Raw genomic sequence first — 59,258 nt, 5'->3', positions numbered from 1 at the left:
AGAGTTTTAAACTCTCTGCCTTCTTTCTAGCTTCCCTCACCGGAGGGAAGCCGGTCACCGGACGGCAACCGTCTGCCGCCGTGACCATCACCGCCGGCCACCGCATCCGGTGGCCGGAAAAATTTTTCTTTACACTAATATATAGATCGGACCGTCCTAAGGACGGTTCCGGTGTTATTTCTTCCTAAAAGGCTCCCAATCGGAGCAAATCTACAAAAGTACCTTCGTTGTTTCGAAGGTTCCGGTGAGATCTGGTAGTCGGAGCTTCCTCGGTAAGTCTCTTCTTCCTTTTTCTTTTTCTTTTTTCCTTCTGGTTCTTTGCTGCTACTGAGATCGTTGGTATTAGTTTGTTTTTTTCTTTTCTCTGTTTTTTTTTCCAGTTCTGTCTCTGTCTCTGTCTCTGTCTCTGTCTTTTTTTTTTTCAGGTGGGTGGTGGCTTTTATAGCCACCACCGGTGTTCGTCTCGGACCGGTCCGAAGAGGGGCTCTCGGTGAGTCACCGGACTACCAGTGGTGACTCACTGAGTAGCCATGGCGTGGACGGCTGGTATTCTGTCTTCTGGAGTCCTCGGTTTGGACGTGGCAGCAGCGGAGTCTTCTGGAAGCAGCAGCGGCGGCGGCCGCGTGGCCCTAGGGTATCAAACCCTAGGGTTTCTCTCTGGAACCATGTGGACCGTTGGATCGTGCCAGATCCAACGGTTGTGATGAGGCGGCTGAGGATGATTAGGGTTAGGAAACCCTAACTGGAAACCTAAACATTTAGGGTTTCTAGTTAGTTTTGGACCGGTTCTGGTTGGTTTGTAACTGGACCGGTCCAGTTGTAATTGGGCCTGTAAATATTATTATGTATTTAATATATTTAATATAAATTAATAATAATAATAATAATAATAATAATAATAATAATAATAATAATAATATTAATAACAATAATATGGATAAAAATAATATGGATAAAAAATAGTATCTTCAGCTGCCCCTCTTTGCCCATTCTTGTGTTAACAAGAATAGGGCAAAGATGAAAAGATAATAAAATTTTTTATCCATTTGACTTTACTTTGATCATAATGGAGATATTGAGTAAATTCTTCTCTCTCTCCAAATAAGTTCTTCTTATTATGAACTTTCTGCTGGGGATGATGATGACCTCCTTTCTGTGATAGAGTCATTCAAAAGGTTGAATAAGCTCTTGATGAGTTCTTCTCATTATGAACTTTCTCTTCCTTCTTCAGATAATATCAAACAAAGGTTGAACAAGCTCTTCTCATTATGAACTTCTTCTTCCTTCTTCAGATGAGTTCTTTTTATTCATGAACTTTCTCTGGCAATGTTGATCCATCAAATGATGAATTTAAACAAAAAGTTGAACAAGTTCTTCTCATTATGAACCTCTTCTTCCTTCTTCAGATGAGTTCTTCTCATTATGAACCTTCTCTGGTAATGTTGATCCATCAAATGATGAATTTAAACAAAAAGTTGAACAAGTTCTTCTCATTATGAACCTCTTCTTCCTTCTTCAGATGAGTTCTTCTCATTATGAACCTTCTCTGGTAATGTTGATCCATCAAATGATGAATTTAAACAAAAAGTTGAACAGTTCTTCTCATTATGAACCTCTTCTTCCTTCTTCAGATGAGTTCTTCTCATTATGAACCTCTCTGGTAATGTTGATCCATCAAATGATGAATTTAAACAAAAAGTTGAACAAGTTCTTCTCATTATGAACCTCTTCTTCCTTCTTCAGATGAGTTCTTCTCATTATGAACCTCTCTGGAAAAGATGATCCACCAAATGATGGATTCAGGTAAAAGGTTGAATAAATTCTTCTCATTATGAACTTCTTCTTCCTTCTTCAGATGAGTTCTTCTCATTATGAACCTCTCTGGAAAAGATGATCCACCAAATGATGGATTCAGGTAAAAGGTTGAACAAATTCTTCTCATTATGAACTTCTTCTTCCTTCTTCAGATGAGTTCTTCTCATTATGAACTTTTTCTGGAAAAGATGATCCACCAAATGATGGATTCAGGTAAAAGGTTGAACAAATTCTTCTCATTATGAACTTCTTCTTCCTTCTTCAGATGAGTTCTTCTCATTATGAACTCTACCTTGCAATGTTAATCTTTCAAATGATAGATTTGAATCTTTGCTAAAATCTTTGAAATTCCTGTTAAAAATTCAACAAGAATAAAAATGAATGAAAATGCACCTATTTTTGTAAACACCTAAAATATGATGCATGAATGTTAAGTTATTTGATTTCAGATTGGTGAACTGAGTATTTCTTCAGTTGTAGAAACAACAATAGATCTTTCTTCTTCAAATCAGAGAATCTATCATCTTTGACAAATATAGATGTGGATATAATGTCACAAAACCTCTTGAGAATAAAACTTAATAGTATAGGCTCTTGAAAAGCTTGCATTCAGGCAACATGTTGATTCTGATAACAATTCATCTGATTATGAAGTGACCTTTCAAGATGATTTCACAGATATCGATAGTTCTTCTAATACCAAGAAATCTTGAATTCTGATTCTGATGAAGAGAATAAACTGTTATATTTGACAAAAATGGGATTCTCAGAGGCTGAAACTTCAAATAGCCCTGGGGAATGTGGTCCAGATTCATCAATTGCAAAATTGATAGATTTTATATGTGCTGCTCAAATGACTAAGGCTGCTGATGCACTTCTTCGGATCAAATAACTCAAATAACACTTCCAGAAGATGCTATTGGCAAATTCATCTTCTAAATTCAATGCTTGATTCTGTCCAATCAGATAACTCAAAGAACACTTCCAGAAGATGCTATGTTCTGTCCAACCAGATCAGATAACTCAAAGAACACTTCCAGAAGATGCTATTGGCAAATTCATATTCTAAATTCAATGCTTGATTCTGTCCAATCAGATAACTCAAAGAACACTTCCAGAAGATGCTATGTTCTGTCCAACCAGATCAGATAACTCAAAGAACACTTCCAGAAGATGCTATGTTCTGTCCAACCAGATCAGATAACTCAAAGAACACTTCCAGAAGATGCTATGTTCTGTCCAACCAGATCAGATAACTCAAAGAACACTTCCAGAAGATGCTATGTTCTGTCCAACCAGATCAGATAACTCAAAGAACACTTCCAGAAGATGCTATGTTCTGTCCAACCAGATCAGATAACTCAAAGAACACTTCCAGAAGATGCTATGTTTTGTCCAACCAGATCAGATAACACAAAGAACACTTCCAGAAGATGCTATTGGCATATTCATTTGTTCCAGTTAATGTTTGGAATAGGATATTACCATGCTCATTCGATGTAGAGCCAAAATTTGTAGATTCGAAGCATTTCCATGCTATTACACTGAAAAGGGCTATATTCATAATTCTGCCAATTGAGAACAGATTTCCTCTTATTCTGCTTCCTCCATGTGCTGATGCTTTTCCATTGACAAAGAAGTGATGGCCTTCGAGTGTCCAGAAGTATGTTCTTGATGAGTGCTGAAAATGGAATCTAGTATGGGTTGGAAAGAATAAAGTTACTCCACTTGAACCTGATGAGGTGGAAATGCTTCTAGGTTTCCTTAAAAATCATATACAAGAATCTGTATAGAAACATGTTTCCTAGTGATATCAATGTCTTGTTTCTTTTTGCTGGAATCAGTAATGCAAAGATCATCTTCTACTGTTTTGAAAACAGATGTGCAAGAACTGAATGGTGATCGGTTGGAGCAATTGATGAGTAGATTTGGTAAATTCGACCTCGTTGTCGGTAACACCACTTGTAACAATCTTGATGTTCATGGCTCTAGGCTAGTGATGATTTGACTACTTTGTATTCCATGTATTTAAAGGTATTAACATAAAGTGATATTCAGAAATCTTTAAATTATTTCAAAATTATGTTAGTTCAATATAAAAGAATAAATTGAATTTCCAAAAATAAATTGAATCTCCAATAAGTTGAACTTGAAATAGATAGAATTGTATTCAAAGTTCTGGCAAACATAATAATGATAAAAATTCAAATGTCTCAACAAATTATAAGCATAAGTATTTCTAAATTAATCACATTGACACAATTTAGAGTAATGATGTAAGCTTTTGTCTGGAAGATCTCAAACGTTGTCAAAATGCTTGTAGATGTGAAGTTTCTCCCAAACTGTCAAAATCTTAAGAGGGTTCAATTGCCAGATGCCTAATATCAACCTGCATTTGAGCCGCCTTTTCAGGTTTTCAACTCAAATCCTTCCTTTGGTTACAAGATGCCCTTTGCGGGTTTTCACCTTGACCCTCTTTTTTCTTTTTTCTCTTTTTTTTTTTTTAAGCATAATATTTCTTGACAGAATCCGAGTTTATTGGATTTTTCAGAATTTTTTCATCCATTTCTGCCAAGATCAACGCTCCTCCGGAAAAGGCCTTTTTCACAACGTATGGCCCTTCCCAATTAGGCATCCATTTCCCACAGAAATCCTTATGTATAGGCAAGATCTTTTTTAATACTAGATCACCCTCTTGGAATTCTCTTGGATGTACTTTCTTATCATGAGACTTCATCATCCGTTTCTGATACATCTGTCCATGGCAAATAGCTTTCAATCTTTTCTCCTCAATAAGGTTCAATTGATCAACTCTAGCTTGGATCCATTCAGATTCATCCAGTTTTATTTCTCTTAATATTCGGAGCGATGGAATCTCAACTTCAATTGGTAAGACTGCTTCCATCCCGTAGACTAAAGAAAAAGGCGTTGCCCCAGTAGATGTTCGAACAGTAGTTCGGTATGCATATAGAGCAAAAGGTAACTTCTCGTGCCAATCTTTGTAAGTTTCAGTAGTCTTTGTAATGATTCTCTTGATGTTTTTATTTGCTGCTTCAACTGCCCCATTCATCTTTGGACGATATGCCACTGAGTTTGCATGTTTGATCTTAAACTGTGCACAAAGTTCGGTCATCATTTTGTTGTTCAGGTTCAGAGCATTATCTGTAATGATCCTTTCTGGTAGGCCATACCGGCAAACTATCTCTTTCTTTATGAATTTACAGACTGTGGACCTCTTAATATTGGTGTATGAAGCAGCTTCAACCCATTTGGTAAAATAATCAATTGCCACCAGGATGAAGCAATGTCCATTCGATGCTTTTGGTGTGATTGCCCCAATGACATCTATTCCCCACATAGAAAATGGCCAGGGTGCTGTCATTACATGTAAAGGAGATGGGGGTACATGAATCTTGTCTGCATATATCTGGCATTTATGACATTTCCTTGCATAATCAATGCAATCTGTGTACATAGTAGCCCAATAGTATCCATATCTCATTATTTTTCTGGCCATGGAAAGACCATTTGCATGTGTTCCACATATTCCACTGTGTACTTCTTCAATGACCTTTCGAGCTTCATTGGTATTTAAACATCTCAACAGCATTTGATCACTGCTTCTTCTATACATAATCTCTCCATCAAGAAAATATCCATCAGCCATTCTTCTCAATGTTCTTTTATCAATTTCTGATGCATTTGGTGGATAACTTTGATTTTTGATATATTGCAGGATATCATGATACCATGGTTTACCATCTACCTCTTCTTCCACACTATAACAATGTGTAGGAATTTCATATACTTGCATTTTGATTGGCATCATATCAACTTTCTTAGTTGCCTGAAACATAGCAGCTAATGTAGCCAAAGCATCTGCCATTTGATTTTCTTCCCGAGGGAGATAATTGAATGTAACTTTCTCAAATTCTTTCACTAATTTGAGGGTAAAATTTCGGTATTCCAACAATTTGGGATCTTTTGTTTCCCATTCTCCTCGCAATTGATACACCACTAAAGATGAATCTCCATATATCTTGAGAAATTTGATTTTTCTTTCTATAGCTGCTTTCAACCCCATGACACAAGCTTCATATTCCGCCATGTTATTGGTGCAAAAGAACTCCAGTCTACTTGTAAAGGGATAATAAACATTTTCAGGAGAAATTAACACTGCCCCGATTCCTCGTCCCAAAGCATTAGATGCTCCGTCAAAGTAAAGCTTCCAAGTTGCAAATGCATCATTTGTTTTGACTTCTTCATTCATGGATATGCACAATAAATCTTCATCTGGAAAATTGAAGTTCAAAGGCTGATAATCATTTGATACACGACTGGCCAAAAAATCAGCTATGACACTTCCTTTTATCGCTTTTTGGTTGACATATACAATATCAAACTCAGATAATAACATCTGCCATCTAGCCATTCTGCCTGTCAAAGCTGGTGATTCCATTAAGAACTTAAAGGATCAAGTTTGGATATCAACCAAGTAGTATGGTATAACATATATTGTCTGAGTCTTCGAGTAGTCCACACCAAAGCACAATATAATTTTTGTATTGGTGGATATCGAACTTCACAATCAGTAAATTTCTTGCTCAGATAATAAATAGCTTTTTCTTTCCTTCCTGATTCATCATGCTGTCCTAGTACACATCCCATCGAATTTTCGAAGACCGTCAAATAGAGAATTAATGGTCTATCAGGCATTGGTGATACTAAAATTGGGGCATTGGATAATATTTCTAATAATATCCAAAGTTTCTTGACATTCTTCATTCCAGACTTCAGGATTGTTCTTTCGAAGTAATTTGAACACTGGATCACATTTGTCAGTCAATTGAGAATGAACCGAGATATATAATTTAATCTCCCCAAAAAGCCTCGAACTTCTTTTTTTGTGTTGGGTGGTGGAAGATCTTGAATTGCTTTTACTTTATCTGGATCAATCTCAATTCCTTTTTTGCTGACTACAAATCCCAAAAGTTTCCCAGAAGTTACCCCAAAGTGCATTTAGCAGGGTTAAGCTTTAATTGATACTTCCTCAATCTCTGGAAAAGCTTCCTCAGATTTTGAATATGTTCTTTTCCGTTTGGATTGGCAATCATGTCATCTACATATACTTCAATCTCTTTGTGCATCATGTCATGAAACAAAGTTACCATGGCTCTTTGATATGTTGCCCCTGCATTTTTCAATCCAAATGGCATCACTTTATAACAGAATGTGCCCCACATGGTTATAAATGTTGTCTTTTCCATGTCTTCAGGATTCATTTTTATCTGATTATATCCTGAAAAGCCATCCATAAATGCAGTATTGTCCACCAATGTGTCTATGTGGGGTAATGAAAACTATCTTTCGGACTAGCTTTGTTGAGATCTCTGTAATCCACGCACATTCGAACTTTTCCATTTTTCTTTGGTACGGGAACAATGTTGGCTACCCATTCTGGGTATTTAGATGCCTGTAGGAAACCTGCATTGATTTGTTTCATCACTTCTTCTTTGATTTGCAACAACATTTCTGGCCTCATTCTTCTGAGCTTTTGTGGACTGGTTTATATTCTGGATTGATTGGAAGCTTATGTATCACTATATCTGTGCTCAAACCAGGCATATCTTGATAGGACCATGCAAAGATATCTTTGAACTCTTGAAGGAGATTTATCAATTCTTGTTTTATCTGGATTGTCAGAGTGGTACCAATTTTCACCTCTTTTCTGTCTTTATCTGTTCCCAATTCACAGTCTCAACCCTTTCTTGTGGGGTAGAATTTGTTTGTCTTCTTTTTCTACCAATCTTAATAGTTCAGTAGGAATATCACATTCCAGTTCATCTTCACAACCATTGATTTCTTCAGACATATAGGCTGCTCTAAATTATCACTGGATTAAATCTAGGAATAAACATGCTATTAACACGGTGACACCTGCAAATTTAAGTCGGAACATTTCCAAAAGAATATAGTAAATTTATGAATTGTAAAAATGTAATAAAATGTAAAGAATGATTGCCATCTGAAAATTTTAAAGAAAGTTCCTTATATTTAACATAATTTCTTTTACAAGATAACAAAAAGTTTTCATAATTTTGAGCTAAACATAAAGATTAGTTCTGAATATTACTCTGCATTAATATTAAAAACTATAGGAAGATCTTCAGTGGTCCAATTGGTGAGTGTTTCTCCAGGAAGGCATGGTCGAATCCTATCCAAGTATTTGCCATTTTTGTTGTCCTTCGTGATCATGTTGATAAATAATCCATTCATAGCTTCTTCAACTATGTTTTGATCTTTCGTCAACTTTTCTTTTTTAAAGGCTTCAACAAGCTGCTGTTCCACATTAATTGTTCCCCCTGATCTGAATGTTGTCTTCAACTGTGGGAAAGACATGTGTTTCCAAAGGATTTCTCCTCCTTTCAATTTTGCCTTTCTGTCTTCACATCTTCTTTTCATCTCTTTATTCTTTTGCTGAAAATTAGGCTTAAACCCTAGCCCAAAACGGTCTTTTTTCATCTGTATACTGATAGGAACTGAAATCCCTTGAAGATTCTTTCCTAGACCTCTTCCAGCTTTAGCTCCGATGCCTAAAGTTTGTTGTACCGTCATCTTGGTACAATCAGACAATCTGGGATATGGAATTTTACTTCCTTCTGCAACAAAGGTTGCATTTACAAATTCAAGAGCTCGAAAAGAGCATTCAAGAGCCTTATCATTGGTGTCGATATATGGAACATCGCTTGTTACAGACGCAATGATTTCTTCTTTAGCATTGACGCATATTAGTTGTCCATCAACAACAAATTTCAATTTCTGATGTAATGAAGAAGGAACGGCTCCTGCTGAGTGAATCCATGGCCTCCCTAATAGACAATTATATGTGGGGTGGATGTCCATCACCACAAAGTCAATATTGTACACGACTGGGCCAATTAACAACGGTATTTCCATTTCCCAAGCACTTCTTTTGAGTACCATCAAATGCTCGTACCACATTCTGATAACTCTTCATGTGTGATTGATCCAGAGGCATTCTTTGAAGTGTAACTAGAGGCATCAAGTTGAGAGCAGATCCATTGTCAATCAATACTCCTGGCAATACATGACCATGACAGTGTGTCGTGATGTTCAAAGCTCTTACTGACCCCATTCCGCCTTCCGGTATTTCATCATCTGTGAACGTTATGTAATTGTCAGCGGCTATATGTCCCACAATTCTGTCAAGTTTATTGAGGGATATATCTTCGGGGATAAATGTTTGATTGAGAATTTTCATCAAAGCATTCCTATGCGCTTCTGAATTCATCAATAGATCAAGAATAGAAATTCTCGCTTGTTGTTTGTGTTGTTCAACCACACTATACTCACTATGTTTCAAGAATTTCAAAAATTCTTGAGCTTGTTTTTCTGTCACAGGCTCATTGAATGCTGGAAGGGATTCATCTTCAAATACCTTCTGAGGTATTGCCACAGCTTTCCTTTTGCTTTCACTTGTTCTGAAGCATTGGATGTTTCGGGAGAGTAACATCTCCCACTTCTTGTAAAGAAACCGACCTCGCTCACTGCTTCAGACGTCGATGTAGTACTCAAACTCTGCATTTTCTCTTCTGTTTTATCTAGAGAATCAGATCCTCCTACCATTGAAACATTGGTAGTATAATTCCAAGGTACCCTGCGGGTATCTTTTATGGAAATGGTAGAGGAGTGGTAATAACTACTTTTGGCCTTATTGGTGCCGGAATCACCGTGGATGATTTCACATTAATGATCACAGGATCATTTTTCTTTGATTTGGTTTAGAATCCTCTGATGAGCAAACATCATCTTCTTTTTTCCCGGGTTCTTCTTCAAAGAATTCTATTTCTCTATTGTTCATCAATTTTTGCACCAAGTTTCTAAACTCAGGACATAGTTGAATTTTATGCCCTTTCTCCTGATGATATTCACAATAATTCTTGCCTTCATTCTGCTTTGGCCTGAATTGTTGTGGAATTATACCGGCTAAAGAAAATTGTTGGAAAATCCAAACAAACGGAGATTTAATTTCAGAAATGTCAGTCTTTGCTTTCTTTCTGTTCTCTTCCTGAATTGCATTCACGTTTTTATCTCCATGATTTGGCAATGGATGACTTGATGCGGATGGTGTATTAAATTCCAACTTCCCAGTATTGATCAAATTTTGAACCACCCTTTTGAATGCTAGACAGTTTTCAATAGAATGTCCTGTAATTTCTTCATGGTAAACACAGTGTGCCTTTGTATCATACCAAGGAGGGAATGGTGGTTGCATGGGAACCAAAGGGTAGGGCCGTATAACATCTGCTTTTAACAGCGAATCATAGACCTCTGCATATGGTACTGGTAAAGGTGTAAAAGACAACCTTTCGTTTTCTTTTCGAGATCCTCTGGACTCTGCTCGATTAGTGTTTGTTTCCTCTTTCTTAACCCTTGGCTGGGTTATTGTAACACTTTTCGATGAATCCTTGCTGTAAGAATTTGCATTGTTGACTTCATTCTCCTTTTTCCGGTACGTAGGTCTTTTGGAACTAGACCCATCATTTGATTCAATCTTGCCACTTTTCAAGACATTTTCAATTAATTCTCCAGAAATGACCAAATCTGAAAAATTTCTGGTTGCATTCCCCATTAGATGGTTTAAATAAGGAGCCTTCAATGTATGGACAAACATCACTGTGGCCTCTTTTTCTGACAAAGGTGGTTGAACTTGGGCCGCAGTGTCACGCCATCTCTGGGCATACTGTCTGAATGTTTCATTATTCTTTTTCTCCAAATTCTGTAGAGTCCATCTATCAGGGACCATGTCTGTCACATGGCGGTACTGCTCTAAAAATGCTTTAGCCAAATCTTTCCAGGATCTAATGTTGGCTTTGGTCAATTGAGTATACCATTTTAAAGCCGGTCCTGTCAAACTATCCTGGAAGCAGTGAATTAACAATTTCTCGTCTTTCACATATCCTGCCATTCTTCGACAAAACATAGTAATGTGGGATGAAGGGCATGTAGTACTGTTATATTTATCAAATTCGGGAGCTTTGAACTTGATAGGGAGGATTAGGTCTGGAACTAAACTCAACTCGCTAGCATCAAATCCATAGAATGATTCAGTTATTTCCACGGATTTCATTCGTTCTTCTAAGCTCTTGATCTGTCTGGTCAGCTCTTCATTTACTTTTTGTTTCTCATTCAGCTCATTTAAATCTGGGATCAACTGATCAGTATTAAGATCCCCTATTTTCACATCTGATATAAGTGGATTTTTGCTTGAAGATGCAGGATCCACTTGTTGATCTTCATGTGGTTTGGCTTCTTGTAATGCAGATGTACGAGTATTAATTTGTATAGGTGTAGCACCAGAATGATAAATTGGTTCTGGTGGAAAACCTAAAGGATACATAGGATCTTGATCAAAAGATACAGGATTTTCTTGCATTTTTCCACTGATAGCCTGCCTTTTAAACATGTCCTCTATCTTCTTCATCATATTGTCTTGTGAATTTGCAATGCTGGCTTCAATTTTTTCCAACTTCATTCTCATTTCTTCTTGTTCTTTATGATGCTGTTCCTCAATACGCTGTATTTTATCTTCCATAATTCTCTTAGTGGCTTGTCTAGTACCGTAGTGATGTAGTATTTCTCTTTTGGCCAGAGTAACTGCGATTGAAAAATCTTTTAATATTATTTTTTTCAAATTTTAATTAATGAATTTTAACTTAAATAAAATAATTCATAGCGAAAATTATGAAATGAATGATGAATGTATGCAAAATGCATGTATGTAAAAACATTGATCCCAAAAAGTTAACGGTCATAGAACAACTTTCATCGGCATACAAAAGTTTCTTTATAATAGTTCATAACTACAGATAAGGCGTAGCTTTCCTATTAAGCTCTATAATTTCTTTCATTAACCATGACACCTTCTTTCCACATCTAGAAACTGGATCAACTTGATGCTCAATATTTTGGCTTCAACAGCTAGTTCCCCAACATATCTGGCAACTTCGTCATTTGTACCATGGCCTCGAACACCATATTGCTTCTTTCTTCACTTCTTTCGACATAGAACTCAGTTGACTTTTGCCATCGTTCAGTTGTTCCTTCAAGAGTTTGCTCTAACTCAGTGATTCTGACTTGGCAATTGTGCAGAATTTTTTCAAGATCTCTAATGCGTCTTCGCAGTGAAGCATTTTCCTCATTACTTTCCTTGAGATCATTAGGTCCTAGACGAACCTTTTCTTGAAACAATGATTCTTCAAGTTGTAAAATGTAAGTATTAAACTCTGAGTTTTTGTTTCTAGACTGATCCAGATCCTCTTCAGTTTTGTTCGTGCTTCTTGCGTTCTTTGATTAAGCTTCTGGATTTGAATATCTTTATTTCTGCATCTCTGCATCCAATTGCTAGCCACCTCCTGCTCTACCTCAAGTCTGGTGTTGAAATTTTTTCTTTCTATCTCCCATTTTTCTTTTTCAACATTGGATTCTTCCATCTTTTGGCCTCTGACTTCAAGCTCAGCAATCAACTGGTTCATTTCAGATTCAAATCCCTTGAACATGATACTTTTCTCGCTTTCAATTTTAACAAAGATGTCATTCTTCATCTCTTCTAAATCTTTGGCTCGATCTCTTTCTCTTTGCATTTCATTCATGATTTCACGGTGTTCAGCCTTGTGTTTTATAATTCGCTCTCTTCTGTCAACCTCGAAATCTTCCATTTTTTGCTTTCCTTTTTCCAGGCTTTTGAGTAGACGGCTATTCTTCCCTTTTAGATCTTCAACTCGTCTTTTCTCAATGTTCAATTCTCTGGTCATCTGTACCGTTGATTGGCTGGGTCCTGATACTTTTCGGGATTTGTATAACTCCTGGTAATCTTTCTGTAAGGCTGTGTACTCATCCTCACCTTTTTCTTTATCTCTTCTCAACATTGCACATTGTGATGAATGAAAGTCAATGTCAACCCCTAACATGGCTTTATCTTGTCTCATTTGCTCTAACTCTTTCGACCAGTCATCTCTTTCTGCTTCAAACTCAGCTCTCAAGATTTCAATCTCTGATGGAACCACCTTAATGCGATCTTCCATAGAGATATCCTCATTTTGATCTGGTAGAGGAATATTTTCGTTTTTTCTGACAGATCTCCAATCTTCATAATCAGGAGTTAGCATTTCTTTTGCTGCTTTAGCTCGAATACAAAAAATTGTTTTCCAAGCTGTAACGGCTTCCATGATATTTCTTTTATAATTTTTGCTGTGGAATGCGAACTCAGATGACTGTAATCCAGTAGTGATAGGTACAAATTGACGACCTTCATACTGTCTTATAACCAGAAGTGGTGCATATCCAATTCCTCCCCATAATCCAAGCAGCATTATCCAATTGTAATCCCCACATCTGTAAATGAATTCCCTTTGTATTTGCCACGGGGCTCGCCAAACAACGTCATTGCTTTGCAGATTGCGAAAGGCATTAATCCACATATCTTTCTTAATTTCTTTCGGCCATTCCTGCTCCAGAAATTCCTTTAATGGTGAATAATCCGTATTAAAGCGTCGGTATGAAACCTTTTCTGTTCTCCAGAAATGACTACGGATCCAAACATATAACAACTGAGTACACCCTGAGAATCGTCCACCTCCTAACCTTCTGCAAGCATTTAATGATCTGAAGGTCTCTGCTAGGATGGCAGAAACAGGATTAATCTTCTTCGGTAGTTGTTCAAACAAGTCTACCACTGCAGCTTCAATATCCCAATACTTTTGGGAATATGACCATACCATATATACCCAGAGCAAATAGATCGAATCGTACTTTAATATCTGGATGACTCTGAATAAGTTCTTTGATGTTGGTCCAAGCAATGCCTTCGCTTTCGCCTTTTTGTTTTGTACGGGATGCTACCCATTCTTCTCGTACCCCGGCAATCTTTGCTAATTTAACTCGAAAGGGTTGAGTTTTAATTGACTTTGAATATATTCGATTCTCCAAAGCACCTTCAAGATGTAACAAAGTTGTATATTCTTCAATAGTAGAGACCAAGTCTTCCTTATTGAAAGTGAAGCAATTGTACCCTGGATTCCAGAATTGAACTAGGGCTCTGAGTAATTCATCATCCACTTCAACATAGAGCAAATATGGGATGTCTCCGTAAGTCTGATAAAACTGCAATTTTTTGTTTGAATCCCAACTTTCCCAAATGCTTCGCAAATCTTGCATATCATTTCTTTTTAGTGAAACTGAAGCATAACTGGCCAAGTCAGATACATAATCATCCTGCAAACTGTCTCCTTCTTGTCTTTGTAAATCTTCAGCCCACTGTCTTACTTCTGAGTTTAGAATTACTTGACTTGAACACTTTTTATCCATAGATGAAGGCTTTCCAATGAGACAATTAACACAAGGATCAATGTCTTTATCCTGTATGATGCAATGCAAACAGAAAATAAAGAACACACAAAAAGAAAATAAATTAGTTTACATAATAAAGAAATTTAATAATAACATAAATATTCTTTATTTAAACATGCTTTTCTGAATTTAAATAATTTAAATAAACATGTAATTAACAGGAAAGACATAATTCATTTCTCCTGTGTGTACACCTATTTTGGACAAAATTTCGGCATGACTTCTGATCGGAAGAGTTTCTAAGGTTTTTTTATATGCAAGGTTTCAGATCTAGGAATAAAGGTACCCGAATTGTCTTTGTTAGTGCCCCCTTGGGTTGCTAACCCTCAATCCTAGTCCATCACAGACTAAAGTGGATCGAGTTCAATTCGAGGGGATACATTTCTCTATGCCTGACACGGAGAATAAATTCTCACGAAGACAGAGAGCATATGAACCCCGGAAGTTACTTGCTAGGTCTGACACGGAGAATAAATTCTCACGAAGACGTCGCTTTCACTTCCACTTAAAAGGGACAACTCAATTATAGAGCTTTATGTTATGCAATGCAAGTGTTGTGTGTGAGGAGAAATGTTCAAACTTTAGAAAAATAAATAATGAAATGAAATACTTGCAAAGAAAATAAAACATATAAATATTATAAAAATAATAAATAAATAAAAAGTTTGAAAAAAAAGAATTAAAAATTAAATATATAAATTTTTAATTTTTAACTAATAGAGACAATTTATAATTGATTTTTTTAAAAGTTTGACCAAGTCCCCAGCAGAGTCGCCAAGCTGTCGTAACCGGTTTTCGTCCGGGCACGAAATATTAAATTTTGGCGGGGAAATTAATGTTTAATAAATAATTTTGAAAATAATTTAAGAGTCGCCATCGGCCTTTTGGATCAGGTAGGTCGAATACCTAAAATTATCTTTTAAAATAGTTTTTAAGAAAACCATATTCAAAAGATGAACTGATCTGCGTTTTATAACCAAAAATTCGTTCTTTTTAATAATAAAAAGGGATTCGTGGTCGGTTACGTTTAGGGAAGGATTAGCACCCCTACAACGCCCAAAATTGGTACTTTTTAATTATAAATTGTCTCTTTTATTAAAATTTAAAAAATTCAAAAATATATTTAATTTATAACCCTATTATTTCAAAATTTTATAAAAATATTTTTTATTTAAAAATATCCGAAAAGAACTTCTAGGTGTCTTAAGACAGCTCTTTTCTTTGATATTGATAAATATTAATTAATTTTTAATTTTAAAATATCAGAATAGGACATCCAGTTGTATTAAGACTGTCCTTTTCTTCGATTTATTAAGATAAATATTTAAAAATTACTTTATATATATTTATGAATATATAAAATATTATTCATAAAAATAAAAATACTATTAAAACAATATATTTAAAAACAATAAAATAAAAGAAACATAAAATAAATGACTAATTACAGTAAAAATAAAATTAAAAGTCTACTTCATAATTAATCAAAATTATAGGGATCAAATATGTTATTTCTGATTTAATGATTTAGTGACTAAAATAAAATTATCTAAAATTCGAATTTATAATGAAATAAATTAAAAATATAAACTAGGGATTAAAAAATTATTTATGGAAATTAATGGATCAAATCTGTAATTTATCCTAAATATATTATTTTAATATGAAGGACTAAAATAAAAGAAATTAAAATTCGAAGACCAAATTAAGAATATTATAAATTTAATTTAGTGACTAAAATGTAAATTTTACAAATCCGGAGGACTGCGGACGGGGTTTAACTATTTCATAATTACGCGTATAGTCCTTCCCGAAACGACGTCGTTCGGGAAGGACTATAAATGGTCCAAACCGGCTGGCCCAAAGGGCCAGCCATTTCATTTCTTTTTTTTTTTCTCTCTCTAGCAGAGAGAGTTTTAAAACTCTCTGCCTTCTTTCTAGCTTCCCTCACCGGAGGGAAGCCGGTCACCGGACGGCAACCGTCTGCCGCCGTGACCATCACCGCCGGCCACCGCATCCGGTGGCCGGAAAAATTTTTCTTTACACTAATATATAGATCGGACCGTCCTAAGGACGGTTCCGGTGTTATTTCTTCCTAAAAGGCTCCCAATCGGAGCAAATCTACAAAAGTACCTTCGTTGTTTCGAAGGTTCCGGTGAGATCTGGTAGTCGGAGCTTCCTCGGTAAGTCTCTTCTTCCTTTTTCTTTTTCTTTTTTCCTTCTGGTTCTTTGCTGCTACTGAGATCGTTGGTATTAGTTTGTTTTTTTCTTTTCTCTGTTTTTTTTTTCCAGTTCTGTCTCTGTCTCTGTCTCTGTCTTTTTTTTTTTCAGGTGGGTGGTGGCTTTTATAGCCACCACCGGTGTTCGTCTCGGACCGGTCCGAAGAGGGGCTCTCGGTGAGTCACCGGACTACCAGTGGTGACTCACTGAGTAGCCATGGCGTGGACGGTTGGTATTCTGTCTTCTGGAGTCCTCGGTTTGGACGTGGCAGCGGCGGAGTCTTCTGGAAGCAGCAGCGGCGGCGGCGGCGTGGCCCTAGGGTATCAAACCCTAGGGTTTTCTCTGGAACCATGTGGACCGTTGGATCGTGCCAGATCCAACGGTTGTGATGAGGCGGCTGAGGATGATTAGGGTTAGGAAACCCTAACTGGAAACCTAAACATTTAGGGTTTCTAGTTAGTTTTGGACCGGTTCTGGTTGGTTTGTAACTGGACCAGTCCAGTTGTAATTGGGCCTGTAAATATTATTATGTATTTAATATATTTAATATAAATTAATAATAATAATAATAATAATAATAATAATAATAATAATAATAATAATAATAATATTAATAACAATAATATGGATAAAAATAATATGGATAAAAAATAGTATCTTCAGATGATGATGAATAAAAAACCATGCAAGCTGCCAAGTTGCAGGGCAAGTGGAAACTGATAGAGAAAATGTAGACCCTTGTGGGGAATGTTTTATGCAACTTGTAAGGTAGCTTCTCGTTAGGGTCCATCGTCGCCTCTAATTAAATTACTTCTAATTGTATGATAATGGTATATAACATAACATTAAGTGAAATGAACTCAGATAACTGGATAGAATATTCGTAATATTAAAAATGTTAAATTCATAACGATAATATTCAATTATAGACTCTCCTAATGTTGTTGCTTTACGCAAAAATATTTTGCGGAGTGTTGTCTCACCATTGTGAGAAAGACTTTATGATTAGGGGGAAACTCATGATATTATGTTAAATAAATGAATTTGCAAAAGTTTAAAAATAAAAGTAAATTACCATGAAAAACGAGATAAAAGTAAATTATTAATAAAAAATGCAAAAATGGAAAATAAAGCATCCACAAAGAATAATACACAAATTATTCCGGTAAGTAATATTTTAACACGTGCTAAAAATGGATTACAGGGTCCTAAACATGGAAAAAATAAGAGAGTATAAGAAAGCAACGAATACAAGGATTCGTCGACATGGTGAATCACAGCTAAACAAGTAATATCAAGCTCTAGTAGTTTCCCTCGTTTCTTCGCAACCCTCGACTGAAAACAGCCGAACCGACAGTTTTGGCTTCGATCGGTGTTGTCTGTTTCCTGACAATCAGTCTGCCACCATCTTGGCCACAGGATGTTAATGTGTTTAAGTGGACCAAAATGGTAAGGTTGAAATTGAATTAAGTTAATGAATAAACCGGTGTTACCAAGAAGAATGCCGTAGTCGTTGGAAGAAAAATCATGGCCACACGAAACCTTTTGCTTCCGGCCGTCCCTACGTCTACTACGGTCGGTTCCTTCGGGTGTCCCTCCTATGGCTCTTCTCAGTTGCCTGATACCTTGCTTCTGGTCTCTCTGTCTTGAAAACATCAATAGGGAAAAAAGGCTTTCATGAGAATTTTACATTTGAAATGTTGTTGGAAAAAACAATATAACTAGCATGTCAAATGCATCGGCCAAATATTTTGTTTAAATGAATACTTAAGGTTTCGATCTATACATTAGACGACATGTGTTAATACCGAAATAAACAGACAAAAGAATTTACCCGTCTCACCTCCGCATCGCATATAACCTAGTCCAATGTTGTGCTCCTTCGATGGTGTAATGCTATTTTATGACACATGATGCCTTGACACAAAAGTTGACAAAAAAATAACTAAAAATGACTGGACCAGATGCTACATAACAAGCTAGTTCAAAAAAGGAAAGCTAATGACTAATGAGCCCCTATCAATCAAATCACAATTAACCCTGTTTCTTAACACAAAAACAGAGGACACAAGTATTCTGTAAGACCATTTTTCCATGCATTACCTGTGTTGTTCGGACATTATATTAGTTATATTGGAGAGATAGGAGATCCGACTTACCCCGAGACAGAAACCATTAAGTTGTGCATCGAAGCTTTCCGGGATGGTCTCCGCCGAACTGCTTTTGGAGGAACTCCGCTTGGAACCCTGACCGTAAGACCCAAACGAAGATGAAGCAGTACAAGGAGTAATGGACTCGTATGAATCAGTGTCAGCTTGGAACATTTCTTCAAACAATTCTTGTAATTCCTCTAAGCTTTCTTCTCCCTTTTCCTATACATTAATTAAAACACACGTTTGTATCAAATGTATACCCTATTTCAAATCCCACTAGTATATGAATCCAGAAACTAGGCTTACACTAGGTTTTGTCTGCATCATCATCTCAGTCATTTCGTTCAAAAAGGTCCCCATTCCCTGAAATCAAACCATTCCATGAATATTTCCAAAAAAATCCATGAAAATAAATATTTACTCATTTTACATGCTTAACCCTGACCTAAATCTACTTGAAATTAATATTATATGTATGAAGAATAAAAAATAAAATAAAAAAGATGTGGAGAACTGCAAAGCGAAGTTACATTTTCGTCGTCGTCACTGTCGTAAACTCCTACGTCGTACAAGAACCTCTTGTTTGCGTCAGACAGAACTGTAGAAAATAATTCCCACTTAAATTATTTTAAAGAGGGAGAAAATGGAAAACAAATGAAATCTCAACTTTTATGAGTATAAAAGTGTAAATTACAATTGAATCGAGGAATACAATGGTAAAATAATACTACCTCCATTCTGTAATTTATATTTTATATTTGATTAAAAAATATATCTAAAATATATTTTTTTTTAAAAAGAAAATTTTGGATAGAGGGAGTATGTAGAAAGATAAAATTACCAGAATAGGCCTGTTGAATGGCCTGGAATTCCTTCTTGGCTTCTTCCACGAACTTGGAATTTGCCGATGCAGAGCAACGATCAGGGTGCCATCTCTGTATCCATCAGACAAACACCAAATTCAAACTTTGCTTTTTACAACAAAGAAATTCATTGCAAGCATATAATTCCCCGAAAAGTTGGTTCATTTATAGAAAGCCCAGAATTTTCACAGGAAGGGTTGGATATTGTTATACAGCCAAAAGCCAAAACAAGACTGAACTCAGTATCGGTTCAAGTACAGATTATTAACACCACGAAATAAACAATTCAAATCAAATGCTAAAACTCTAACCAGTGCAAGTTTCTTATAAGCAGTCCTGAGCTCTGCTTGAGTGCATTCTTTATTCAACCCCAGAACAGCATAGAAATCATTGTTCTTCGCTCCTCCACTTGCCATTTCTTCAATAAACAACCCGAAAACACAAACCCAGCACCAAAAATTCCTTGTCTTGTCGACAAATTAAATTGACCAACAGCAAAACCCTAAACCAGAAACCTAGCTTAGAACTATATCTTTGTGGGAACTGCAACACGGAATCTCAGTACGCGTTTCCGTGAAGGGAAAGATGGTAAAAGACAAAAGGGGAAAAAAGAATAACAGAGGGAAAGGAAGGCAAGAGACTCTCTGCGAACAACGGTAGCTATCCAGAAACCGGTTATTTATACATGAATCTGTTTGTTCTTTTGTTTGTGTGTGTGCAAAGTAATAAAACAGTGATACGAGGAATAAAATAGATAAGGTGGAGGCCAATGGACGGTGATGATTTTTTTTAATAGAATGGATGGTGATGATTGATTTGAAGGACTGGGATATTTTGCCTATTTGCCTTCAATTTCTTGTAGATGTTATGCGTTAATTAAATTTTATTTGTATGATTTTAAATTGAAGATAAAGAAAGCAATTTTCTTTACCTAAACTTTCTTTTTTTCTAAATGGAGTCTTTCATGACATTATTTTAATAAAAAAATTCAAAGTCGGTTCAACTTGATCCAGTTGAAGGGGCCCACCTATGGAGGTAGGATGATCGAGTCTTTTTGGCAAGTGGTTTAACTTGAGTGTTCATTATTCTCTCACAACTTGATTGAAATTTGGTTCACCTTTTTATTATGAACAATCCAAAGATATATTATGCATGTGCCTGATGTATATAACCACATTATATATAATTATAATAATTTGGAATACAGACACATTTAATTTAATCACATGGTCAATATATATGCATGCATCTTATCACTATTTAAAAAGATAATCAAATTGTTTTATTAGAATTAAAATCAATTTGAACTAACAATAAATCAAGTTTTACGCCTTTGTTAAAAGTAATCTCTGGTCTAAGCGTTGCGATTAACTTTGCATTCTCAGCGTGCGAACAATAAGTTAATTTAGTATATGCATATAACTAGGTAATCTAGTTAATTTAAAAAGATAATCAAATTGTTTTATTAGTATATGCATTCTCAAATAATTAAATTTTAAACTACACTTTTATATGACACTTTTAAAAATTTATTTTTACAATAATTTTAAAAGTCAATTCTCAAAAGTTACGCCAAACTCACCCTTTTATTACTCACTTAATGTATACGCATCCTTTTGATCACTACAAAAAAAGATGATCGAATAAGATAATATATAATTGGATGAGATTACGTCTAGTTAACCAACACATTTCAAATCCACGAACTCAATTAATGAGGCCTCTTAGACGGAATCTCGTTCTTGGTCTGGATGGGATTAAAGCAGCTTGTACCCCAAAAAAGAGGTTTGTTGTTCCAAGAAAACAGTCTCGAAAGTACTGTGGTCCAAACTCCGAATTTATGGATTAGGTTAGAAATGCCCACGTGAATTTGGTTTGGAATCTGTCCAAACCACGTGCCTTCTCTTTCCCTAACATTGTAGAACCAATCAATCAAAGTCACCACACTATCATCGTCATCATCGTCTCTTTCTCCCGCAATTTGCATGGATCTGCATTTAAAAAAATAATAATGAAGATCTCCATAACAAGGGAAAGAAAACCCCCATAAAGATCATTGAACGATTAATCATGGATTCAAAGTTTTATCTGATAGGCTTTTTATATATTAAAGAAATAGATAGTTGTGTTTATTTTGGTGATATTCATCTACGCAAGTGCATGCACTTCAATTATTTATCTTATATATTACGAATACTAATACATTATGGTTCTGTATTTTAATATAATTTATAGTATTAGTATCGTTCCATTAATTGAAAATATGTAACAGCAGTGAGTCAAAGTTTCCGGTGTGTTCCAAAGTATCAGAGAGATTATGGAGTGGGATTCAACCACTAGCACTTTCCATGTGCATGTGCATGTGCTAATGCTACACTAGGGATATATTTTCCCACGTCATTCCCATTATTATTATTATTATTATTATTTTCCAATAGCATTCTAAAATGCATATAATGTATCAGACCCTTATTATGTCTTTGTCTGCATCGCCCACGATTTTAAATAACGAATAGAAATCAAATATTATATTATTTTATCGAAAAATTTCCAAATAAAAGAACGGTTCATTTCGATTAATGGGGTGATATTGCAAGTTTGGGACCATTTCATTAATTATAAAAAGTGTATAAATGATAAAATTTTGAATCAATTGAATTTTACGGATTTTCTCTCTCGAAGCGCCGTTGATAAAACAATTCTACTGGTTTAGACAATTGAGATTAATTTACTTAAAAATAGAAATTGATATGACTTGATTAACTTTTTCTTAATAAAAATCGTTGGTATTATTAAAAATGAAAATATGGGCTATTTTCATTGGTTTGACAATTGCTTGGGATCATGGCTTCGAACTACTCTTGATCTAATCAGACAGTGCAGATGTCGTCAATCTTGTTACTGATCCTAATTGCTCGACAAATCCTCATGCGTTGGTGCCTTCAATTCACAAAATTCGCCAACTGTGTTGGGTGACAGAGATCACTTGGGAAACAAATAAACTAGCTGATGGAATTGCTAAACTATACTCGCCTCTGAATTTCCAGACTAAAATTGTTTCCCCGTCTCCTCCTTTGCAGGATCTTCTTAGACGTGATGTGGTGGGCCCTCCCTATTGCTTAGTCTCTCGGCCTAGGCATATTTCCCGAAATATTACCCTAACCTTATATATTTCCCTGTCAGGCACTGTTCAGACTATATTTCCCGATCTAACACCTTTTGCAAGAAGGCGCACCCTTGCACTGCGCTTTACGCCACGTGGTCGAAGGCGCGCTCCTGAGGGCGCGTCTTACCAAATGTGTAAAAAACTCGGGTGTTAATTTTGTAAATATTTTTAAATTGGTGCCAAATACGTCATTAATTTCTATTATAGTGACATTTGTGTAAAAACGTCAGCATTTTTAATTGTGCAGACACCCCCACACCGCACGGTTCCAGGTTGTGAACTGACTGGGGTTTTAATGAAGTGGATAATTTGTGTATTGGTTGAGTTTATTAGTATTTTAGTGTCACAAGTTTATTTTTTATAATAATATTTTTTTTATAATTTTAAAAATTATAAATTTCATATATTTTGAAAAAAAATTATTTTCTTTTAAAATTAATTGTTTAAACATATAAAATTATTAAAATAAACTTTTAATTACAATTAAAGGATTAAATGAATTATTATTCATTAATTTTTATTTTTTAACAACAGTTAATAATATTTATTTATTTTTAATAAAATTATTTTGATTTTTGCATTAAAATTACACAATACGTATAATCTAGTATATGAAAACTTTGAGGGTAAGTATTTTAAAATATGAATAATTTTATAAAAGTTTTATAACTAGTATTTCTTTTACAAAATGATGATGATGATGATAATAAATATTTTATAATTTTAAAAATTATAAATTTCATATATTTTTAAAAAAATTATTACCTTTTAAAATTAATTGTTTAAAAATATAAAAAATATTAAAATAAAATTTTAATTACAATTGAGTGATCAAATGAATTACTATTCATTAATTTTTAATTTTTAACAGCAGTTAATAATGTTTATTCATTTTTAATAAAATTATTTAAATTTTTACATTCAAATTACACAATACATATAATCTAGTATATAAAAACTTTGAGGGTAAATATTGAGAAGAGCAATACTATCAAGTTCATTTTAGAAACACTCTTCCTTGTTTTATAAACCTATTTGGATGTCGCTTTAAGTTTTGAGAAGAGTAATAATATTAAGTTCATTCCATCTTTCGGGTATACTAGATTTGGAAAGTTATTTTAACTTTGGGGATATTCGATTATTGTAGTAATTACACATATTGAGACGAATTCTTTTCTAAGATAGTGAATTCTCACGATATGATTATTGTTCTATTTAATTATTTTATTTAATATTTTTAATTAGTGTTGACGCTCATTTTTGCAGCCGTCTATTTTACAATAATAGTCGTTCATTGGTTTAATTTCCCCGGAACACTTGAAAAATTAACGTTCCCTTCACGGACTCAAGACAGTCGTGACTGAGAACGAGAACAGAGGATTCAGTAGCATATCAGCAAACATTTTAGACACTCCCGGGGTAATCATTTTCTACTTGGATGTTCCGGGGCTGTCCAAGTCGGATATCCAGGTAATAAGAAAAGACAAGAAACCAAAACAGCCGTGATGTGGGTGTTTTTGATTTTTGGTATAATCTTTTGGCTGACGTTGACTTTTTTTTGGGTCCTGAATTTCAGGTCAGTGTTGAAGATGAGAGTGATCAAAAGCGGTGGGAAGAGAAGACGTGAGGAAGTGGAAGAGGAAGGGAGTAAATACGTAAGGCTCGAAAGGAATGCGTCCCAGAAGCTTACGAGGAAGTTCCGGTTGCCGGAGAATGCTAACGTGTCGACAACTGCGGCCAAATAAGAGAATGGGGTTTTGACTGGTGGTTGAGAAGTTTCCTCCACCACCGAAGCCTAAACCGGTTGAAGTTGCAATTTCTTAAGAAATGGTGAATGTGCACGAAGTAGAAAAGAAATTGCCGGATGTCCATGAAAACAAAAATCGGAGGATGGATAGGTTTAGGTGTTGATTGTGATGCCTGGAGGAATCTGGCAATGTTTGTTGTATTTAGATGCCCATCACTACGTATTTTTATTTGCAATGTTATTGGGTAGACTCGCGCCTCTTCAGCCTACAGTTATATCGGTTACTAATTTTGCAATTCCTATGGTTCTTTCTCAAGTACTGCAAGAAAAACTGCGAAATCCAAGGAATAATTCACTCTGGACTTCATTCATCCACGATTTAGCTTAATTTGCTCATACTTGGGAAAACTCCCGCGTGCCCCAAGTTGTAAATATTGCCATAGACAACTTAAGCCACATCAAAAGTTTAATCTGCGATTGCCGGACGTTAAACTCCTGGTACGTCCACTAACAACCTTTAGAAAATAGAAATCCTTAAGAAGGATTGCCCTCTTATCGTTACAAATCCTAGATGAGTTTGATTATGTTTCAATGTACGGTAAATTGATCGTACTTTAGATATGCAGCGGTCTTAGATTAGCTAACAAAACTGAGTACATCTTATGCGCAGCCTGTCACTCAAACATTCCATCATTCCTCCGGTTTTGGTGTACCAGTGAGATATGTTGACATTGGTAGTCCTGCTAAGGAAAGCCCAAGCATCGGCTGTCTTTCCGGTTGTTAGCAAAGATTTTCCTGCTGCGCGGTATATGGAATGGTAAAAGAGGGATTTTCCCATCATCCTTTATTGTAATTTCATTTTGGATGCTATAAACATACTTTTAACAATGTATGTTGGTGGATTAAGGGAATACAGAGGTGAGGTCCAGTCTATACATTTCATTTAGAATTTAACTGGCTTTTGTGTTCGTGAGTGTTGTAGTTAGGCCACCTCTGGCTGCTGCTAACTGCAAGCCGTCATATTCTGAAATCCACAACATGGGGATGAAATTTGACAACGCATACGATATTTCACCCAAAAAAGTTGGCGAATAATGTCAAAAGGGCTAAGGAGGAGCTATCTACTCGATAAAATATTGAAATATTTACAAGGAGAAACCTGTGGTGTTCATCAATGTTTACACTTTTTTGCAGACCGAGTTAGCCAGAGATCGAAAAGCAATCAAAGCTTTGTACAAATTCTGCTTCCTCCAAAAGCTATCTCTGTGCTGTTCGATTGTCATCCCTAGTAGAAATTTCCCCGTGCTGTTCGATTGTTATCCCTAGTTGAAACTTGCTTTTAATCAGAAGAAGCCACAATCTTTTCCACTTCAATCTCACTTGCGTTTTCTTCAACATAAGTTGCGACCCTTACTTTTTTCACAGTTTAATCTCCTCATTCTTTTATTTACATTGAAATAAACTCGCATCCTTTGGATAGGTTTGGTTTGGTTGTGAAACATTTTTTTTTTTGCCATGGAACTACTTTGAATTAAACTTTAAAGGAGTAAACACATCTCCATGGAATATCCAATTCACAAAGCTCTCCGAAAATTCATCCGTAGTACTGAGTTCAGATGCAGTTCGGTATCCTCCCTAAACAAATAAAGTAGGCTTGTCAGCCAATGGCATAGGAAACATCACATGGAGATATAGGAAACTAGAAGCTACGAATAAATTCAAGTATTAGCAACTCTAACACTAGGTCAAGTAGAAATATTGCTTCTGCATGTAGACAATTTGTATAATGTGTATCTATATATTGTCTTATAATAATCATATTCAACTTATATTATAATATTTATATCAATTTTGATTGGTATTATTTATTTGCTATTCAGTTCAAATCGGTGATGATTTATTAATCAAATTATACAACTGTTAGTACCGACCTTTATGCTTGAGCCGGACTCACTTGGAGACGTAGTCATACCAACATTTAATTCAGCACCAATATTTTCGGAGGATAGGGTCCTAGACCTGCAAGCAATAATACAGATTCATGTAATTTCAGAAGTCAAATGATTTAATTTTCAAATACAAGAAAATTTGGAATATGTTTCAAAAAGAGAGAATACACTCAGAAAGGTATCAAAATGCGAGCGTGGGGAGACAAAATCCAGAGGGAGATGTTGAAAGTGTTTGACTTTCTATTCTGGTCAAGAATGCTTGTATACCTGTAGCAATTTTCATTTTCCAAAAAAATTTATGGCTAATTGGGAAGCGGATGAGTTTGCTAAGTTAGGGATAGGTTAATTTTATGTTTTTTGATGTTTGTAATGGGTTTTGATTTCAGCTTCGGGTTTGTTCTGGTTGTAATAGGATGTTTTATGTATTACCATTGTATTTGGTTTTTTAGCAATAAAATCTTTGAAGCACTCTTTTCCTCCTTCCAATGTCCATTGGCCTATCTTGTAGCTTGATGGTTATGATTTTTTAATGAGGCTTCCCATTTCTATAAAATAAAGTATTTTTGTTTTTAATTGAAGTTCGAACACTTGGAATAAACGAGTTCATTCAAAAGTGAAATCAATTATTCAACAAATGTAGAAGAATAAGCACCTACAAGAAAGTGCATATAAAAGTTCGCCCGTGCCTTTAGTCTGTAGTTTAATGACAAAAACATGACCCGTTGTTACCTACCTCCCGCTGTTAAATACTAAATTGAAAGCAGTTTATGGCGTTTGCTCAAATTAAGAGTGTGGTGTTAGCTGAGAAAACGGAGAACACCACATAATTTGACTGATTGGTATAATTGATTTCAGAGAAAAAAGTTATCTGGAAAGCTTTCAGCATTTTTACAGTAATCAAACTGAAGATGAGTATGTCTACCTGTCAAATATATCCTCGTCGCATGAATTTCCTGAAGAAGAAAGCCATTCTAGATCAAAATTAGTGCAATTATAGTAGTCATTTTCATCATAATATATTTGGTCCTCCGCCGTATCTCCGAAAAGCTGCCTGCAAGACATTCTTGGACTAAACCCAGAAAAGCAGCAAAAACTTAGTAAGTGTGCATACAGATTAAGTCTTTGAATCAGTTCTAAATTATTTTAAAGATGATCTTTCATCATTGTTCGTGGGTACAGACATAAACAGATTTCAAACATTTAATACGTTGGCACCTTTAGATGCAACATTATTATAAATCTCTGCAAGAACTATAGTAAAGCAGAAATTATTTATGTAACTGGAACAAATATTATTTATGTGCACCTGGAATAAGAAATTTCAGATGTTGGGATAGCTGGAGTGGACTCAGAAAGACCATGCAAAGCCCCTCTATTCGCAGACATAGAATCACGATGCCCAACATTGGAAGCATCCAAGGGAGAGTCCGTTTCAGAGACAATGTTGCCGTCTGACAGTGATCTTTTAATAGATGGCCTACAGATATATTTCAAAGTGATCTTATTAGCTACTTCTGCTAGAACGGCTGGGTTATGATAAAGTCAAAACTATATTTTACCAACCTATAACAAACAGATGAAAGAACATTGATATCACTAAAAATTTATACCAGTTAAACAAAATACAGTTTCCAAAACAATCATTGTGGTACAACAATAAAACCTATTAGATTTATAAACACAATAATGTACATAAAACCATCAACATATTGCTAAACCTCTACATATTGTCTAGAAGTAGAATTATTTGGCAGCATAAAGTCTATAAGAATCCTTTAAACTAGAAAATCCGTATACCAGGAAACTGCAATTCAGAGTAGATTTAAAAATACAACATAAAGTATAAAAAACTAAAATATTATTGAAAACATGCATATTATATGTAAAGCTAGAATTATTGGCATCTAATGATATTTTTAGAAACTGAAATTTGGTATAACAAACATTTGCAATTCAAAGATTAGATTTATAGACACAACATTCAGCACAAAACATTAGAATATTGCTAAACATACTCATATTATATCTAGAACTAAAATTATTTGGTGGCATATAGTCTAAAAGAAATACTTGGCGCTGGAAATTCAGTATAACAGGTATTTGCAATTCAGAATTTTGATACACCTAGCATCCTCACTACAAATATTAGGACCATACCTTCCTACACGATATTGGTCTGAATCCAATTCCCAGATCGCTGGTTTACCCTGTTGTGGCTGAAAGTGACCCAAAAACCTGCATGGGGTAAGGAATAGGGTAATGCCAAAATTCTAAGTGTAACAGTGATATCCATCACCATCCTTAAGCAGTGTGAGAGAGTTTGCTAGAATGGGGCAATGCCAAAATTCTATGAGTGATATCCATCACCATCCTTTAGCAGTGTGAGGGTGTTTGCTAGCATGGGGTTGTGCAGAGGGGGGACTCCCATCATGCTGGACCTTCTACACTACCAACCACAATCTAAATACCATATATGAACAGAAATATAAAGAACGAATCTTGTTTTTATCTTACAAATTAATGGCACTTTGCTTCTCTGCATCCATGTATGCATTGCTATAGTAACGTTGCAAAGTTCTAAAAAACTCTTGGGACTGAGTTGCTGCTTTCCATTGGCCTCTCCTTTGGCAAAATATCTGTTTAACATGGCAAATTAAGAATTAGAAATTGTACTTGGGTAGGGGCCTTATACCAAAAGGTTTCAATACAAGCATCTGACAACCAACTTGTAAGCTCTATTGTCATGGTACTTGTCATCTTAATACCCCAAAAGTTAATTTCAAAACCATGTATGGGGCATTTACTCAATATGAAAATCATACTTCATGTATTACATCAATTTATTTTGGAATAATAGCAAAAGCTACTTAAATTTATTAGAAGGATACCTTGTTGTGAGCTGCAGAACCACCATACTGTAAAGCAAGTGTGTCACCCATTGTTTCATAAACTGCCATTAAATCCTCGGACAACGGACTATTTTGATCAATAATTTGGGTTTCTGTGAAACCCATAGCATGTAGCTGGCGTCCAAGAGCCACCAATCCATAGGCATATTGAGCAACATTAGTGCGGTCGAGACAGTCAATGCAGTTGGTTCTGAGTACTCCAGTTTGAAGCATGGGAGGTTTTACAGTCTCACTACAATTCTCTTTGTCATTAGCAACACCAGTTGCTAACTTCTGAACATTGTCAGTTTTGTCAGAAGAAGACTTAGCAGGGCACTCATCATTAGGCCTGTGAAGTAACATAAGTAGTTAACATGAATGATCAGGAAAACATATAACTAAAGAAATGGAACTTTACAGGTTTATATTTGCAAAATATTGTTAGCTTAGCCCCTCCCACACACCCCACTACACCAGAAAAAACCCTAAATATCATGAAAATATGAACAAATCATTTAATGGAACTTACACTAAGCGAGACAAAGTCAACGACCCATCTTGTCTACAATTTGGAGTTACTTGACAGTAAAATATGCCCGTTAAGTTTAATGCATAATCAGCCACTCTGCCTAGAAGCGCCAAAACATTTGTAGCTCTGCAGAAAATGGTCAACCCCTATTAAGTGAACAAACCTCGAAAAGGTTATTAAGAAAGAAGTTTTCTTAAGAAATGGGAATAAGGGGCGTTGAAGTACTTTCTGGAGTGTCTGTTTATGTCCCAGTGAAGGAACCTCAGACGGTTCTCTTTGGGTAAGCTTTTATTGATAAATCTGATGGCTTTCGCAAACTCTGCACGAAGAATAGTTTCACGAGGTTTCTTCTCACACGTCTGTTAATCACAAAGAGTAGAAAGCAGAATGAATCAGGAAACCATTGCAGATAGAAGAACATCATAAAGTTTGTGGAAACTGACAAATGATCAGTGCAAAAGCCTACCCTTATCAAATTCAAGATGATTATTGGATTTCCATATCTCATTACAAGATTTTCAAAATGTAGTCTTGTGGCCTCATAATTAGGATCCTTCTTTGATACTGGAAGCAAAAGGAAATATTAGGAAAATCTGCAATAGTTACAATGTAGAACTGCATAATTATTGCTGTGTGCAAAAATTTAACAAAAGTTCATACATATAATGTCAGGTTTCAAGTTCAAGCGTGAGATTTCTTGAGACCAGAAAAGTGGGATAGAGCCTCTATTCTGGACAACAGAACTTATTTGTGTAGGGAACCCTTCAAGAACATCTTCAAACACAATTTGTTCTGTCTCAACATCATTTGCCACTCTACCTTTCTCATTCACTCCACGTTTCAAGTATCTATGCAGTATAATAGAAATAAGAAAAGTGAGTCATGTGTGACTCAAAAGAAACGACAAGAGCACATGAAAAAACAGTTTATTTATTATCTCACAAGAGCGATCACAAACTAAAGCACAAAAATAAGCAAAGAAAATAAAATCAAAGTGAAACCACAATGACAAACGGAAACAGCACAATGCTAGTTTTCCTGATGTAATGTAGGTCAAATGAAATGATTAAGAGAACTTCCAATAAATCTAGAAGGCATTTCAATCAGCAGCTGTAAAGCCTCTAACCTTGTCCCAGCATAATGTCGAGAACGCCTTGCAATGAGAGTCAGGAAAATATTCTTGCCAGAGACAGAAAGTTTTACCTGGATATCAAAGTTGGGAAAAAACGTACATTAAATCAAAACTTTAATATCAAAAGGAACAACTTTTAGCAAATTTGTGGAGCAAAATTTTGAGACAGAACAAAACTAGTTCATCTTTAGTTACCACATTTAAGGTAGCTAAAGTTATAAGAAAAATTCTGGTGAATGGTCAACTATGCTCCTTAAGAATATTGACAAACAAACTCCATTAACCAAAGAAATTGTAAATTTGATAGTTGTTCTCAATACGAGGATTAAAATAAATGAAAAGCATCTAGATTTCTCTAAAGCAACATCTTTTAAGCCAAAAACAGACAGTAACTGAAAGAAAATAAAATAATTTAATTTAACAACCTTCCAGCAAATCTGAATTCCATGATCACTTATCACAAAGATAAATGAATAGAACAAAGTCTAAAGGGTATCATACCTGCTTGAAGAAGCCATAAACCAATGCAACAGTCCATACAGAATTCTTGAGAGTATTGCGAATCCCTCGAGTTAGAAACTCATTCCAAACAAACATTGATTCATAGTATACTAGTCCTGTCTCATTCCTACATAAATTTCTTTGAAGACTATGCATGACATTGTAGGTGTAGCTGAAAAAGAAGTCCTTTGTGAGATCCACTGTCGAAAGGAGCTTCTTGTACCTAAGTCAACAGGGAAAAGGAAAAAGGCAAAACAAGGCAAGCCATGTTAATGCATCTAACATTTGATGAATAGAGAAACGAATGGGAATAAAAAACAACAGCTTAAACTTAAAATTTAAAGAGGAAATTAAAGCAAAAGATAGCAATTGCCCCCGGAAACCCTGATGATACCTTGTCTCATTCAACATGATATACTAACATTTGACAGCAATGAAGTTTGCCTCTGTAGATGTGCAGGAAATGAAATTGCAAAAGCCTCTACAAATGATATTAACTACAATAATGCAACATTAAAAAATGTGAAAGCTGACTTAACTGCTCCAAAATGAAATGAAATGAAAAAAAGGGAAACATGGAAGATACTAAACAGAAAAGTGCTTCAATTGCACAGGGACATGTCAATGATATAACATTAAGGGTGTATGAATGTATCAACAAAAATGGTATAGAGATTACCTCCAAACCATGGAACTCTCCTACTTTTAAAACAGAACTCCAGAACTCAAATTATAGTCCCGGAAAACATAATTAATTGAAAAGAAGGTAAAAAACCGCAACATAACACAACTCAAGCTGAATACAAATGGAAAATGAATACTTTTAGCGATAATCTAAGGTCTCCTTCTAAGTACCAAGGACATTACATTTACATGAAGAATTGACAAAGGACCTTTTTTCATTCTTCGAATAAGCCATAGCGGACTGGATAGGAGATTTCAGAATCGGAATTGTCTCGCTCTTGGAAATGGCATAGATAGTATGGCCAAAAATTGCACCAATCTTTTTTCTTTTGGTGATCAGCATCATGGAATAAGATCCCAAAAATTTCACAAAACCTGAATTAACAGGAAGAAATTAATTAGCTTATACCAAAAACGACGAAGAGGGAACGTGGAGAACCTGATAAGTACTGCATACCAACAATTCCATAACAAGCTGTAACAAATTTCAGTCCACCTGAGGACCTGTTTCCCTCATGTATCCTTTTTAACAGATCACAGCATTCAATTTCCGAGTATTCAGTAAAATCTTCAACAACAGTTAATTCAGACGGGTCTAATCGATCAATCTTTAGTACCCTCCAAAGAGTTCTATTCTTGTCTCTTCCAATCATATAGAAATTCTGTTGCACAGAAGGAATACGTAAATGTTGCATCAATATTATGAAATTGAGATGGAAACCGCATAATAATTAACCCAAAGAAATTTAGGTTCAAAAAGGAAAAGGTAGCTGCATTGCTCCCATCAGCATCATGGTGGAAAATGAAAATTTATCTGATAATATAGAATCTAAGGAGTCAAGAACCAACTTTATGAGATTAAGAAAAAAGGTACCCTTAATAGGAGATGATTGCAAGTAAAGATAATTGAATACAAAAGGAAGTCCCAACCATCATAAGCCAAATAAATCTTAAAAATGTTGGGAAATAAACGAGTAACAAGTAATTTCCCTATAACCAGATTAGTGAGAATGCGAAATAAAAGCGGAAAAATAATACCCGAAATTGATAACGGAGTCAGCCAATTTTGCTTACGTCTCCGGACTGCTGCAGATCTTTTACTAAGAGAGAAAATTTACAGGTGTTTACAAAACACTCACAAGAAAGCTCTCTAGTAATGGGAGAAAGAAATGATTTTTGGGATGATTTTGAAGCTAAATGAGTTAGGGTATTTATAGTTGAACCTTAGGGACTAATCTTGCAAATACTATAAAGTGTGCAATGGCTAAAATGTAATTAAGCCAAAAACCACTTTCAACAAGTAACTTTCGGTGCATTTAAAGCCACCGAAAGTTGCCCACTTTTATGGTCTTGTTACGCTAGCATGCCAATTGAAGCTGAACACAACTTCAGTTTGTCCGTGGTCATCGTCTTTGTCAACATGACTGCCGGATTTTGAGCTCCACTAATCTTTTCAAGTTTCAAAATCCCATCTTCCAGAAGAGACCATATAAAATGATATCGCAGTTGTATGTGTTTCGTCCTGGAATGAAAAGACGGATTCTTCGCTAGATGGATGACACTTTGACTATCGCAGTACAAAGACATTGTTTTCTTGTTTCTTGCCTAACTCTTTCAAGAAACTTTGGAGCCAAACCATCTCCTTGCTGGCTTCCGTAACAGCGACATATTCTGCTTCAGTTGTGGAGAGAGCAACTATCTTCTGTAGTTGAGAAACCCAACTCACTGCAGTACCTCCTACAGTATAGACATAACTTGTAGTGCTCCTTCTGATGTCAACGTTTCTGGCTAAGTCAGCATCTACATAGCCTGTTAGTATCGTATCTCCACCTTTGAAACAAAGTGTTTTGTTTGTAGTACCCCGCAGATATATGAGGATCCATTTGACTGCTTCCCAGTGTACCTTGCCCGGATTATTCATGTACCTGCTAACAACTCCCACTGCATGAGCAATATTTGGTCTGGTACAAACCATGACTTACATCAAACTTTCAATTGCTGAGGCATACGGCACCTTCACCATGTGTGTACGTTCTTCCTCCGTCTTTGGTGACTGTTCTTTGGAGAGTCTAAAATGAACACCTAAAGGTGTACTTACTGGTTTAGCATCTTGCATGTTGAACCTGGAGAGTACTTTGTTGATGTACTCAGCCTGTGATAACATCAAAGTCCCCGACTTTGTCTCTCTCTTAATCCTCATGCCAAGAATCTGTTTTGCAGCTCCCAGATCCTTCATAGCAAACTGCTTCAACAATTTTTGCTTCAAGTTTATAATCTTTTGCATGTCTGAGCCTGCAACGAGCATGTCATCAACGTACAACAATAAAATAATGAAGCTATTGTCGAACCTCTTGATGTAGCAACAATGATCTGCTTGGCATCTAGTAAAACCACTGCTACTCATGAAACTATCAAACTTTTTGTATCACTGTCTAAGAGCTTGTTTTAAACCATACAAGCTCTTCTTCAACCTGCATACCAGGTTTTTCTTGTCTGCCTCTATGAAGCCTTCTGGCTGCCTGATATAGATTTCTTCCTTCAAATCACCATGAAGGAAAGTTGTCTTTACATCTAACTGCTTAAGATGTAAATTCTCTGCAACTACAATTTTTAACATCAGTCTGATTGTAGACAATTTTACGACTGGAGAGAAAATTTCATTGTAGCCAATACCTTCTTTTTGCTGAAAGCCTTTGACGACCAATCTTGCTTTGTAGCGTTTGCTCCCATCGTGCTCTTCTTTGATCCTATAAATCCACTTGTTATGGAGCGCTTTCTTGCCTGGTGGTAATTCAGCTAATTCCCATGTCTGATTTGACATAAGCGAGTCCATCTCATCTTTCATTGAAGACTCCCACTTGATTGAATCCTCCACCTGCATTGCTTCATCATAGCACTCTGGTTCACCATTGTCAGTCAGCAACAAGTAGTGCAAAGAAGGCGAATAACGCTAGGTTGGTTTAGGAATTCTGGAGGAACGTCTTAGTTCTGGTGTGTCTGATTCTTCCTGAACTGCTTTAGGACTGATCTGAACATCATTTCCAGAAATCTCCTCGAACTCAGCAAATTCCTTTGTTTCAGCTTTAATATTGGAGCTACTTGATTCTATAGTTGATCTGTCTTTGTACATCACATTCTCATTGAAAATGACATCTCTGCTTCTGATTATCTTTCGATTTTCGTAGTCCCAAAATCGGTAACCGAACTCATCACCACCATAACCAATAAAGACGCATTTGTTGGACTTGACATCAAGTTTACTTCTTTCAGCAGAATCTATGTGTACATAAGAAATACAACCAAACACTCTTAAGTGTGAAAGATTTATTTCTTTCTTGCTCCAAACTTCCTCTGGTATTCTGCCATCCAAAGGAACTGAGGGCCCATGGTTGATCAGGTAAGCTGTAGTGTTGATAGCTTCAGCCCATAGAAATTTGGGCAATCCGGCATATATCCTCATGCTTCTGGCACGTTCATTCAGAGTTCTGTTCATGCGCTCTGCTACGCCATTCTGCTGCGGTGTCATGGGAACTGTTGTCTCCATCTTGATCCCATTGTTTGCGCAGAAATCTCTGAATATTCTATTTTTGTACTCTCATCCATTATCAGACCTAAACCGCTTGACTTTCAAACCAGTCTTATTTTCCACCATGGCCTTCCATTTTCTGAAGGTATCAAAGACTTCTGATTTCTTCTTCAGAAAATAAACCCGCACCTTCCTTGTAGAATCATCGATGAAGGTGACATAATATAATGAGCCTGCAAGAGATGGAATTGGAGATGGTCCCCATACATCAGTATGAACCAACTCTAACTTTTCAGCCTTGGGTGTCTTACTAATCTTTGCAAAGTTGACTTTCTTTTATTTGCCAAAGATGCAATCCTCGCATAGTCCGACATCTACATTCTTTAGATCCGGCAGCTTCCCTTTTGACAAAAGTGTCTTCATCCCTTTCTCGCTCATATGACCAAGCCTTTGGTGCCATAGGTTTGATTTTCCATCAGCATCTACTGCAACAATGATATTCTCTCTAAGTTTGAGGTTACATATAGAGTACCAGTCTTCTTACCACGAGCAATAACTAGTGCTCCTTTGGTAATCTTCCATTCACAGCCTGAAAAGGTTGTATTATATCATTCTCCATCAAGTTGTCCAACAGAAATCAAATTCCTTTTAAGGCCAGAAATATGTCTCACTTCTTTCAGCTTCCATGTGGTCTGGTTTGACAACTTTAACCGGATGTCTCCTTTTTCGACGATCTTCAAGCTTTCATCATCGGCTAGATGAACCTTCCCAAAATCACCACTGACATGGTTCTCCATGATTTCTCGGCATGGGGTGGAGTGGAAAGATACCCCTGAATCCAAGATTCATGATTCAATCGGACTGTTGACGCTTAGAATCATGACATCACCTGTCTCCTCTGTCACATTGGCAGAATACTGTGCGCCGGTTTTTTTCTTTGGTGCTCGGCAATCTCTTTTAAAGTGACCCTTATTGCCGCAGTTATAACAGGTAAAATCTTTCTTTCCCGTTCTTGATTTTCCTGTTCTGGATTTCGATCTGCCTCGATTTGAATTTCTTTCTGAAGTTCTCCCTCTAGACTCTGTGTGCAAGGCTGAGGAGGTTGATGCTTCACCCGATTCTCTTCGTCGAATTTCTTCACTCAATACAAGATCCCGAACATTGTCGAATTTTAATTTACTGTTTCCCGACGAGCTGCTGACTGCTGTAACAGTAGCATTCCAACTGTCTGGTAGAGATGACAAAAGAATTAAAGCTCGAACTTCATCATCGAATTCAATTTCCACTGAACTCAACTGAGTTGTGATTGTGTTGAGTTCATTTAGGTGTTGTGCCATCGATGCCCTTTCCGTCATCCGCAAATTGAATAATCGCCTCATCAAATGAACTTTGTTTGAGGCTAATGGCTTCTCATACATATTGGAGAGAGCCACCATAAGACCCGCCATGGTCTTTTCCTTTGCTATGTTGAAAGCAACATTGCGGGATAACGTCAGTCGGATAACTCCGAGGGCTTGTCTGTCGAGAAGAGTCAAGTCTTCATTCTTCATGCCCTCTGGTTGCTTTCCTGAGAGGGTTGATATATATTTTTCTGGTATAGAAAATCTTCGATCTGCATCTTCCAAAAGCCAAAGTCCGCACCATCGAACTTTTCAATTTTCACCTTCCCTTCGTCTGCAGCCATCGCTCCCACTCGAATCTGGCTTCTTTGGATCGTTTCTGACAATTTCCGCGAACCGCCGTGTATTAGAACACCTCCGTCGACAAATTCGTATTACCAACAAAATTTTACTATTCACGAAATTCATTATTCACGTGAATAGTAATGAATAGTAACCTCGCAAAAAATTGACAAAATTCACAACCAAACTCTGATTACCAGTTGTTGGGAAATAAACGAGTAACAAGTAATTTCCCTATAACCAGATTAGTGAGAATGCAAAATAAAAGCGGAAAAATAATACCCGAAATTGATAACGGAGTTCAGCCAATTTTCTTACGTCTCCGGACTGCTGCAGATCTTTTACTAAAAGAGAAAATTTACAGGTGTTTACAAAACACTCACAAAAAGTTGTCTAGTAATGGGAGAAATAAATAATTTTTGGATGATTTTGAAGGTAAATGGATTAGGGTATTTATAGTTGAACTTTAGGGACTAATCTTGTAAATACCATAAAATATGCAATGACTAAAATGTAATTAATCCATAAACCATTTTCAACAATCAACTTTCGGTGCATTTAAAGCCACCGAAGGTTGCCCACTTTTCTTGACTATTTCCAACAAAAAAGTTATGATCAACATATATGTAAAGAACTACAAATGCATGCTAAACCAAACCACTGTTGGCAACAAGCAGATGTTTGACAATGGAAGTCAAACTATTCAATTAAACCTGGTATTGCAAATTAAAACAAGTTCTATTTGATTTCAAAAAGAAAAAAATTCTCAACCTACATCAGAAAGTGCTATTCAGGGATTCTTTCTTATGAAAGAGAGATTGTACATCCATTGTTAAATATTTCAAAAACTAATTAACAAAAGAAATAGGATCATTCCAGAAGCATACTATGTCACAGCAGATTTGAAGATGAAAACTCAACATCACCATTTATGCTCAAAGTTTCCAAAATAAAATAGTTTGATAAAAAGTCACCATAAGAAACAAAAACAACCAAAAAGACCGAGAGGAACTTTAGCAGGATAAACATTAAGGAACTACAACGATCAAAGCAGAAAAGTCAAAAATTTATTAAACCAACAGCCAATGAACGAGCAAATTACTAAATTTACAGACGAGTGTATAGTTGTATATATACGATGAGAGATGAAAAGTACCGAGCGAGTCTCGTAGAGTCTGAATTTCTGCAAATAAGAAGGATTGGAGTCGAGTCCAGCATCACTGCCATTCTCGTCTGCCATTAGCTTTTCGGTTCCCAAGTTCCCCGAGCCTCAAAGCTCGGGTTCACTGAAACCACGGATCGTCGATAAACCGCGAGAGGAAGAGATAAACAAAAAGATAAAAACAAAAGCCTCTAACACTCTACAAAATTGAATTCATATATACGCAATTCATATATGAGATAAAAACGCACAAATTTTGAAAAGGAAAAACGCATAACAATTCAATTATTCAACATGGAAACCTCGAGCAACCAAAAAAAACTACAAAAAGGGGAAAACCCAATTATATTAAACTAAACGAATCGGAATTTCAAAAAATAAAAAATAAACTAAACGAATCGGAAAACGTTATGCTTTGTCCAGAAGAGGAAGTGATAGATCGAGAAAGCAGACTATTAGAGACTAGAACAACCACAAAAATTAACCCCAGAAATTCAGTAATTATATATGATATATATGAATGAATGAAACAGTGCTTCTTCTTTTTTCCTAAAAAAATGCGAGATATCGACGTTTTTAATTTTAATAAAATGAAAATTTTCGATATTATGGATAGTAATTACGGAGAAAATATAGAGCTCGTCAACTGCAACTTCCGTTTCTATGCTGATTTCCCCCTTTTTTTTATTTTTAACAATGATTGCTTTGAGTATGACGAGTTATGACTTATGACTCGCTTGAATCGGTCCAGTCCCCAAGGGTGGGATATGGTGTACGCTCCCTCTTTTGATTACCATATATTAGATTTAATATAAAATACATCCTTCCGAATTCATATATTAGAATAAAATACATTAAAATGTATTAAATTATATTTAAATAATTACTTTAATGATTAAATTTATTTAATTATTTTAAAAAATATGATTAACTTTTAAAAAGTATTTTTAATCGTGATTTAATTATAATATCTCTGTTCTATATTTCAAAGGCGTGTTAAGGTGGTAATATACTCGTATTACCACGTGAACTTGTCGTCTCCTGGTTTGCCTGAGTTATCGACCCGGGTTGAATCTATTTTTCCTATTTCTCAACGTGGGAATAATTTTCCACGTTTTCTTGTTCCAAGTGGGATCTTGTTGATTCAAAACAAATATTGCGATATATATCATCATCTAATGATTATAACATAAAATTTAATAACACAATATTATAAAAAAATTTAATAAACACAATAATATATCTCCTCGTTAATTTAGTCGCAAAGTGAAAGGAAAAACAACCTCCAAGTCTCCAACCTAGCATTCAAAACAATGTTCCCTTGTGTCAATGAAATATATTAAAACTGAAGTAAAGCTAAAGTCAATTATTTTAATTATATGTATTTTTAATTGATTTAAGATTATTATAAAAGATATATGTTTATAATTTTTCTTAAATTATTAACAATACATATAATCGTGATTAATAAAAAATAATTCTTCAAACATCATCACTTATACAAAAGCTGTGTAAAAGTTAATAAAATAATTTAGTTTAATTATACAGTCAAGGATAAAAAGAGCCTAGGTAATGTCCATCACTATCTATTGAACGTAAGGACAAAACCTCTCATTGACAAATATATATATATATATAACTGTATGAATAACGAAACTATAAATAAAGAAAAAATTATGTAGAAACAATTTCAATAACGATATAATAAAATAAAACTTTCAACAATATTTTTTTCTTAAATTAAATTAACAGTCTTAATTTAATATATATTTATATGTGAGCATAGACATGCGCAAAGGCGTTAACATCATCTTACAAATTTCAAGCCAATAAGAGATAGACAAACTTTTATTTTCGTTTATTTCTTAAAGTTGTTGTTTAAATTTAATTAATTAATTAATTATCAATTTATATTTAAATGTACGAATCATATTATCTCAATGATAAAATATTATTGTTATCTCTTAAAATTTTAAATTTAAATGTTACGGATATCAAAAATATAAATATTTATTATCATTTAATTGAGAGTATTCAAATAGATAATCTTTGATATTTATTCTTATTAATAAAATGAATTTGAAATTAAATAGACTCGCGGAAGCGAAGTGTGGGACTGTGGGTATGGCCATCGGACGATGGAGATAGATGACCATTTCAGCGTGGCAAAGATCTATGGCGCGACAGGGAGACAACTGGTCTAATAGCGATTGCAAAACGTGGACGTTTCATCATCCTTATCAGGTTATATCACTCGTGATACATACAGGCTTCTTTTTATATTGGACTATAGCCGACAGCGGCGCCACGTGTCCAGTAAATGGACATAAGAGTTAGAATCGAAAGGAAGATTACAAGGTACAACGGTGGATCCAAGAGAGTATGTGCTTGCCACTTTGGTCGAGCTATCCTCTGTTGGCTTATCGAATTAGTTTAAATTGCGGATTTAACTTTTATATACTAAAATATATCCTTTGTTATGTTTTAAATAATTGAATTGAAGTTTTAAATATTATACTACATGTATGTCAAATATAATGATTTAATTTTAAATAAATTGATTTAAATTAAAACGAAATAATTATGATAAATTATCGAAAACATAAATAACTCAAGATACAATATAGAAAAATTAATTAAAATAAAAAATTACCAAAAAAATAACATGAATATAGTATGAAAACAAACATAAACATGCACAATCTATTTTAAAAACAGATTGCCATGAATAATTAACACACAAAAATCTCAAATCGATAAATGAATATGAGATAGTCTGAATATGAGATTGTGTATTGATTGGGGGCTTTCTTAGTTTTATTGAGGCCTCCCCCTGGCTGCTGTTGTTATAGCTTTGCTACCTTTAGATTAATGGAAATACTTTACTTATCCCCCAAAAAAAATCAAGAAATGAAGTGAACATTATTTTTGAAAAAATAAATTATTCAAAATATAAAATAAATTATGTCATACCACGAAAAAAACGTAAAAAATAAAATAAGAATATGTAAATACTACATAAATGTATAAATATCTAAAATTATTCATAAAATACATCATTATAATATAAAATTATATGCATGATTACAATATTTTAAACACATTTTTTCAATTTCCTTTATTTATTTATTTACTATTATTTTAAAATCTTTCAATTCTTTTTTTTTAAATTATCTAGGATAAGTACATGGTAATATATGTTCAAATATAACTCTCAACCTTTTAATATTTATCTCTTGCACCCCTGATATCTATGGTATTCGAATCGGATCCTCAAAGAATAACAACAACTCCTTTACCGCTGGCATCTATGGTGCTCAATCATTTTAAAAATGATTAAACCAAAAAATTGGACATCCCCTCCTACCTTAAGATAATTCTGGCCCTTACATTGCGCCCATCGAAATCTTAAATGAAATGAAAAGGCTGAAACCTCTCATACTTTGAATGATCAAATTAAGGGTTAATTTTGTATAGTTTTTTTAAAAATTACTAATAAAGGTATTTTAGAAATTAACTTTTAAAAGTGTTTTACAAAAGTATAATTTTAAATTTAATTATTTAGAATTATTGTTAAAATGTAGGTTTAAAAAGATAAAATATCTATTATAGATATTATGTTGTCAATTAAAAACATAACATTTAAATTATATTTACACTTATATATAAATAATATAAATTTAAATTATAATAAATTCAAAAATATATTATTATATATGAATTATATCAATTTAGATTATAAAAAATAATTATAATAAAAAACATTTAATATAACTCATTATTAATATTTTTATATATAATTAATAAATATTATTTATTTTAAATAATTAAAATAAATTATTAAAAGTAATTAATTATTTTTTAAGTATGTTAGTACTAAAGTATTAAAATAAAACGTAATGCATAATTGAGTGGTGGAGTTCATGCATTAGTAAGTGTAAAATTATAATTTGATTCCAAATGCAAAGTCGAAAAAGAAAAAGCTAGAAATCATATATTTAGTTGTTGGTTTGAAACCACGGTCTCCATCACTATTTTGTTTTATTTTTTACTCATTTGGCAACCCTAAAAATTTGTTGGGATTTTCGGAAGCTCGAATCGACAACCGGAACGGTTTGCAAAGAGGGGTCGGAACAGTTTTGTGTTTAGGGAGTAAGGAGATTGAAAGATAGAAAATTGCATAGTGATTTATAGTGGTTCGACTTTCTCAACCAAAGTCTACGTCCACTACCTTAGCTCCTCACCAAGGATTTTTCAACAAATTCACTAATTTGTTCTTTCTTTTGAGGACAACGAGATAACCTTACAACTCCCTAGTTTTTTCGGGCTAAACTAGAACATTTCCCTAACTTTTACACGGGATAAGCTAGAACTTTTCCCCTTTACAAAAGGATAAAATAAGTAAACAAGAAAACCTCTCTAAGGTAGGTGTTTACAAGATTGAGCTCACAAAAACAAAATATTTACAAGAGAATGATGAAATAAGATTGAAAAACTCTTTTCTTGTGTTTGATTGCTTGGATAGTTGTTCTCGTCTTTCTTCAAGTGTCCTTAGCTTGTATTTATAGCTTGGAATGTGTTTGATGTTGTATATAGCTGTTGGGGATGTTTTTTGAGCCGTTTGGGGATGATTTTTCTACTCAAAAAGGCTGCCCATAACATGGTGTATCGGTGCACTATCATGGTGCATCGATACCCCTTAATTAAATTCAAATAAACTAGCTGTTACTAGCTGTTGCAGCCTTGATGCATGGATGCATGGCCTTGATGCATTGATGCACAGAAGGATACATCGATGCACTAATTGCATTCGGTGTTTGAGTGCATGGATGCATTGCATGATGCATCGATTCACTAGTGCAGGTGCATGGATGCACTGCAGGGATGCATGGATGCACTTTGACACCCTTTAGCATTTTGGCTCAAATCCGATTTTAATGGACTTTGAATTATTTTTTAAACCTTTTAAAACTTTGAATAAATTCAATTAAGTCCAAAAACATTTTTTAAATTCAATTCAAGTCCAAAAACCATTTTGCCTTAAATTGTTATATCAAAACATAGTTCAACAAATTTATTTTACGATAAACTACGTATTTAGTATATAAACTATTAGTTTTGATCCATTTTAGTATCAATATTTTTTTTAAATCATACTTAATGTTTAGTTTTTGTTTCATTATAGTACCCCATCATTAAAAACTTAACGGATGGGCTGACGAGACATAGCTCCAATAAATGGACTAAAATCGATAATTTATGTACTAAACAATAATATTATCAAATCAAAGTAATATTCAATCAACACTACAGCAAAATGGGTTTTTAGCGGCACTTTTAGCGGCGTTTTTTTTAGTGGCGTTTTTATGCAAACGCCGCCAAAGACCCGTACTTTAGTGGCGTTTCTGCGGCTAAACCCCCCAAAACACGTACGCACTTGAATCCCATTAATTTTTTTAAAGAAACCCTAAAACCTTGTTATGTTTACCCTTCTAACTTTCTGCCGCTTACATCTCTCTCACTCTTATTCTTTTTATCCTTAATAGAAAATGAACCAGAGGCCAAAATCCTCCATGGCCAACCCTCCCCTAGCAACTCCGACAACCTAAGACCATTTCTAGACCTTCCAAAATCGTCTCTTTCGCAGCCCCAATGCCAAACTCAATGGCATTACTTCAAAACCGGCCAATACCGGAGAATCCGACCCCAACGACGACGATGCCTCTTCCAAAGACGACCTCCCTCTCCTTGAATCCGCCGCCGAAGGTATCCAGGAGCTCGAGAAGAAATTCGCAGCCTTCGTGCGCAATGACGTGTACGGTTCAATGGGATGTGGAAAGCTGCCATTGAAAGAGAAACTCCTGCTGGGCATCGCCCTCGTCACGCTTCTCCCTATACGTCTCGTTTTGGTAATGACTATTTTGGTCGTGTATTACTTGATTTGTAGAATTTTTACGCTATTCTCGACCCCGAATCTGGAGGATGAGCAGGAAGATTTTGCACATTTGGGTGGGTGTAGGCGAGCCGTGATAGTCCAGTCGGGTCGGTTTCTTTCTAGGTTGCTGCTTTTTACGATAGGATTTTATTGGATTAATGAAACTCATAAGGATTCAGCAAATACCCAAGAAAGTTCAAAACCGAGGTAGAAAGTTCAAAAACCGAGGTAGGATTTAAGATGATTCATATGCATTTAGTTATGATAACTGACAGACTTTAGTTAAACACAAGAAGTAATTGCTTGATCAACATTTTCCTGAATTTCTATTTCTGTGTATGATTTGTCTACAGAGTACTAAACAATCAGAACAACAAGAAAGGCCTGGTTTTTTCCACTCTTCTCATTTTAGTAGTTGATTATGGTATAAAATGTAAGCTTTTGATGTTTTAACTGACATATCTCTTGTTTGGTTTTTTCCTTTGAAATGCTTGGATTTTATTGCTGAAGAGATCAGTGAGTAAACTTCCCTTAATTGGTCTTATCGGGTGAGAGTTAATTTTATCCTCGTAATTTCTCCCGTGATTTGGTGCAAAACAGTCTACAGTTTGGTTGCCATAATTGATTTTTTTGCCTTTTAAAGCTTGATATAGTTATGGGACTTATGTCAATAGTTTTCTTTTATGTCACTCATTCTCCTAATCTACAAGCTTCACATCTTATGTTGTAACAATGTCTAGCAAGCGAACCATTTACATTAGAATAAGAATCTTCAGTTTTGGAAAGAGTATTGTGTGCATCAATTAGTTCTTGGTAGTTATATGTTTCTTTTGTTTTGTATCTTTCCTACCAGTTCTATATTTCCTGTGTAGTAGAAATAAATTGGTTTTGAACTGGCGTGATGAATGATATTTGGCTTGTTTCTTACAGCAAATGTCTTGGTTGTGTCTATGTTCAGCGCGAGTCAAAATCATCAGACTTTAAAGGTGTTGCAGGTGAGTCAAAATAAATTGGTTTTGAACTGTTACTACTACTATTTTAAAGCTTTTTCAGAGTTTTAGATTTATCATTCAAAATCATCAGGCTTTTTCAGGTTACTGCTAACAGCTGGGAAAGTGGCCTCTTTATCTTATTTCTTGTTGTATTTGCAATAATTGCTGATGGTTATGATCAATATTGTTTATAATCAACATGTTTGTCTTTCATGTACTATATTAATGTATATTGTTTCCCTGCATTTTGTGATTTTAATCATTCCCTGCATTTTGTGATTTTAATCATTAATTATTTTAGAAGCTTTTTTCTTTATGAAGTTTTGGTCTATTAGCTATTGTCTTTTTTTCTTTTAATTGTTTGAATTATCTATTGTTTTGCTATCAGCTTCTTGCCAACCATACTCTGTTCATAGTTCTGAATTTTAGGTGTTATTCTTGAAATGCAATAGAACTATCACGAGCATTTCTATGCCAAATCAGAAGCATCACACCTGTGTCACAAACATTTTTTGCTTAGGAATGTTTGAAGCATTGTACCCATTAAGGGTTGACAGTGTTATGTATGTTAGTTAAATCTATATTTCTCCTCCTTTTTCCATATGCCATCTGATTATGGGGGTCTTCCAGAATGCATTGGCTAGCTTGCATATGTGGATATATGCCATGTATCATAGTTATTTAGAAAGAAGATAATGTTTAACATTTTTCTCATTAGCTTGAACTTATGTTTGAAGGCAAGAAATTTGGAGGTAATATTGTTTAGAATCATGCTTTTTCTTCTAGTTTATCTTCTTGTAATATATTGTATTTGAATCCATTGTTTTCATTGTTGTTTGAATTGAAGGTACATTTCTGATGAAGAGAATCAATTGAAGTTGCATGCCAAAAGGAAAATTGCCACTAGAAGATTGTTTTTTATTCTAGTGAACAATGTTTTTATTCTATTGAAAGAGAAAGAACCTAGAATAAATTGTAGTGAACAATTTTGAACTATGTTACATTTTAATTTAATTTTATAAAATTTGATTTATTTTTGCATATAATTTGTGTCGTAATTAAATTTTAAGTTTATTATTATTAGATAATGATATAAAATATTAAATATCAATTAATCTTAGCTAAAGAATGGTAATTATAGATCTGACTTTTTGCGGCGTTTGTGTCCAAAAACGCCGCTATAGATCCGTACTTTTGCAGCGTTTTGTATCCAAAAACGCCGCTAAATATCTAACCTTTTGCGGCGTTTGTGTCCAAAAACGCCACTATAGATCTGTCCTTTTGCAGCATTTGTATCCAAAAACGCCGCTAAATATCTAACCTTTTGCAACGTTTGTTACAAAAACGCCGCTATAGATCTCGACCTTTTGCGGCATTTGTATCCAAAAACGCCGCTAAATATCTAACCTTTTGCGACGTTTGTTACAAAAACGCCGCTATAGATCTCGACCTTTTGCGGCATTTGTTCCATAAACGCCGCTAGAGATCTTGACCTTTTGCGGCGTTTGTTCTAAAAATGCCGCTATATATATCGACCTTTTTGCGACGTTTGTTCCAAAAACGCCGCTATAGATCTTGAACTATAGCGGCGTTTTTGGTTCTCAAACGCCGCTAACTTTTGCGGCGCTGTTTTTTGCGGCGCTTCTTGCGGCGTTTTTCCAATCGCCGCAAGCGCTTTTAGCGGCGTTTAAAAACGCCGCTATAGGACTAAAAAAATGCCGCTAAAACTCTATTTTCCTGTAGTGCAACTAATCAATATATATATATATTGAATAGTATGATAGGATTACAAGGTAGTATTTGTTCAAAATATTCTTAATTTATTAACGATGTACACATAACCTATAAACGTAATTGTTTGAATTCAAAACTCTAAAAATAATATTTTTTATACTTAGACCACTTGTTGAATTCAACTAATGAAATAGTATTTTAAAGGGGGAAAACCGTAATTGAAAATGCAGAAACCTAAAAGTTGGTGAATTGTCACACAACTTTCAAATTTCAATGATTCTAAGAGGAATCATAATAGTATTCTTTTATCTTTTCTTTTTGTATCGTGTAACTTTATAATCACACATATAGCTTTGAGAATATATTCTGATTATGTGTTGTGAGGCTCTAACAATAAAGTCGTATTCCCATTTCAACAATTTGTGGTTCATTTCCTCTACACATCTTATCTTGAAAATTACATAAATAGCTACAGCAGCATAAGGGAGTGCGGATGAGGGCGACAGAATTTTAAATTTCTATACATTTTAAATAGTTTTTTATATACTTTTTAAAAGATGATTCCATCTCACTTAAAATTTAATAAATTTGTCTTTTTTTTAAATTATATAAGTTCACCCGAACACAAAATCATACTATGTTTTCATTAATATTAAAAAAACAGGTTATATTTTATTTTTATTTATTGTGGTTTTAAAATTAGATTCAAACTTAAGTAATTTTTTTATTTAATGAGATGAAGTGTTAAATCCCATTAATAATATTATAAATTTGAATTTCGACATAGTGAATGGAAAAACGACATTGGGATAATAGCCCTTTAATGAACCTATATAATATTTGATACATATTAATCGATTAGTGGATTTTTTTAAGGTAAACTTACTCAGATATTTATTATATCAGAAATAACGAGGTTTGTAATACAATTCGGGATATATGAAACAAACCAAATAGGTGAAGAACAGTGAAAAGTCCATTGGGCAAGTGTTTGAGCCACAACATTGGCGTTTCTACGAACGAAGGCAACCTTAAAAGTTTGAGTGCAGGTGTCAGGTACGTTTACCTTCAACTAGATGAGTACCCACAGTGGATAGATAAGCACAAAATTTGCTAGTCTGTAAACAATGCTTGTGCGTCTCCTTCAATTAGTACATCATCCCATCCAATTTCAACAGCAAAGGAGATGCCCTCTGTAAAGGCTCGAGCTTCCACGAGTTCAGTTGAATGATAACCTGTAAGTCTGCGTGCATGGCCACCCACTACGAGCCCATGTTGATTTTTAGCGACGATACCGATTGCAGCTGATCGTGAATCTGCATCCCAAAGCTCCGTCAACGTTAATTTTCAGGCTCCCATTTGGTGGCCCCTTCCAAAACAGGTCGTAGAGAGGGAAACATTCCCAGAAGTCCATAGAAGGGACCTTCCAGATCAGATTCAACCATAATGATAGACCGTGAGAGAACCAGAAAACCATAAGGGAAATGTTCCACCCCATTGGCCGTAACTGGAGGGTAAGCCAAATGAAGCTTGTTCTGAATCTCTAGTTGATCGTTAGAAGCTATCCAACATCGTTGGACCTGCAAAACAGACAAAGAACCAGAGTTACAATGGAAATGCCAGCAACCCATTAGTTCGGAGTTCCAAACCGGACACCCTATATAAAAAAACTTTTTAGTAAATATAATATTTTTAAAACCTTCTACATATTTTAATTTTTTATTTTAAAATTTCAGTTAAACGTATTTTTCAATCATTTATATTTTCTGTAAAAAAATCATCTTTACTTTTTTTATAATCTCTATAAATGATTTAAAATCTTTAAATAAAGAATAATATATACTTTTTTTTATAGAAAAAGAGCAATATATACTTAATTATAGTTGCTTAAATATTAAAATAATAAAAACAAAAATTAAATTAAAACTCAATTATATTATTTACTTATTTTTAATCGATCATATTTTTTTAGATTATAATTTCTAAACCTACTGTAAGTATTTTCTTTTTTCCCTAAAATTTTCTTTCTCTTTCTCTCTAAATAAAATTATGATTAAATTTAAAAATTTTATATAAATTTTTTTTGCCCCAAACTTCTTTAAATGTTTTGCCAGCACGCTATTGTACATCGTGATTGTTGCTTTCACTCTCCCACCCTCACAGTTCATCACTTCATTAGTATATATATATATATATATGGAATAAAATTTATTTATATTATGATTTTTTTTAAATTTTTTGTTGCTTCAAAATTGCTATATAAAGCTAATCGAAATAGATTTGATTCGTTGTTTACTTCTAATTCAGCAATAACCTCACTAAACGTAAGTAAGAGTAAAATAATTTATTTATTTTTTTATTAATCTAAGGTGATTATAACTGATAATATTTGTTTTAATAACTTTTAATTATTCAATAATTAACAATCAAATACCTTACAGTCTCTAGTTCTCGAACTCGAGACTTTTAGAGGTAATAATTATTCCTTTAATCACTGGTGATTTCAAGATCTCTTAATCATGTTCAACAAGGTGTTCGAATCCAAGCAATAAGGGACCATCTCATAGCTGCTATATTCGTCGATAGTAGCATATGAGAGATTTCAGCATTGTTGATTTTCACTAATACCTTGTGGAATTCCAATCTCTGTGCGTGCCTTAGCGCCTCATGAATCCCCCTTGTTCTTATTATTAATATTCTATGTCATTTTTATTAAGTTAAAGTTAATTACAAAGTAGTATATGTTCTAAGTATTCTCAACCATTTGATAATGAACGCTCAATCACTCTGTTGCAGTCTCTGATGCTCGAACCCTTAACCTCTAAAAATAACAACTATTCCTTTAACCATTGAAGTAAATCGTCATGCAATATTCTACACCATTCATTTCCTCACAATAGCATATAAAATCATAGTTAAAAGATCCAACAAATAAAGGTTAAAAATAAATATCATTATTCATATTAAAAATAAGTATAATCAATATTAATATAATAATAGAACATGAGAGAATAATGATTGATTTTATTATTTTATTATAACAATATAATAGGTGAGAGAAAAAATATTAGGATAAAAGTATAATCAACACTTTTGTTGATTGAACCGAAAAATATGTTTTGAATTTTCTTAAATTACAAGCGTAAATAATTATACCGAATAATTATGTATTCAAAATATATTCCAATTAAAATTAACTATAATAAAATATATTCGAAACAAACTAAAAAAAATCTAGATGTCAAAATATTTAAATCATAAATAAATCTAAAATAGATTTATAAAGGACAAAAGTGTATGATACATTTAGTTGTTAAGTACATATATATTTTATAATATTTTGGTTTTTATTGTGGTGAAATTATTTGAATAAAATGCTTTTGACAATAAATTAAAAATTTATTAAGAAAATTAGTAGATATTTTTGAAAATTTTGAATATATTTTTCAAATCTAATATTTACAAATATTAACTTTGTGAGGTTGACACAAACTATTAACCTTATATAAAATATTAACACTGTATTTTTTTCTACTTTCATGTTTTGCTATATGTTCTTAACTAAAATATATTTGAGAATCTACAACTAAAAAGGAGAATAATAAAATAAATTTTCACTAAAATTAGGATGGAGGCTATTTTATTATATGAGGTTTTATGGCAATGATATTGTAGACACCCGTTTTTGTTCGGGCTTTTAAAAAATATTATTATTATATTATTATTATTATTATTATTTTATTAATATTATTTATTACATTTGCAGGCCAAAATTCAACACTTAATCCAACAGCCCAATACAACCCAGAAACTTGGAGCCCAGACCCGATTCAGGCCCAGATCCGAATCAACCTAGCAAACTAGCCCAAAAAGAAGACCCGACCTGACTTTATTAGGGTTTCAAAACCCTAGTCAGCCACTGTTTGACTTTCCAATTTTCAGCAGCCACAGGAGATGTATGAGACCCGAGCCTTCACCGACACATGAGCCACCGAAGAGCAGCCGAGCCGAGCCATCGTTGCAGAGCCATCCAGAATCATCATAGTCACCAATAATGCACCAAATCAAGGAAAAATTAAACATCTCCAAAGTCAAAGGCAAATCCATAAATCATACCTAAACCTTTCATTTTCATACCAAACACAAAGAAATGTTAGATACAGCCATGGAGATTAGGTAAAGAGGTCATTGATAAATCAAGGAGAAATAGGAACAAAAAAAGGGAGGGGAATCTATTCGAATCAGAGAAAAAAACGAAAAAAGAACAGAAAAGATTCGAGCAGAGAACTTTATCAACAAAGGGGGGAAACAGTTTGTAGGGGGTCTTCTGCTACTGGATTGTAACGAGAGAAATACAGTAAAAAAAACAGGGGTTTCCTCTTCGTTCTTGTAAGCAGAGAGATCTAAAAGAAATACAAAAAAAAATTCTTCCTGTATAACTCAGAGTGATTTTCCGATTTAAAAGTCTAAATATCCATAGAGAATATCAGTGTAAGTTTTCTTTACCATCACTTTCATTTTTAGGAACCTTATTGTTTTTTTTGTATGTTGGTGAAAACTAAAATAGAGTAAACTAAAATATAGAAGGGTCTAGTGTCATACCTTAGGAGTCGTTTTCGTTCTTCAATCATGTTACTATCACCGGATTTGTAAAACGAATGGTCGGTTTTATTACCTGGTGTTGTTGGTGATCTCGTCGGACAATGGTTGTTCGTCGATTGTATGTCATCGTTAGAAGCTTTAGAGTCTATGGAGTTTGCATGTTGGTTTAGGAGGTTATGGTGAGAGTTTAACAAGTCCTAGGTTTAGTATAGCTTACCTTGCTGTCACGTAAACGAGGAGTAGTCACTGAGAAGGCTGCTGACGACCGAGGAAGCGTTGGTTTTTCATGTGAAGGAGGCTCTCGGCCGTGAAGGAAAGTAGAAGAAGAGAGCAAAACTTAAGGCGGCTGTGCACTTTAGGTTTAGGATTAAGATTTACTAAACTCAAATAAAACATAGTATATATACTTAAAACCTTTAGGGTTAATTGTGGTACAAACCTTTCATTTTTCCTGTTTTTATAATGTAGTCCCATATTTTGTATTAATTTTTTTGTATTAATTTTAGTTACCATGTCTTGATTATATAATTTTACATATTGCATGTGTTAGTAAATCACGGTTTGAGTCCTCATAAGTTTATTGCATTCCTGTATTTTGGTCACTAGTTCAAATCTTTTCTTTTATTTGAATTTAACATGATATCTTTATTTTTATTTCAATTTCGTTATTTATTGATTTCGAATTAATCTACTGTATTTTACTGTTATTTCATTTTAGACATTATGCTATTTCTCATTTTTTTCCTTGTATAATATATATATGGCCGTGTGATACATTTATTGTTTTCCTTGAGTTATGGGTAGAATATGCTATAATTGGTGTATTTGGTGATTTAATATGTGTCTAATATATATATATATATATATTGGTATTATAGCCTTTATTATGGAAATAATCATATATGTAATGCAGGATTTAAATTCCATGTTTTATAACTCACGAGATATATATATATATATATATATATATATATATGTACGCATGATTTAAATTCCATGTTTTCTAACTCCTTAAGTTGTGAATTTTATGCTTTGGTCCTTATGTATAGCGTAGTATTTATGTTAGTCAATATTTCTCTGATTTGGAATTTAATATTTGAGGTATATTACCCATTTAATCCTTGCACCTTCATCATTTTAGTTTTTGGTCCCTGAATGTGTTACTATCATTTTTTTAATGCTTTATTTTCATTGGTATAATAGATAAGCATATGTTATATTGTTGTTTATTTATGAAATTCTCGAATATGAATGTTAAACTTTTTCAAATCTACATGTATGTACTTTATTATATGTATACAAGTGCATCATTATATATTAAAATTTTATAAGTTCTTTGTATGATATAAGTATTTCAGTTACATGTATTTCTTTATATTATAGTCAACAAATATTTTATAAATTTTATGTCTTGAATAAGTATAGGTATATGTCCTTGAATTTTCTATTTTTGCTGTTTTAGCCTCTTAACTTTCTGTTTATACTATTTTTAATTCTTTAAATTCATATTTTTGCTATATCTCTTATCGATTATAAGGATTTTATTTTAAACAATTAATTTGAAGCAAATTAATATTCAATAAACGAATCATATTTTAACTTGATATTTGATTCAGAATTTAACACCATTTATGACAATGTATAAGCGACACAGTACCAATTTTGGGCGCTGTGGGGGTGCTAATCCTTTCCCGCGCGTAACCGACTCCCGAACCCATTTTAATTGAATCTTTGGTAAACGAAGACCAATTTTTGTCTTAAAAATGATTTTTCCTAAAATTATTTTTAAAAGACATTTTTAGGTATTCGACTTACTTAACCTAAAAAGTCGATGGCGACTCCTTTTCAATTTAATTTAATTCAAAATCACCCATTTTTCAAAACTAAAAGTCGTAACTGTATTTTAAACAATCAAACGATTGTCCCCACCGAGAAAACGGTTACGACAGCTTGGCGACTCCGCTGGGGACATTTTTTAGAGGGCCAATCTGTAAGTTGCTTACACATTGTCGTTTGGTAGAAATTATGAGTTCGAGTCTTTAGTTAACTTATGATCCTTTTATTGAAGTTTTTAATTGCTTCATTTTATTATTGTCTTACTAACATTTTTATCTTTGTTTTCATATTTGTCCAAAGTTTTGTCGAATGGTGTCATTTTCATTTTTGAGTCAAAGGGTTGAATGTTCCTCCTCACACACGTCACGAGCATTTGCATAACATAAGCTCTATACCCGATCTCCGAACCTTTCTAAGTGGGGGCGAAAGCGACGCCTTCGTGAGAATTTATTCTCCGTGCAGGCCTAGCAAGTAACCTTCGGGATTCATATAACTTCTGTTTTCGTGAGAATTTATTCTCTGCATAGACATAAGGGAATGTATCCTCTCGAATTGAACTCGATCCGTTTAAGCCTATAATGGGTGAGGATTGAGGGTTTGGCAGCCCAATGGGGCACTAACATCAAGGACAATTCGAGTACCTTTTTCTGTTAGAAACGGAACCACACATATAGTGATCCGTAGAACTATCACCTTAGGTATAGATATATCGAACTTATGTCTGTCAGTAGGTACCCAAAATAAGTATACACAAAGGAGGAGTGTTTCTGAACCTTTACATATTTTTCCTTTTTGAATAACAACATGCAAACTAGACATCATGCGGTTAGGATTAATTTCTTGAAAAAATCATTTTCGGTAGATATCATGTTGGGTAGGATTTACTAAAGCATGATTGGGTAGTCAGCATGTGAGGGTATGTTTTATTTACTTATTATTTTGTTTATATTATGCGTAATAACCCATTTTGGTTTTATGTTTATTTTATTTTGGATTTATTGCATTTGCATCTTCATGTCATCCAAATGTGTTAATTCGCAAGTGATTGACTAATAAGAAGGCTGGTCATAATGAGGCAAGATATTCTTAACCATGTAGTCAAAATCGGGAGATCCAAAGATGTTCAAATGTTTCATGAAATTGGACATCTGATGAATGAAGAAATTTGAAACTGATTGAAGAACAATTCATTAAGAAAAACATTCAATGATTGAAGAAATCTTAAACAGATTGAAGACAGATCTGTGAAGAAAGATATCTGATGAATGAAGAAATCTAAAGCTGATTGAATACTTCATTTAAACGTGTAAAGGTCGAGATGTTGACTCAGAAGATAGATACAGTCATAAAGATATGAAAACCACTTCGCATTAGAGGTAAAAATGGAGATCCCAAGATTCAATTTAAGAACATCCAATGTTATCAAATGTGATAAAATACATCGACAACTGCGGGGTGCAATGTTTATTCCATGAAGAGTATGGTTCAAAGAAACGAAGAAATGAAGAATCACAATTGTATTTTGACTACATGGTGTAATAAAATCTTGTTGTCTAAATGAAGGTTGTTCTGTAGTGGTCACTTTTGGAATTAATACCTTTTGCATTTGCATCCATATTTGCATTCGCATTGCTTTAATTTAAGCATTTTTACATGCATCGATCATGAAAACATGAGAGTAACTCGTGAAAGATACTGTTACAGAAACACGGAAAGTAAACTAAAGTTACCCAAGACGTGTTTTTTGGAAAGATAGAGAGCAATGAATGAAATATTAGAACGAGTTAGTAAGATTGAGAGAATTCAAGAACAACTCATAAGGACCCAACATGAAATGATTGATGAAGCAAGGAAGTTCCAAGTTGAATTCAGGGAACAAATGTCCAAGTTGATGGGAATGATGGTTACTGTAATATATGGGGAGAAATCATCAGAGGACCTTACTATACAAGAAAAGATGAAGACTTCGAATGATAATTTGAATGATAGTGGTGCAGTCAATGCGATGGCAGAAAATGATCAAGAACCTATTAGGGGATATGGTAATTCAAGCCAACTCAAAAAATCAAGTATGATTCCAGAAAATGCTACAGAGATCATACTGGGAAAAGCAGAAGTTAAGGGTGAAACTTCTAATATGAAAGTGGAGCCGGACTCAAAGAAGAAGGGCATAGAAGAGGACCAAATGATGATCAAGAAAGCTAAGAATGATCAATCTCTCATGAGTAGAGGTTCTAACCCTTTAAAATCTTCCATTCAAGACAATCAAGTTCTATCTATAAAGCCATCACCAGATAATCTCTCGTCAGGGGGATTATATGAGAAGAAAATACTCACAGTCGGATTGGTTACACCGAAATGTATCCAGTCACAGTGGCCCCCGAATGAGAAGTGAACCTATAAGGTGATTCCTTGGATAAACCAGAACGGAACCCCAAATTGTTCATTCAAGGTTCCTAGCAACTTTGAGGATCCTTTAGAGCAAGCAATTCAAAGGTGTAAAGTAAAAAAGAAAGGGGTTGTTGCTTCAACAGAGATTAATACAGTCAATTCCTATAAAGAACACAGGGCACAAGAGTATGAGAAAGGAAATCAAAGCAAAAGGGCTTCCATGAATGTAATACGAGACTGGCCCGTGAGTTTAAGAATGAATGGGGCAGATGCAGCCTTGAAGACATCTCAAACACCTATATCAGATTTCCTAAAGGCAAGTGGGGTTTTTGACAGTTTAGGAGGTATGACAAATGTTACGCCAATTACAGCTGCAATATGTGTTCAGAATCCATCCAAAAATATCATCATCAAGGAAAATCGCTTCGGATCTAAATTTTGGCCTAATTTCCAATCAAGGAAGGAAAAACTGATGAATAACAAGAAATTGAGATTTTACGAAGAAGCTGCTCGGGAGAAAGTAGAAATTTGTGCATCTGAGGGTACATCAAAAGGAGTCATGACAAGTAAAATGGTCGAGAAATGGGGAGCAAATGAGGATAAAGATCCTGGTCCGACCACACACCCAACATTCTAAGAGTAATGGACAGTTATATAAATAAGTAGAAGTTGTTATCTTCTACAGTTGCATTTCATTTTCAGTATCTTATTTGAATATGTTTTTTGTTTCTTCTCTTCCTTTTGTGTAAAAAATAAATTTATGTTGCTTTTATGGTTATGAGCAAGGAATCAAATTTTAATCTTGAAGTTTTTGAGTATCAAGAAAATTAAATATTCTTTTATTTTCTAAAGAATCATAGATCTTTGGCAAGTGGTAAAATTAGACCTTTCATATCCCATACAATGCCAGAAATACAATTACTTGATCTATTTTGACCCTTACCAAATCCTGACACTATATTTATCTGAGACTCTGAAGTAATGTCTCTACCTGTTTTTAAGATACCAAATCCAGATGTTTACCTTCTTGAGTAGAGTTGATTGGTTTATAACATTCCACCATACACGATTTTAAAAGTCACACATTTGTCATTCCAGATACAAAACCATCATACCTGTGAAACCAACAGACCTCAAAAGAACCAAACTTTCAATTATCCGTGAATCTTCTTGCAAGAAGAAACGAGATGGGGCATCATGGACTAACTTGTTGAAGAGAATTTCGAGTAATTTAGGCATTCTCGAAGCAAAAAGAAAAAAGAAAAAGAAGAGGGATAAGTATATCATGCATTAATTACATTGTTTTCATGTAAATAAAAGTTAATCATGAATATTCATCCCTTGGGGATACTTTTTTTTACATTGACTTCTGTGTATGAAATGATGAACGACATTCTTTTATTTATCCATTCGCAAAAGGAGAAAAAATATCTTTAGTTGTCCCCATTTGAGCCTGAATGAGTTTTCTTCTGATTCAACCCTAACCAAGGATCACCCTCCACATTAGGGGGCAAGGTGAAAGATATCTGCTCACATGAATAAAAATTGTCAATCCAGTTTTATTACAAAGGCAAATCTCCATGAAATAAAGAGAGTTCTGAATCACAAGGCATATCAAATATGAGGTACTTGAAGATCAAATCCAGTCAAGAATAACGAATGCAAGAGTAAAAGGAGGTACTCAAAGCAATTGAAGTCTTATACTCATCCATCAGAGAAAAAAAGGAAAAAAAGAAAAAAAAAAGAAAAAAAAAAGGAAAAAAAAGGAAAAAAAGGAAAAAGGAAAAAGGAAAAAAAGAAATAAAGAAAATAAAGAGAAAAAAAATAAAAAAAAATGAAATGAAATGAAATGAAATTGAATCAAGATGGATGATTCATTGAACCTCAAGTTTTAAGGATGGTCAAGTTCAAAGATTCATATTCAACAAAAACGCAAGAAATGCTGGAAAGATAACAAAATTGACATTCTAAAGGGATCCAGAAAAAGAAATGATGAAATACAAGTAGCAAAGCAGATCCAAGTCAAGCAAGGCAAGATTGAAGACATCAGAATGAATTGATCCTTGGTTCAATTATCCTTAAACACTTGTTTGGGCATTTTTATCCATTTCTTTCATAACCATGAGCCCTGGCCTACGTTACGTCCCTGTAAAGTCCATTCCAATCATACATTGATTTCTAAGTAAAATAGACTATCTTCAGATTTTATTCCGGTTCTCAGGATTAATTTTTATTTACAAAAATTAGTTTAAAAATCTTTAATGCATGATATTATAAAAGGGGGTTCAAGATATAAATTTTGAATAATGTCTTGAAACCAAATGAGGATTCGAGTTGAAAACCTGAAAATGCGGCTCGAATATTGAATGGTGCAACAACGACATAAGAGAGGATCTTAAATTCTTGATGAAGAACCACACATCCCAAAAATGTTCCTGAGAGTCTGGAATCAAGAAGTATCTCTACGAGATGAGCATAACAATCATTTCTTCAAGATTATTGGACGCTCAAAAGGACATATATGCTGGACCAACCTGAGAGACCTGACTTTACCATAATTAACCTACACATTAAATTAGTCAATAATTTTGACATTTGCCATAAGATTATGATTTTTGAATGATTTAAAATAGTAGTTGATTTATTTGATATCGTTAAACTCATTGTTTATGATTTGATTCAATTGTGAACCTGGAAAAAGTAATATTTTACAAAATTCTTTCATTTTTTGATAAAGAAAGGAGGAAAAACATTTTCAAACAGGACAGTCTCAAATTGAAAAAGGTCCTTGAAGTAAGCTGATGTCTATTCTACCTCTATTGAAGAAAAAGAATGAGCGATGCCAAAATGAGGAATCACTTCACATTCTTGAAAGCAAGTGGTCCGAAAGATCAGGAAGGCTGGAAGAGAGAACTTGTAACACTCTCTTGTGACATTATCAGCAACCTAACAAGAAGACGATGATTGTCTCGTTCGAAAAAAGGAGCACATATCCAGTGCATAGCAAAAAAGGCAAGAATGCGACCAATCAAACAGAAGATGACCACCTTACTCAGAAGAATCACATATCTCAGTCATTTATGTTAGAAAGATTGATCCCTTCTTAAGTTTGTGATAACATGAAGATAATTCCTCGAAGTTACTTGACAACACTGTTGTTTAGTAACACCAGAACGAGAGCATTCAAGATAAACAAATTTGAGCACAAATAAAGCCACAATGATCCACAAATGGGGAATTATCAAATTTGTACTTTGTTGGAATCATGAGATTCAAATTCAATGGACATTGAGAGTGAACCTTTTGACTTGAAGGTTGGATG

At 34.3% G+C, this 59,258-nt stretch overlaps 3 protein-coding genes across 6 annotated transcripts; 1 reads left to right on the top strand and 2 right to left on the bottom strand.

Annotated features, from left to right (window-relative positions):
• Positions 1 to 17,610: 17,610 nt before the first annotated feature.
• Positions 17,611 to 20,139, bottom strand: LOC120131369 (chaperone protein DnaJ-like). Of its 2 annotated transcripts, none has more exons than XM_039148379.1 (7): positions 19,792 to 20,139; positions 19,459 to 19,552; positions 19,148 to 19,215; positions 18,924 to 18,980; positions 18,624 to 18,836; positions 17,958 to 18,105; positions 17,611 to 17,872 (listed from the first exon to the last, which is right to left on the bottom strand). In XM_039148379.1, the coding sequence occupies exons 1-7, from the start codon at positions 19,894 to 19,896 to the stop codon at positions 17,766 to 17,768; spliced, it is 792 nt and encodes a 263-aa protein (XP_039004310.1). In that variant the 5' UTR covers positions 19,897 to 20,139; the 3' UTR covers positions 17,611 to 17,765. The 2 variants fall into 2 exon arrangements, with proteins under 2 accessions (XP_039004310.1, XP_039004309.1); XM_039148378.1 differs by having other exon boundaries at positions 17,611 to 17,920; positions 19,792 to 20,138.
• Positions 20,140 to 25,490: 5,351 nt separating this feature from the next.
• LOC120131845 (phosphoinositide phosphatase SAC2-like) lies at positions 25,491 to 38,751 on the bottom strand. 3 transcript variants are annotated; one of them, XM_039148734.1, is made up of 16 exons: positions 38,441 to 38,751; positions 32,534 to 32,738; positions 32,286 to 32,451; positions 31,393 to 31,615; positions 30,886 to 30,962; positions 30,420 to 30,607; positions 30,226 to 30,323; positions 29,985 to 30,118; positions 29,760 to 29,885; positions 29,231 to 29,579; positions 28,857 to 28,978; positions 28,500 to 28,577; positions 27,649 to 27,819; positions 27,265 to 27,411; positions 26,325 to 26,412; positions 25,491 to 26,028 (listed from the first exon to the last, which is right to left on the bottom strand). In XM_039148734.1, exons 1-16 carry the CDS (start codon positions 38,522 to 38,524, stop codon positions 25,915 to 25,917), a joined length of 2,370 nt encoding a protein of 789 aa, XP_039004665.1. In that variant the 5' UTR covers positions 38,525 to 38,751; the 3' UTR covers positions 25,491 to 25,914. The 3 variants fall into 3 exon arrangements, with proteins under 3 accessions (XP_039004665.1, XP_039004667.1, XP_039004666.1); XM_039148736.1 differs by lacking the exons at positions 32,286 to 32,451; positions 32,534 to 32,738; positions 38,441 to 38,751 and adding an exon at positions 32,260 to 32,276; XM_039148735.1 differs by lacking the exons at positions 32,286 to 32,451; positions 32,534 to 32,738; positions 38,441 to 38,751 and adding an exon at positions 31,787 to 32,186.
• Positions 38,752 to 40,766: 2,015 nt separating this feature from the next.
• LOC120131871 (lysophospholipid acyltransferase LPEAT1-like) lies at positions 40,767 to 44,592 on the top strand. The gene is made up of 2 exons (XM_039148752.1): positions 40,767 to 40,804; positions 44,094 to 44,592. Exons 1-2 carry the CDS (start codon positions 40,767 to 40,769, stop codon positions 44,590 to 44,592), a joined length of 537 nt encoding a protein of 178 aa, XP_039004683.1.
• The last annotated feature ends 14,666 nt before the right edge of the window (positions 44,593 to 59,258 follow it).

The sequence above is a fragment of the Hibiscus syriacus genome, unplaced genomic scaffold (assembly GCF_006381635.1).
Source record: "Hibiscus syriacus cultivar Baekdansim isolate YM2019G1 unplaced genomic scaffold, ASM638163v2 tig00110556_pilon, whole genome shotgun sequence".
NCBI lineage: Eukaryota > Viridiplantae > Streptophyta > Magnoliopsida > Malvales > Malvaceae > Hibiscus > Hibiscus syriacus.
Note: the sequence above shows the minus strand (reverse complement) of the source record. Positions and strands in the feature narration are given on the sequence as shown.

Excerpts from the sequence above, each read along its gene's own strand:
- LOC120131871 (XM_039148752.1), top strand. The coding sequence starts at position 40,767 with ATGGACATAAGAGTTAGAATCGAAAGGAAGATTACAAG. Across the intron at positions 40,805-44,093 it reads ATCGAAAGGAAGATTACAAG|CCCCAATGCCAAACTCAATG; the intron begins GTACAACGGTGG and ends TCTCTTTCGCAG.
- LOC120131845 (XM_039148734.1), bottom strand. The coding sequence starts at position 38,524 with ATGGCAGACGAGAATGGCAGTGATGCTGGACTCGACTCCAATCCTTCT. Across the intron at positions 30,324-30,419 it reads CTTGAAACCTGACATTATAT|TATCAAAGAAGGATCCTAAT; the intron begins GTATGAACTTTT and ends TTTTGCTTCCAG. Across the intron at positions 30,119-30,225 it reads TCATCTTGAATTTGATAAGG|ACGTGTGAGAAGAAACCTCG; the intron begins GTAGGCTTTTGC and ends TGTGATTAACAG.
- LOC120131369 (XM_039148378.1), bottom strand. The coding sequence starts at position 19,896 with ATGGCAAGTGGAGGAGCGAAGAACAATGATTTCTATGCTGTTCTGGGG. Across the intron at positions 19,553-19,791 it reads CTTATAAGAAACTTGCACTG|AGATGGCACCCTGATCGTTG; the intron begins GTTAGAGTTTTA and ends TGATGGATACAG. Across the intron at positions 18,981-19,147 it reads ACAGTGACGACGACGAAAAT|GGAATGGGGACCTTTTTGAA; the intron begins GTAACTTCGCTT and ends GTTTGATTTCAG.